This window comes from Equus przewalskii, chromosome 27, assembly GCF_037783145.1.
Source record: "Equus przewalskii isolate Varuska chromosome 27, EquPr2, whole genome shotgun sequence".
NCBI lineage: Eukaryota > Metazoa > Chordata > Mammalia > Perissodactyla > Equidae > Equus > Equus przewalskii.
In genome coordinates, this window is record NC_091857.1 from 22,875,023 (window position 1) to 22,947,111 (window position 72,089).

At 36.7% G+C, this 72,089-nt stretch overlaps 1 long non-coding RNA gene across 3 annotated transcripts; it reads left to right on the forward strand.

Annotated features, from left to right (window-relative positions):
• The first annotated feature begins 3,747 nt into the window (after nucleotides 1-3,747).
• On the forward strand, nucleotides 3,748-27,947 carry LOC139079899 (uncharacterized). Of its 3 annotated transcripts, none has more exons than XR_011533920.1 (4): nucleotides 3,748-4,141; nucleotides 9,538-9,593; nucleotides 10,034-10,178; nucleotides 27,544-27,947. It is a non-coding gene; the product is annotated as an uncharacterized lncRNA (long non-coding RNA). The 3 variants fall into 3 exon arrangements; XR_011533921.1 differs by lacking the exon at nucleotides 27,544-27,947 and adding an exon at nucleotides 12,428-12,820; XR_011533919.1 differs by lacking the exon at nucleotides 27,544-27,947 and adding an exon at nucleotides 11,677-12,324.
• Nucleotides 27,948-72,089: the final 44,142 nt, after the last annotated feature.

Here is a 72,089-nt window from a genome sequence, read left to right on the forward strand (position 1 = left end):
AATGGCCAAAATCCAGAACACTGACAACACAAATACTGGAGAGGATCTGGAGCAACAGGAACTCTCATTCATCGCTGCTGGGAAAGCAAAATAGTTCAGATACTTTAGAAGATAGTTTGGCAGTTTTTTACAAAACTGAAGATACTCTTACCATAGGATCCAGCAATCACATTCCTTGGTGTGTAATCAAAGGACTTGAAAACTATGTCCACCCAAAAAGCTGCACACAGATATTTATAGCAGCTTTATTCACAAATTACCAAAACTTGGAAGCAACCAAGATGTCCTTCATTAGGTGAATGGATAAATAAACTGTGTTACCTCCAGGTAATGGAAGATTACTCAACACTAAAAAAAAAAAAAAGAGCTATCAGGCTGTGAAAAGATATGGAGAAACCTTAAAAACATATTCCTAAGTAAAAGAAGTTAATCTGTAAAGGCTACATACTTCATGATTCCAACGATATGACATCCTGGAAAAAGCAAAACTATGGAGACAGTAAAAATCTCAGGGGTTAGTGGCGGGGAAAGGTTTGATGAATAGGCAAAACACAGAGGATTTTTAGGGCAATGAAAATATTCTGGATGACACCATAATGATAGATACATGTCATTACACATTTGTCCAAACCTGTAGAATATACAACACTGAAAGCAAACTGTAATGTTCTAATGTAAACTGTGGACTCTGGGTGACAACAATGTGTCAATGTAGGTTCATTGGTCGTAACAAAAGTACTACTCTGGCGGAAGATATTGAAAATGAGGGAGGCTATGCATGTGTATGGGTAGGAGGTATGTGGAATTTCTCTATACTTTCCCCTTAATTTTTCTGTGAAGCTTAAACAGCTTTAAAAATTAAAGTCTTAATAAAAGAAATAATAAGTTCAAAGCCAGGAAGTGGTTGGAATTTTTAAAAGGAATGGCTGTGGTAATGCTCACCAAGAATATGACATTTAGACAAGAAAATGAAGCAAGAGATGGCATGAGCCGTGTAGCTGTTGATAGAAAAGCATACCAGCAAGGAAACAGCTAATGGAAGCTCCATGAGGTGGGAACATGCTGGCATTTTGAGGAACAGCAAGAAACTCAGTGTGGCTACTAAGAAACGGCAAATGAAAGAGGATAGACAGAGTCAGAAAGGTGACAGAGCTCATATCATACAGAACTACGTAGGCCCTTTATCAAGATGAGGGAGTTTCCTTCCACTCCAGGTTCGCTGAGAGTTTTTATCATGAATGGAGAGTTTTTATCCTGAATGGATGTTGAGTTTTGTAAAATACTTTTAAGTCTGTTGATAGAGTAAATTATAGCCATTGATTTGTGAATGTTGAAACTACCTTGCACTCCTGAGAGAAACCCCATTTGGGGTTTTATTTATTTATACGACGGATACAATTTGTTTACATTTCTTAAAGAATTTTTATCTATGTTCATGAGGATTATTGACTGTAGTTTTTTGTAGGTGGTATTTTGTTGTTTTATCTAAACTGTTAGACTTGCCTTTTACATTTAATGTAATTATTGATATAGTTGGATTTAAGTCTGTCATCTTGCTTTTTGTTTTCCATTTCCTCCATCTGTTATTTATACCCTTATTCCTCTTTCCCACCTTCTTTTGTATAAGTTACTATTTATTTTTCTCTTTTATTTATACTTTGGTCATTAGTCATACTAATTTTTTAAAATTTCAGTGATTGCTCTAGGGTTTAAGAGAAATATTTTTAACTTAGCGTATTTTACCATCAAATATTTTTACATCATTCATGTATACTTCCACTTCCTCTCTCTCATCCTTTGAACTATTTTTGTTACTAATTTGTATTTAAAATTCAATTATCTTTTAAAGAGTTTAACAGTAAAAAAAAAGTCTTCCATATTTACTGTTTGACTGCTCTTCATTTTTTTGTATAATTTTAAATTTCCATCAGATTTCGTTCTCTTTCTGCCAAGAGAATTTCTTTTACTGTATACTGTACTGCAGGTCTCTGGGAATGAATTTTCTTAGTCTTTGTTGGTTTGGAAAAGTATTTATTATGCCTCCAATTTTGAAAGTTATTTTCACTAGATATATAAATATGATTGACAGTTATTATTGTTTGTATCAGCATTTTAAGTATTTAATGCCCATTCAATTGTCTTCTGTCTTATACAGTCTTTGACAAGAAGTCCAATGCATTTCTTCCTTTTATTGCTCTCTGTGTAATGCTTCATCCGTCCCACCATAGGCTGTCTTCAAGATTTCCTTTTTATCTTTAGTCATTAGCAGTTTGATGATGATGAGTCTGAGTGTTAGAAGTTTTCATTTTTGTTGTTTTATTTTGTTTTGATATTTATAATGCTTAGGGCTAGCTGGGCTTCTTGGATCTGCAGTTTCTTGCCTTTTGTTAATGTTGGAAAATGTAACAGGGGCCAACCTGGGAGCATTGTGGTTAAGTTCACATGCTCTGCTTCAGCGGCCCAGGGTTGTCAGGTTCAGCTCCTGAGGGGGAACCTACACACCGCTCTATCAGGCTACACTGTGGCAGCAGCCCACATTCAAAATAGAGAAAGATTGGCACAGACGTTAGCTCAGGGCCAACCTTTCTCACCAACAAAAAAAGAAAAGAAAAGAAAATGTGATGTATTACGCCTGTTCTCCTTGTCCCTCCCCTCCCTACTTTGATTTTTCTCCTATCTTTGGATTAATTTTCCGGGTTCAAACTCCAGCATTTCTTATAGTACAGGCCCAAGACTGACTTACAGCTCTAAATTCAGCCTCTACTTAAGTTTTCCAACCTAATCCTCCTTAGTACAATTACTCTTTGAGTCTCAGTTAGTGCATGTGATGCATAGGCTCCCAGATTATTCTTTGATTCTAAGACGAGGATTATGTCTACATGCTAATGTTCCTGGAAAAACGTATTACATTCTTCAATATTTATTAGATGACAAGTTCTTTTGCACAAGATATGCTAATTCTACTTATTTACTAGCCAAAGCTGTTTGTATAGAATTCTACACAATTGCTAACTATGTTGTAAAGCCATTGAATAGAGAAATCAGTTGTTATCCTACGAGTACCCTGATTTTGCTAAATATTTATAACCATTAATAGAATCCAGGTTATGCTTGGCAATAAACAACCCCAAATTCAGTGACTTAGAACCATAATGGTTTTGCTGTACCTTGCTCTGTGGCACATCATTCTTATTTAGAATGCCACGTGCATCTACGGGTCCCATAATTGCCAAGACTGAATAAAGGAACATGATGAATCAGGCACTGGACATTAAATATCCCACGTGCAAGTAGCACCCATCACTTCCAACCCATTTCAATGATCAAAGTGAGTCACAGGGCCACATCTAACTTCAAGGAATGCCAGGAGAAGAAATTTTTAGTGAAAAGCAGTTATAATCATAATATTAATGATTGTTTTTCCACAGGTTAAAAAACTAGTCATTAATGTTTTCATTATTGCCCTAATCTGATAGCAATAATTAGTAAATATGTGCAATATTATTTTTGATATTTAATCAGATAACATCTACCATTATGCCCATATTCCTTTCTAAATAAAAAAAAAAAAATGCTTAGTTTCCCTATCTTCTATATATCCCAAAGTTTCATAGGGAATTAAGTTACTTCTGGGCACTGTAGCTTTTCTGTCCATAATTTTTCTTTTCTTAGGGAAGTCAGCAATAAATGCCATCTGTATATAGTCTTTTATCATCAGATGTTTTAATTTCTGCATCATCTGTTCTGGCAAGATACAGTTTTCCTTCAGTGTTTATTTTTTTCTGCCTTGAGAACTGTTTGATTGTGTCTGGCATCTGTTCTTCTGCCTTTCTCTGTTAACAGAGGCAAGCGAAGCTTTGGGAGTTTGGCAATGCCTCTGTGTGATACAAATCCATTTTTTTGCCATGTTTTATTGCTACAGTCCCTGGGAAACAGTGTGTTAAAGAGCAATGCAGTGACTGAGTCTGAACACCCAGAGGGAAAAATTAATATTTTCTCATCAAACCAGAGAGCATTGCTCCTTATGGGGGAAGAAAATACATCATTTGACCTCTGGAACCTGTTTTGACAAGCTCCTCCTTCAGGAAGAAAGTTTCAGAATTAAAAAGTTTGCTAAGGATATGTGCACTCCAGTTCATCTGTAAGTACTTTGAGCTTTAAGATTTATTAGGCTTCTTCCTTAAACCTTAGTCGTGGATTCCATTTTAGCATTTGCAGTGCTTATGATATATTAACCGACTCTTCATTACACACCCACCTCATCTCAAATATGCTTACCATCCACTCTGCCTCTTGCATATATGTTGGTCTTCAGACTGTTAGCACTTTTCATTCGCTGACTTATTCCTCCCAGTCCAGTCTTTTTCCACCACTACATAGACAGACGGCAAATCTAACCTTTGGGAATTATTTAATATCATTTATCTTGTCATGCTTTCTATTTCCTCCCTGTGTATTTACCCCACATCATTTGGTTTTCTATTTCAAACTAGAGGAAAACATGACACTTTTATTTCTTAGCTCTTTCTCAAAAGGGCATTTTAACCAATTTTCCAGAGATTTGAGAATAATTTGCAACGGAGTATATTCATCCTGAGCCACAAAGTAATCTAGTGATTTGGTTCTGCATTTTTTATTGTTTTAATAATGAGATGAAATAGGAAAACTTCAAAACGTTACTCCTAAAGAAATGTACAATAATTTCAATCAAAGATCAACAAAAATCTAGAATAAATATACCATGTATATGTATATTGTTTTAACAATGCATTACATTCTAATTTTGTATAACTATTACATCATATTTTTCACCTTTATCCTTAGAAGTTGTCTAGAAAACAACAGAGAATTTTATACCAGCTTTGACCCCTCCCAGGACAATTGTTCATTATATAAAAATATATGGAAAGCTATTTTCACTGGCTTATTCCTTCTCTGCAATCATGAGTTCATTAAAGTGTTGCATTGGAGACAGGAACGTCGTCCCTGACTTGAGGGCTTGAGAAATATGGCTTCTAAATCATGCAGAGACTCATGAAATCATGCATCTGCCATCAAACTTTTTTCAATGATAAGTGAAGAGCGTGCCATTTCCTTCCATCACACTGTAACTGCATATGGGCCTCACACGCCTTCTCAGGGTAGTATTACATCTCTTTGTGAAAGAAGACTGACACAATTCATTCTCATCTAAGGGACTTTTCACTGGCACTTCCCTCTGCCTTGCTATCCACATAGATCACTCCTATTTTCTTTAAAGATTTATTCAAAATTCAGCTTCTCAGAGACACCTCTCTTATCAAGCTTTAAAATTGCTAACCTCCATTTCCCACATTGCAAACCCAACCCCACCACCAATGCTGCCCTTTTTATTATTATTATTATTAATTATTATTATTATTATTATATTTATCCCCATCTGTGTCAGTTGAAGTCTTTCTGGCGGCAGACACCAAGACAGAGTTAGAAGTAGAAGAAATTGATTGGGGGTATTGCCTGTGAAGGATAAAGGAGACAGGGTGCAAGAGTAGGTAGAATGCAGTGCAGATCTGACAGGTGTGGGGGAGGGGGAAAGAGAGAGGACTGAGTGAGGACTTTAGACTTAAGCGTAACTCTGAGCAGTTTTCAACCAGCCCAACAGGGAACTCCCAAGCAAAGATGGCCTGTTACAGGAGCACTGTGATGGGCAGAAATGAATGTGCCCTGCTCTCCAGGACGGCCCAGTCGTTGGCTGGAGCTGTCCATCTGTGGCTCCAGGGCTGAGGCAGATTCTAAGGGCACTGTTTCTGGAAGCTGTAGGCTGATTGCACTTAACACAGCAGATTTTCTCTTGAACAGAGATCTGAGTGGTACACACTCAGGGTTGCCACGTCTTCTATGCACATATTATATATTTATTAATTTTTTGTCTGTCTGTCCCCCTAGCACCTAGTAGGTATTCAAAAAATATCTGTTAAATAAATACGTAAATGAATGAATGAAATGAGTCCAGTTGATAGCCATTTTTTAATTCATTAGTGAAATATGTCACAGCATAAAATGGTGTAATGCATCTTGATTAATTTAACCTCTGGTTATTTTTACAAATAAGATAAATGTTGAAGGAATGGCCATTAATGAGATCAATAGATTTTGAGTTTCCTTAAGATGGGTATCCAACTGTCATTTTTGTATTTCCACTGTCTGGTGCATTGCTTGATACAAACTCAATAAAGTTTGATAAATGTGGAAATTAATAAATAATATTTCGATATTGCAATGAAAATATCCCCTCCTTTTTAAAGACCTAAGTACCAGCGGTAACTTCGAAGGCTTCTCCTCCTACATCATATTTCTTTTCATGTGAGATGCTATAATATTTCACAGCTCCAGGTACACAGTGAACCAATTGTGGAAGTCGTCTCTCCAAAAGAGATGTCATGCTACCCCAGGAAGATAAACCACATCTTATCTACACATGTAATTGAGGAGCAAAAGAGCAACTTCCCTCTTAGAAGAAAATCAAATCTCTGAAGGATAATGTACTTAAATAGACAAAACTTGTGAAGTGGCTTAAATCATACCACATGTGGATTACATGGTAAAGAAAGACTGCTGATGGGATTCAAGGTCTTGTACCTTTGGGCCAGCTGTGTTCAATTAAACTAGGCTTCTTGAGAAGGGAAAGTGATACCAGTAAGAAGCCTATGGGAGGGTTTAATGGTCACAGTGCCCCGAGAACTCACTGATAAATAGTGCACTGAGCCAAACAAATTAGACAAGGATTAGGAGTAGACTTGAAAACTGAATCGTATATTTGTAGGCTGAGCATTGCAGAGCTCAGCTGTACAGAGGACGGTGTGTAGGAACAGACGTGAATGCAGGGGCACAATGGTACTGAACAAGGATGGTGCTGAGTATACAAGACTCTAGAACTGCAGGCTCTGGAAGCAACAGGGAGCTCATCATCATAAGAAAGGAATAACCTAATCACTTCTAGAGTGCACTGTGCTTCTGCTTTTATGTTGAATAATGAAGAAACTCAAGTGAATAGACACTGAATGTTCCAAACTCCTATAAACAGTTCTTTACACACTTAGCCAACCCTGAACTTGTGTGTTAGTCAGAGTGCTCCAAAGAAACAGAACCAATAGGTCATATAGAGAGAGATATATAAGAGGGGATTTATTATAGGACTTGACTCACATGATTATGCAGGCCAAAAAGTCCCACAACCTGCACGCTGGAGAACCAGGAAAGCTAGAGCATGGTTCCAGTTCAAACCCAAAGGCCTGAGAGCCGGGGGCCAATGGTATAAATCTCAGTCTAAGTCAGAAGGCCAGAGAACCAGGAGCACAGATGTCGGAGCAGGAGAAGATGGATGCCTTCGCTCAAGCAAAGAGCAAATTCTTTCTTCCTGCGTCTTTTTGTTCTATTCAGGCCCTCAATGGATTGGAGGGTGCCCACCTGCGTTGGTAAGGGTGACGCTCTTCTGTACTCAGTCTACAGATTCAAGTGCTAACCTCTGCTGTAAACATCCTCCCAGACACACCCGGAAATAACGGTTTACCAGCTATCTGGCTATCCCTTAGCCCAGCCAAGTTGACACATAAAATAACCATCATAACGTATAAGATGTCATTTTCTTGATGACCCAAATGTTCTAAGACTTCAGGTTAATAATGAAATACTGTAATTTTTCCACTTGACTGATTATATTAATTTAAATCCACATGTAAGAAATTCACTTTAAAAAAACAGTTTTAAAATATTGATGTATTTTTTAAAATTGAAACTGTGGAAATTTACAGACTGGATTTTACTATCTATACCCATAACTGCTTGCTAAAAATAAAGCAGTCATATAAAGCTTTCCCTGAAACCTGAAGACAAAAATAATTTTAATTCAGATTATTTGCATTTTTTTAATGACTCTAGTCATTTAGAAAGCCTAAAATTGGAAAACTGTTCCCTCATTAAATGAACTTTTTCTCAAGACACATTTAACACACTATTTAAAGAATACAACTTCAACTTTTTAGTTTTGTCTACCATGAATAATAGTACTAGCTGAGTTCAGTGCCATCTCTGCCTCAGGCACACTGTGAATTTGAAATCCTTGCAATTTCTCATTCTCTTTAAGTTAAAAATGGACTTGAAATGTCATAAGAATTTCAAACCTAGATAGGAACTGTTTGGCCCAGCACTTACGTACGGTGCCATTATGTCCTATGTAAGAGTCACCTGGAGAAATTTCATAAATGATCTTTATAAATCTGTGATTTAAAATAGCACACTTGAAAAGAATAAAAATTATTAATTAAATTAAGCAGAATTGCAGAAAATTGTCAGCACTCATTTGTAGATAAACATTTAGTCTTCATTTGCGGGAGGTGGAGGTAATTTAAGGTGACTAAAAATATTCATTATATTATATATATTAGTTCAAAAATCTATTATAAATATTTTAGAAAATTGTGATTCTTGAAATAATAACCAAAAAGTTAACTATGGAGGAAATATTTATATTTAAAATGTTACCAGTAGGCTAATATTTCATTGCATAAAATATTGACAAACATTGACAAAAAATATAAAAGATTCCTTGTATATAAATGGGCAAAAATTATTGATACAAAGCAACATAGATGGAAACAAATTTGTGGGGTAAATTTATTATTACTAATAGTCATATGGATGGAAATGAGAGCAATTATGATGTCATATTTTGCTGACATAATTAGGAACAGTCAAAATTCTGGACTCAAAAGTTAAATGCCAATGAAAATAAAATGAAACGACTACACTTCCAGGAAATAAATTACTTTGTAGACAACCATGTAGAAAGGGCAGCAAACTATATTGCATCTACTCTAAGGAAAATAACTATAGTTTGTTTTTGTTTTTTGGTAAGGAAGATTGGCCCAAGTTAACATCTGTGCCAATCTTGCCCTATTTTGTATGTGGGACATTGCCATAACATGGCTTGATAAGCAGTGCATAGGTCCACACCCAGGATCCAAACCCATAAACCCCAGGCCACCAAAGCAGAGCACACAAAATTAACCACTGTGCCACTAGGCTGGCTCCAATTACTACAGTTTTTAAAGTACACATATACACATGAAAGATAGGGCTGGATTTGAGAAAAGAAAAAATATCAAGTGGTTATAATGCTTGTTTTAGAATGGTGGAATTAAGAGGTTTTTTTCTATTTGTTCTAGTTCCACACATTATTTTTAAATGGTTTTAATATTTTAAAAATGTTTAAATGATGATGATAAAGACACTATTGAAATGTAAATATATTTGTTATTTAATATCAACTAAAAACTATAATTTAAAGTTTGTAAAAATATGGACAAAGGAGGTAGGGTGTTATAAAGAATAAAACAGTAGTGTTATTAGGATTTTGGAAACGGGTTTTTTTATCATTTTTAATTGAGTTTGCTTTTGTTATAACATCTTCAGAACATGAAATAACATTGATAAGTATATATTTCCCAGATGCTAAGATTTTATATGATTTATTGACAAATGTCTATGTTTTTTCAACAGATTCATCCAACTCCTGTCACAAGTGTAGCTGTTGTGTGCTAGAGCTATTTTACCCTGTAAGAACCAATTTATTTTTAATTTTATAGATTTCTTTATTCCACATGCCTTAGGCTTACGAAATATGCAACATGAAATTTTTCTGGCTAAGATTTCTTTATTTAAATAAAGAATTTATTTAAATAAATAAAATGGCATATTTTTCAGGGAAGCAAACAATTTACATTTTTTAGCAAAAGTTTTAATGTTTTAGAGAAAGCAAAAGGTAGTGCAGAAAGACTAAATTCAAAAATGTCAATTCACTAATATTTGAGGCAAAAGACAGTCTACACTAGCCAACCCTTGTGGTCTGGTGGGTAAGATTCGGTGCTCTGACCGCCACAGTCCAGGTTCATTTCCTGGTCAGGGAACCACACGTCCCATCTGTTGGTTGTCATCCTATGGCAGCTGTGTGTTGCTGTGATGCTGAAAACTATGCCATCCATATTTCAAATACCAGCAGGGTCACCCATGGTGGAGAGGTTTCAGCAGAGCTTCCAGACTAAGACAGACCAGGAAGAAGGATCTGGCCACCGACTTCTGAAAAACTTGGCCATGAAAACCCTATGAAGAGCAGCAGAGTACTGTCTGATACAGCACCAAAGGTGAGAGGATGGTGTAGAAAGACTGGGAGGAGTTCCACTCTGCTGTCCACAGGGTTGCTAGGAGTTGGAATTGACTTGAGGGCACTAACAACCAAAACAGCTTATGCTGGATGTTAGCTGCTGTTTTTTAATAATCTTTATTATACCACAATTTCAAACGTTTCAGTTACTTAGCAACAGCAGCAACAACAAGAAATATGCATTGAGCCTTCTTCTATGCCCGGCACCTCATAGCCATTCTCTCATTTAATCGACATCCCAGCCTAATGAGGTGAATCTACTATTATTCCCATTTCACATACGAAAAAATTTAGTCTCCGAGACATTTAGTAATTTGTTCAGGAATGTGCAGGAGGTGAGATGAGGACCTGGAGTCAAATTCAAGTTGACCTGACCCTGGAGCTGGAGTCTTGACCTATAACTCCCTCCCCTGGAGAGCACTTCTCTTTGCCTGGGTATGAGGCGCTTCATCCAACCTCTCATTCACTAACTATCATGCCTACAACGTACCCTCAAAAGAGCATCCACTCACTTACTCCTCCAACAAATAATCACTGAGCATCTTAATTTAATCTAATGTGAAAGCTCCTTCCCTTATCAGGCTTGAGGTCACTCCTGGACTGAAAGATTCTATTGGGGCAGAGACACATGAGCATCTTCTCTTTCCCCAGTTTATGTTTCTACTCTACTTCTGCCTTCATTTATCAGCTTAGGTTCTGACCTGTCTAGAGTCAGGCACAGGTGGTGAGAGGATTAGAGGAGACTGGATACGATTTTAGGAGACTGGTGCTGTCAGACTTTATGAGATTGTCCTCTGAATTTGGCAGCCACTCAGGTCTGAATCCTTCTTTCTCAAATGCTGAGGAAGTTGCTCAGAGATTCTCCCACTGGAGGCCTCCAGATGCAATTCGCGTAAAGCAGTCGTGCGCCCTCTATTGGCTCCTTTCTGCTTCTGCCTCAGCCACAGGGATTCTGGCAGTTGGTTTTGCCCCTTACTACTCCAGACAATGTTCTTGGAGGTTGTCTTAGTGCGGACACAGAAAACTCAGACTGTCGCTTAACCATCAGTAGAAGTCATCTTCAACGCAGTGCAGCCTGTCTCTTTCTCTTCTCTTTCTGGCAGATATAGACACACCTTCCAATGCAGTCCCTAGGCTCCTCACATGCAGGTGACACACAAACTCCTCAACTCTCCTCTCCCTTAGCCTCAGGTAAGGGGAAATCTCTCCTTCTTCTTACCCATACTGTCTGGGGAGAAGAGAGGTAGCAATACGGAGGGCACACAGCATTTCAACAACTCTGCAAATAATTCTATTACTAAAGACTCCTTTTAATGCTTTTATTACTGGTGGTTGATACCCCCTAACACTGGCCCCTCTTCATAAGGGAGTGCTCTGCACTTATTGTACTGTTCTTGCCTTAGTGTCTCTAGGGACACTGAGATACTAAGAATTTCAGTTTAGCAATTTAATACTTACCACAACCCATTTCTTTCCAGTCACACTCTCCTGTCCAGTATCTGTCTGCTATATGACCCCAGGTCCTGACATTTCTGCTCTCATGCCATTCCCCTCACTTGGAATTTAGGTGAGATTATTATTTTTTTTTTATGTATTCTGAGTGCCTGGACCAGTGCTTTTTAAATTCTCGGTAAATGTTGGAATAAAGGAATGACTTTCTTGCAAAAACAAGGGGACTTAACTCACTTTCCCCTTAATCAATCTAACCCGTCGCTCATATCTTCCACATCCTGATCAATGATCTCACACATCAGCTTGACGTGAAAATGTGTTAATAGGCTCAGTCTTCTAATGTCATTTTGAGACATTATATAAAAAGAGATTTTTCTACCATCACAGCAGCCCAGAAATGGAAATTATGCTTTTATTACTAGTGAGTTATTACCAGATATGTTCAAGTAGGATTTAATAATCATATGTTAACTATATTTTAGAACTAAATGATTCTATAAAACAATAAAAATATTACTTATTTTCAATAGTCATCTCAGTTGGATTGAGAAATTAATTAATGCATTATATGGCAGGCAGCCTCAAAAATAGCCTCCAATGATTATTCCTGCTTCATGGTATTCCTGCCTTTCCTTGTGCAATGTGAGCAGACCTAACAACCTTCTCCCAAAGAGTAGGATATGACAAAAATGATGGGATGTCTGTCCTGAGATTAGATTGCTAAAAGAATGAGACTTCCATCTTGGGTTCTCTCTCTCTTGCTTGCTTACTCTGAAGGAAGTCACCTGCTATTTCGTGAGCTGCCCTAAAGGAGAGACCTACACATCAAGGAATGAAAGATGGCTCTGGTTAAGAGTAAGCAAGGAACTGTCCAATAGCCTATGAGTAACCAAACGCTGCCAACAACCAAGTGAGTGAATTTAGAAGCAAATCCCACTGCCCCACCCCCATCCCACTAGTGGGGCCTTTGGAGGAGACCACAGCTCCATCCTACATCTTGACTGCAACCTCATGAGAGACCCTGAGAGGTGCCCGGTTAGCCACATCCAGGTTTCCAACCCACAGAAAATATGAGACAATAAATGTTGTTTTAAGATGCAATATTTTGGAATAATTTTTTGTGCAGCAGTGAAAATTAACAAATATTTATACATAAATATATAAATAAATTGTGATCCCTGTATTTTGCTTAGTCAGTATATTATTCATTTCCTTTCAAATTTATTAAGATTTAAATTTTTAAGTGCTGAAACTGAAAGGGTTTTACATTTAATTTTCAGTCTACCAGAAACCTGCTATAAACAGAAAACCAATTAAATGAGTATTTTGAATAATAGATTGTTTAATCATCAAAGGAATAGTAATATTAATAATTTCTTAAATGCATCCAGTGTTCTATACTCTTCAAGGGTTTTCACATGTAGTATTTCTCTAATCTTTTAATAGCTCTGTAATGTAGATGTTATTTTAAGTTTATTTACAGGTGAGAACAAAATTCAAAGATTGTGATCTCATGCTTACACGATTCACACACCTGGAAAGCCCTGCACCCACCTTTGTCCAACAAACTCTTCCTCAAGCTTCAAAACCCAGTTTTACTCTATTTTCCTCTTGATTCATCCCCTCAAACCCACAGAATTAATTTCTCCCATCCTCTGAAGGTACACATTTCTGTTGGAGTTTTCACAGTATCATAATTGCTTTTGCAGAGTGGAATCATCCTTACTGACTCTAAATTTCTGTTAGGTAAGAGTTACTCTTTTTCATATCCTTCACACATATTACAATATCTGATATAGAGCAGATGCTTAATAAGTGATTCTTACATTATTGAATAAAGTGTTAAATTATTCATTCTCAGTGGGAGTGACATCCTTGCCAAGGGTGCTGAGATTGTCACTTGAGAAAGTCAAAAAAACTTATATATTACATACATAATATTCAATTATGAATGTATTACAGTTCACAAACAGATATACAGTATATCTATGAATTTAAAATTTCAGTGGGAATGAGTTGATTAGAAAATATGCCTAAAAAGCCTCTTTAGAAAGGGAATAATGGAAAAAGATTAAAACCACTGTGTTAAATAAATTATGTAAAATTACAGCAGCAGAACTAGAACACAGATTTTCTGGCTGAGTTCAATGTTCTTTATCTTATGCCACAGCCACTTCAGCAGATAAAAGAAAAAGGAGAGAGACAAAAATTTTGTAAACATACTTTCTATGAAAACTAAGATAATACATGAGATGTACTTTTATGAAGATATCTCTGTATATTTTATTTTATTCTTATTTGGCTTCTCTATTTAAAACATCACTCAAAATTTACTAAACCCTTTTGTACATTGTGAACTTGCACGCACACATGCACACATGCATGTACATGCGCACACATATAGATGCACGAACATACACATACACATGCATACACAGATATACAAACATGCACACACAACTTGTCTAGATAAACCCTTATGACATGGCTAATTCATTTCACATGATAAGCAAGCCCACATAAAGTTTATCTTTATTTTTATATAATCACTTACACTTTTAAACACAATCATATAGGCCAGGGTTTGCAGATACCTTTTTTACTATGTAGGGAGTTGACAATGGTAATCATTTGATTTGCTCGAGCAAACTTAACCTGTGTCCAGTATTTCCAGCCCATTAACAATCTCCTGCAGTTCACAGTGCAAACGGATCTCCCACTGTAAAGGGGGATTAACACTTTCCTTAGCCTTTTTGAATATTCCGTGCCTAAAAATCATTTGGTAGAAGTGTACTACAGCTGCCTGCCATCCATTTGAATCAGCTTCATCATGACCATTTGTCAAAACTAGTGCCAAGTACCTTAGAAAAATTTGTCAAAATAATGGTAATACTGTTCAACATTCAGTGTACAAGAGATTTGTGCAACAGTCCCCGTCATAAAAAATCAACACCACTGAGTACCTCCTGTGAATTATTATTTGCAGAACTGCATATTTACTATCTGGATTCTGAAGATGCATGTGATCTTGAGTTAAATAATGAGGGAAAACACTTAGATCCAATTTAGAGGAGCTGGAGGTCCAGCCTGTTTCTGCAAAGGCACAGTGAAATCAGAAGTTTAGGAGAAGTAACTTAAATGATTCCTTCTTAAGTCTATGATAGATTTTTTTTAAAAAAACTAACCTTATCGAGGCAATTCTTAGACAGTTTCAAACATCCAGTGAAGCTTTATACTTTCTGTGCATATTGTTAATGATTGATAACTTGGAGCGAAAGAATCATTTTTGTTAAATATATCTGTGTTAACAATGGAATAATACTCAGCCATAAGAAATGATGAAATTTGGCCATTTGTGACAACATGGGTAGACCCTGAGGGCGTTATGCTGAGTGAAATAAGTCAGAGGGAGAAAGTCAAATACTGTATGATCTCACTCATAAGTAGAAGATAAAAACAATGACAAACGAACAAATAGAAACAGAGATTAGATTGTTGGCTACCAGAGGGGAAGGGGTCACAGAGGAGGATGAAAGGGGTGACAGGGCACATGTGTGTGGTGATGGATTGTAGTTAGTCTTTGGGTGGTGAACATGGTGTAATCTACACAGAAATCAAAATACATAATGATGTACACCTGAAATTTATATAACGTTATAAGCCAATGTTACTGCAATAAATAAAGAATAAAAAATCAAATACATATATATATAGAGAGAGAGAGAGAGATCTGTGTTAAAAAGTTTATCCTTTCAGCTGAAACAACAACTTCTGTGTGAAAAGCTCAAAAATAGGTAACATCTCATTTTAATATTTTAACCAGTTCTTGTTCTGTGACAAAAGAGAAGTGTGAGGATTTAAAAAAGGAAAGTGAAAATCAATGTTTTAAGAAGTTCAGAAGTGTTGCAAGAAAAAACTACTGATTATTGCTTTTCAGTGTGAGTCCCAATTTACTAACGTCACTCTTCTTCCTTCCCTCTCAGTCTACTGTCAGAGAAGCAGGCATGTTCAAATACATCCTCTGTGTTATGGACAGTATAAAATTTCAAAAATATTAACCAATGTAATTTTTGTGGTAGCATTTCTTTCCCCTAAAATTCCTTTTATCCCTGTCCTTTCCTCCCTGTCTAGGCTGCTTTTGCCTCAGGGAAAGGAAGACATAGCGAAAGGAAGAAAGAAATATTTTCCTTGCTTTCAAACGTACAAATTCAATCTTCAGGAAGAAGCCTATAAGTCTCCTGTGTATGAACAATCCATAGAAGAGAGAAAGTATGTGAGCACATGGAGAAAGACTCTGGACTCCATGGATGTAATAATGTTCCCTGGACTGGAGTGGAGGAAAGATTGAGGACAAGTAAAAGGGTAGTGGATGATAGGGGCCCTGAGAAAGGACACTTGCCCACCCAGCCATCTAATATGAGCACGAGAGGGGGTGAGGCAGAAAGGGTTGGGATATTTGAAAGAAGAAGGTACCTTTCTCTATGCGCCCTCTTTGCTGACTAGAACCCTGGGCAGCAATAAAACAGCAGAGTAGAAATGCCTGTGGGATGTATCCTGACAGATGGGACTAAGACAGACTCAGAGAATTTCCCATTCCTCAGCAGGGCCCAAAAAACTAAAGATTTCCACTGCATCTGAGGGTAGGATGAAACAGGCGTAGACTTTAGATAATGCCATACAGCGTCCTGAAGCCTGATGTGGGGCAAGGGTGTGGTAGAATGACCTCCTTGAACTGACAGGGAGTCCAGAAAGATCTTACAGGTTTATGAGAATAGAAGAAAGGGCAAACACAGTAGCTACCTGCATGGACCCATACTCGCAATCTAGATGGGATCACAGGGTTTCCAAGGATTTGAGCAAAGACAGGTGATGACAGAGGACAAAGTGGCCCATCTGCACCCTTCTCCTGTCCCTGTCTCCCTTCCTTGACAATTACCAGCCAATCTTTTCCTTCATAATAATGTTTACACTTATTGCACAACATTTTCTTTCCTTCCTTTGTCAGAAGTAAACCAGTGGGCTCTTTCCTCTCTGGTCAAGTCCCCAGCATGAAGAGGGAGCATCAGATCCAACTGCTGTCATTTACAACAATGTTTTAAGCTTCCATGAAATAACTGTCATCCTGTCCTTCTCTGAACACCTTCTTCTCCGTTTGCTGCAGTGACAGAGGTGGCTACACAGTGACTCAGAAAGGCAAAAAAAAAAAAAAAAGAAAGAAAAGAAAGGGTAGCACAAGCTGTGCTTTTTAGGAATGTTTTATACTTAAATCTCCCCTCCATAAGAAGGGCTATAGCCAAAGTGAGATAGTCAAAGTGTAAAAACATAATTGTTTTAATTTGAAACTTTTCTTGAACAGTTTATGTAAATTTCCAGAGGAAAAGAACTTTAATGTAGCCATCTTGCTGAGGAAAGAAGGCCATTTTGCCTAACAGGGGGAAAAAATATATATGTGACTTGAAACAAATATTTTTATAACTTGTAGGTAATATGAGCTTCCAGAAGCCATTTGACACATTTTACATTTTGATGGAGAAGTGTATTTGCTGATTAGCAAGGTGGAAGTAATTTTTTTCCCCAATCCCTTTGTTGGGTTCCATGGTGTCATTTTATATTTTAACAATTAAGTTGTCTAGGTAAAAAGAATGTTTATTAGTTTCTGATAGAAGCAATAATAATTTGCGTAGCAATATAAAAAGTCAAGAAAGAATGGGTTTCTTCTGGGCTATGAGAAAACAGAATTCATAAAGATCTAAATGTCATATCAGCAGACAATGGAGTGTTAACAAAAGCAATTGGCAATAACTCACAAGATTTTCTATGTCAAATTTTAGGAAAATTTTATTACATTATGTAGAAAACTTTTTAATGAAGAAGTTGATAAAATATAACCAGAAACATGAATTTAATTACTCTAGAACCATCTGGATAGCTGAAGATTGACTCCAAGAAGCATCAAACAATAACAATTAACATTTATTGAGCACATAAAAATGCTTCCTACTCTTCTTAAAGGTAAAAATGTATTAACTCATTTAGTCTTCACAATAAACCCATGATATGGGCTCTATTATTTCCTTGTTTTAATGATGAGGAAATTGAGAAACAGAGAAGTTGGGTAAATTTTCCTTACACAGTTAATGAGAGTCAAGGCCTGGACTCAAATCCCTATTATCTAACCTCAGAGACTCTATGCTTAAAGAGCCTCTGACATAGAACAAGTCAGGAGATCAGCTGATGCATCAACAAAACCAAGAAAACAGAGACAGAAAATGGATAGATAAATGATGATAGATAGATAGATGGATGGATAGATAGATAAATGGATAGACAGATGGATGGATGAAGGGAGATTAGATAGATAGATAGATAGATAGATAGATAAATGGATAGACAGATGGATGGATGAAGGGAGATTAGATAGATAGATAGATAGATAGACGATAGATAGATCAGATTCCTGTTCCCAAGGCTGTAATTCAAACTGATTCATGTTCAAGCTTCACATCAATCTCAGACATATTTTCTTTCATTCAAAACTATCTTCAATTTATTATGCCGGGACTCCTGGTACAGAGATGACCAAGAGGCAGATCCTTAAGGAGTTCATAGTCTAGAAGGGAGAACAGACAAGAAAATAAATTAAGATAATATCACACAACAAATACAAGGAAGTAAGCCAAAGCTGAAAGGGAAAATATTAGTGGAAAAGAAGAGGAGAAAAAAATCAGCCTTCTATATGCTGTTATTATAAAATTTCACTTAAAATGCATTTACTTCTGTACATCTGAAATTTCTAGGCTGGTTGATAGGGAGTTTCTTTTCTCAGTCTTTTGCTCAGGCTGGGGACAGGAGACCTGGGGTGGTGAGGAGGTGTGCAGACAGCACAGAAGGCTGAGAAGCCATTCTCATGCAGCATATTGCTCAGGAGCAAGGGTTGGGGCCAGACCAATCTTGATTTGACTCTCATCTCTGGCACTTAAGAATTTTGTGGGTTTGGAGAAGTTAAATATAATTCAGTGAACACAGACTGATGCTGACCTAAATTTTATTCCCAACTTGAAACATACACAGCTCCTTTTAAAAACTGAGCATCATTTTTCTATCAGACACTTGTTGTACTTTAATTATAACTAATATTTTTTAGTGTTTTCTAGGTGTTTGACATTGCTTTAAATACTTCACCAGCATTTTCTCATTTAAAACTCACAAAACCTAGGTGAAATTTCTACTTTACTCTTGAGGAAATTGAATCACTGAGAGGTAAAGTAAAAACGCCCCAAAAAAAAAAAAAAAAAAAAACACCCAAGCTCCCAGACCTAATAGATGGTGAAGTTGGAATTCAAACCCAGATGGCCAGTACTTTGTCCTAATATTATGAATACTCTAGTACTTGGCATTTTTATTAATCCATTTTACTCTATATTAGATCAAATATTTGCTCCAGAAGTGACAGTTGAAAGCCTGCTCCCCTTCTAAGTTGGGCTAGTTCTGAATAAATACTTTCCAAGCAAATCGGCTGAGCTCATTGTGTCTGTTCAGACCACTGAAACAATTCTGGTTTAAGAGATGGCTCAACAGACGCATCTCAAATGAGTAATAAAGACAGAATTCCCTCCCAAAACTTACTGGCTGATTTAATGGCATTTTTAAATTCATGTGGATCTCTATTTTATTTTACTTGGCTTTTAATCATCTGTCAGTAGGAACGATGTTCAAACCCCTTCAAATAAATTTTGTAATACATATACATGTAGATAAGCAGGCTATCGCACTAATCCTTAATTTTCTTATTTTTTACTACCACCGACTACCTTCCTTCAAAAATATTTTATTGAAGCAAAGTTTTTTTACTTCGAAAAAGTTGTTTTATTTTTATAATGTTTAGGATATTTTCACAATTTGATTTGTTTCATATAGATATTATTATCTATCATGATCAGTATTGCTACTAATTGTAATAATCAGTTATAATATTATTTTAGCTTAATTTATAATATTTGCTAATGTTTTCTTTTGAATTGTACTTTCTGCTTGTTCTAAGGCTTTGTGCAACACTGTTTTAATGTCTATCAACAAAAAAAGAAGAAACAAATTGTGTTATATCCATACAACGCAATACCACTAAATGATGAAAAAGGAATAAACTACCAATTGATACAACAACGTGGATAAATTTCAGAAACATTTAATGAAATACTTTCATTTACTGAAAGAATACACGCACACTGTATGATCACATTCATAGGACTTCCAAGAATATGATAATGGAAAGTCAGAAATGGTATTTCTGTGTATGGAGGAAATTGACTAGAGGAACACATAAGAGATCTTTTCAAGTGATAAAAATATTCTCCATTTTATTTTTGGTGGTGGTTACATGGATGTATCTAATTGTCAGTTAATGAAACTGAAACTTTAAGATTTTGTGCCTTTTTATTATTTATACTTTTTACCACAATAAAAAATAAAAAGTAGATCTCCAAAAGCATTTATACTATGAACCCATTCATGCATAATGATAATATGCATACATGCTTCTATTTATATCAGAGTTTCTAAACCTTGGCACTATAGATGTTTTTGAGTGTATAAGTCTTTGCTGGGGAGTGAGAGAGAGGGCTGTCCCGTGCATTGTAGGATGTTTAGAAGCATTCTTGGCCCCTACCCACTAGATGTCAGTAGCATCTCCCAGTTATGACAACCAAGAATTTCTTCAGACATTGCCAAATATCTCCTGGGTTGAAAGCTGGAGGGGGGTAGGGGAACGACACACCACCCTGGTTGAGAACCACTGATCTATATGCACATGTGCACCAGCAATGGTATCTGAAGGAATGTTTACCAAAATGAGTGTATTGGTTACCTTTGGATAGTGGGAATGCAGATAATTTACCTTCTTCTTTGTAAATGGATACATGTATATTTTCATTATTCATGAATGGGTTGTTAGTATACATGCTTTTGCAGATCTTTGTTGTTGTTGAAGTAAAAAGCACAAATCTTAAAGGTTTAATTAGTATTGATAATATACACACACACAATTCACATATATCATTTCATCCAAGGCTATTTTAAAAGCTAAATGTCTTTAAAACTAATGCTATCTCTTATGGGAAAATTCAAACTTAGCCCATTTCTCCCCCATTGTTCTTTAGTCAGTCTTATGTCTCCCTCAACTTCTGCTCACTTTTCCATGGATGAAGAGGGTTGTAAAAGGTGCTGGGGCTAGAGGCAGGATTCTATTGGGCTGAAACAGAAGCTGGCAGTCTTTACAGCAACTGGAAGTGGCAAAAACCACAGAACAAAGACAGGGACAGTGCAGCTCTGATACAGCTCTGCAGATGGAGACAAGGTCTAGTGAATCCCAAAGTGAGAAGGCTCAGAAGTGGGCTATAAAGTTGGAATTTGGAGTCGTGGTCTGGGAGATGAGAGCTAGTCAGGAGCAAATGGGGCAGAGAGAGGGTGACTCATGGTGAATTGCTTAGAATAATTATCAGCCTTTGGAGTTTGCTCTTTTTAAGAAGCAGCTGACCACTTAGAAAATGCATTCTTTTCTACTCAGCGGAGAAGAAATATTGTGAGAAGGTGTGCACCTACCATGAGCCTGGGACCCTCTACATCCATTCAGCACTTTTGTGCACCTTTGGCTTTGCTCAGCGTTCTCTGTAATCCCATTCTGTCCCAGTGTCCAGCCAGCTGCTGAATCTTTTGTGTTCATCTCACATTTCTTGCTCTGAACTCATGCCTGAGATATCAGGACAGACACGGACTTCTTGACTCAGTATTCCTTGCAACACACCTGTCCTCCTCCTCTGATGCTTTCCCCTTTGATCTTTTTATGTAACCATTCCACTGACCCAATTTAATCCCCTGTGACCCACCCATGTCAAACTGAATGGAGAAGCAGCATATGACAGAGACAATGTACGGTGGAGATCCTCCACATACAATATAGTAAATAGTAACTGAATAAACATGTCCAGAAAACTAAAACCCAGCAAGCAGGTTGCCTGTTTGTTAGGGAGAAAATCTGGTAAATAACCAGTATAGTAAAGATTGTTGGTTTTAGACATTTTATTTTCAGTGTAACACAAGTTCCTAGAAAGTGAGCAGTGAGTTGGAATATCATATCTGATGACAGTACCCTATGTTCTTCATCTTTAGACCCCATAATAGTTACTGCCATCATTTGGACATAATACAAACACAAAGAAGGATTATTTATTTTAATTATCTATAAGGCAAATTTACACAAATGATACTGAAATTTTAACCTTTTATTTATTATCTTAACCTACCCAAATAAACACATAGAATCGCAAAATGAATCTCTAATTCTTCCCTCAATTCCAATAATGAACAACAATTTTTAATTAAGAAACTTCTCATTTGAAGATGTTTCAAATGTATTTCATTAACTCAAATGGTTTTATCCAGCTGATCTAATTTATAAAAGTGTTATTTTTAACAATAAATAGGAATTTCATAATAGTTTAGTGTAGTGATCCCAATATTAATTTAAAAAGTTAATCTGAAGAGAAATCTAAATTTACTCTCTTTTCTGTTTTCAACAAATGCAAACTTTTAAAGAACTGATTCAAAAATAATGTGGTTAAGTTGGCAAATACTTGTATTCTCTTATGCCAATTTCAAAATAGTCATTTTGCTTTTTTCTTTACTATCAAAATCAAAACTGTACTCTTTACTTACTGAATAATTTATCATCAAAATTACACACACAAAAGAACTATCAAGAGTTTAGGGTAAAGTTAGAATATGATTCTGAACTAAGGCATTATTTGGAATCTTAAAAAAAAAAAATAAGTCTTTTACATTTCACAAGAAACTTGGAATTGAAAATATGCATGGAAATATTTTTTCCCAAAAATGAGAAATTGGTTATAAGGAAAATGAATATAAATGCTAATTCGAATGTGAAGCTTTTCTTTTTAAAATCTCATTCAATATTGAGTATTTAGGAAAGATTATTTAATATTTCTTGAAATATGTGCTTTAAGTGAACTATTTCATAATGCATGTGTTTGTTATTTATCATATCAAGGCAAAATAAATCTCTATGCCCTTCAAAATAATTATTTATTCCATTAAATCCCAACTGTATGGAATGACTACTATTCAGACAACATTCATTTTCTTTCTATGACAATTCATGATACTCTAAAACTCAAATGCCATAATTTATCCTGGTCAGACATTTAACTGTAAGTTCTATGCATTTCTGAACTCTGAAATCTCCTAATATAACTAATATTACCAATGTTCGTTTCATAAAGTCACGAAAAGAAATCTAATTACTGCTGAGAAAGTGATTTCCAAAAATGATTGCCATCAAGAAAATATGATCATAGAGAATGGAAAGATCAAGCCACTTGATCTCTTAGGTATGTGCTTTCAAGAAAAAAAATTAATGTATTCCATTTAAGGACAAAAAGATAATCATATTTGAATTTATTTCCTTATATGTCTAATAAAAATTAACATTTAGGTTTTTAAAAATATAACAGCTCCAATACACTTATGCATCACTTTTTTATGTGAAACTAAATATGTCATAATAAAGTCTTTAGATTGCCATTAGATACTCATTTTAAAAGATGGTTTTAAAACTTTTTTGAAAGCTTTTCAACTACAATATTTTGGTTAAAAAAATAACTCAAGAATGATACTACTGGTTCAATGGTGCAGCGGTTAAGTTCCCACCTTCTGCTTCGGTGGCCCAGGTTCACAGGTTCGGATCCCAGGTGCAGACACACGCACCATTTGTCAAGCCATGCTGTGGCAGGTGTCCCACATAAAACAGAGGAAGATGGACGCTGATGTTAGCTCAGGGCCAGCCTTCCTCAGCAAAAAGAGGAGGATTGGTGGCAGATGTTAGCTCAGGGCTAATCTTCCTAAAAAAAAAGAGAATGATATAAATAGCATATTGCATTACTTTAAAATATAAAGGTAGTTTTTAATGTGTTCCCTGTTTGACAACGATGGAGTGAATGACACAACATAACACTTGTGTCTGTAAAAATTATAAAATCATATTTTCCTGAGACTGAAAAAATGGAGCCGGATAGGATATGAGATTCTGGGATTCACTTTAAAATAAACCAAGAGTAGGGAGAGTAAATGCAGGGTAACAGATGAAGCAAGACTAGCCATGAGTGGATCTTTTTAAGTCATTTTAATGTTGAATTCATGGTGGGGGATTGGGAAGCAGAAAGGGAGGATCTTTATATTATTTGGTCTACATTTGTATATGTTTGAAACTAAAAGTTTTAAAAATGAATACAAATTATATGCAATCCGTGTTCTTGTGTTATTTCTAAATTTTAAGTAATATACATATATTTTTACTTTAAGAACAAATTTATCTAAAAAATGTGTTATGTGGTCCAAGTAATCCTCATTTTCCTTAATTTAGCAGAAGAAATGTCTTTTAGAGGGAGTTTCTCTACTCACAAATGTGCCTATCTTAGCTATTTATGTATGGGCAATATTGTTCTTCACAGGGGAGCAAGATCCGCCTGAGGAAATGTCTCAATAAAACATTTGCTTCAAAATAATCTCTTCTACCATATCGAAGAGACCATTCTAGCCAAAACTTATGATTACTAGCTAATCAATATGTTCAGCCTCCACGTGTATCTCTGTATGATTGGTGAACCGCATAGGCCCTCATTCAAGTAACAAATAAGCAGATTGCAAACAAGAGTCCCTGGACCCATGTGGCCAAAATGAGAATCCCATGGAGGAGTGATCTTTTGCTCACCTGCATAGTCTTCTGAAGCAGATAGGAACACTATTGCTTGAACTAGTAACATGACAAGAGCTGCAAGAGTTAACATTTATGGGAGCTCGCCATGTCCCAGGTCTTCTTTGCGTCTAGATCTCCTTTAATTCTCTCAATAACCTCTGAGATCACTATTTTTAGAATATCTATACTGTAGACAAGGAAAGGAAGCTCAAAGAAGTTATGTACCCCAGGGCTCACCAAGAGGCGTGAACCCAGAAATAAAATTCACCTCTCTCTATCCAAAGTCTGAACTCTTAAACACTGTTAATTGTTACATTATTGATTATTAACATATTACTTTTTAAATAGAATAAATTGTTAGACTCTATATACTGTTTTCTCAGAAACAAGTAATATAATACATATATATAATTAATATATAATATATATAATATAATATATAATAATATATATAATAATATAAGGAAATAGCATAATTTAGGGTAATATTAGTGTAAATAATTTGTATATGTATATAAATAATGTTAGTGTTTACTGAGCACTTCTTGTATAAATGTTTCCATTTTTTCATTCATTCAGTAAATACTTCAGACCCTTTCATATAAGCCAGTGTGCCACACGATAATGGGTAAAAAGGGGTATATATCCTGATTCTCCCTTAGAGTTCTTACCTGCAGGACCTGAAAATTTAGTAATCATTTCACTGATTTCAAAACAAAGTTTAACCTAACCTCTGTCTCAGAATTAGTATTGTGTTTACTTTGTCATTGCCTCACCTGAAATCATTGCTATTGTTTTCATAATAGAAAAGTAATGAGAAATTGACTCAATTTTGTTATATCCAATGACTGAAAAGTAATTTAGTCACCAAAAAGTGCATGTGATTTGGTTGTCGGGTGATTTTGAAAAGTACAAGTGGCGTGTTGAAAGGCATGATTTATAATGATTTTAAGTGCACATTTGGGTTTCCCTCTGCCCCTTTAAATTTTATTCACCCCCAGGATAAAAGCTTGGCATGTCCCATGCCTTCTCTGCTCACTCAACCTGAAGAGTCACAAAAACATTCTCAGTTCAATTACGCCTGGCCCCAAAATATAGTAATTGAAAATCTGATCTTGATTTAGTGCTTTCTCTCCTCACCAAGACGAGGTCTGCTTCGGGCAGGAAGCCTACAGTGAATTTTTTCTCTATTTATCTTTATTATATTTCTTCTACTTCCCATCGCCATGTCAAGCTTGCTAGTAGTTTCTCACTTCCTCACACAAGCCAGCAATCCCACTCCTAGGTATTCAGCCAAGTAAATCAAAAACTTATGTTCACGTAAAATTTGTACAGAAATGTTTATAGCAACATTATTCATAGTCACTAAAAACTGGCAACAATCTAGATGTCCTTCAACAACTTAATGAATAAACAAGTTGTAATATGTTCCTATGATGTAATACTATTCAGAAATAAAAAGGAACAAACTAGATTCACACAAAAATATGGATAAATGTTAATGTGTTTTGCTAAGTAAAAGAATCCAGATGAAAAATGTTTACCTATGGTGTGACTCTATTTACGTGACATTCCAGAAAGTGCAAAACTGTATGAACAGAAAACAGATTCGTGGTTTTCAGGGGTTAGAGATTGTGGAAAAGAGGCCACTTAGAGCTTCCTTGAGGTGATGGAACAGTTCCATATGGCACTGGAATGGTGGGTACATGAATTATGCATTCATGAAACTATTAGAACTGTATATCACAAATAGTGAAATTTTAAAAATAATCAGGAGTCAGGAGAACACTAGAAAGAATGCAGACTGTGACAGATGAATATAACTATATTAAAATGTATGACATAACCTCATGGAAGGGGTGGAGAATAACATTTCCTAAGTTACTTTGAAAAATGATGTTTTGACTTGATACTGTAAGTCTGAAGACAAAAGGAACTGTACACAAACACTGCACTCTGGTTGGTAAATTATTTCTCACAAGAGTACACATTAAAAATTCTGAGACAACTTCCTGTATATACTAGGACTGAACAAATGAGTAAATGTATTGTTGGTAACAAGAGCTATTTTTCTCACTGTAGGAGAAAGAAGTTACAAATAAGAAAAATAGGAATGTTAGAATAAAACAGTAATGCCAGATTGAAGTTGTATATATCTAATATGAATTCATGGTTATTTTAATAAATAGATGGATAGATAGATATAGAAATATATAAGATATATGCCTATACAGGAGTTAGTAAACATATAACGTTTCCTAGCTCTATCCAGTGAAAGGACCCAGAGGTATTGAAATTCTGGTGGCAATGAACACATCTAGCTCCAGGTATTGGTTTTTAAATACTATTTTCCAACAAAAGGAACCAGTACTCCTTGGAAAAATTGCTGACTGTAGCACTGGGGCAGGAAAAAAGACAAGATGTACCTAAAAAATCTTACAGTATCAGAAATTAAAGAAGTGCTCAAAACACAAATGGATATGCACACGTCAAAGGGACACAGGAGCCAACTTAGAAGAGCTCCCAATGGCAAACACTGTAATAATGTGAGCAATAAAATAAATAAAGTAATATTGTATTATTTCTCAAGGAATAAAATAAATGTCCAAGACAACATATGGATACAAATAAATGATTGGAATAATAAGTAAATGGAAAAGAAGAGAAAACTCTTCCTTACAGAAGAATTCCCATTAATAAATGTAGAAGGAATAAGAAGTAGAAAATCAGGGTTAGGACACAATAATAATTGCTTCAGACAAGATCCACTGCTGAATGCTAAAATTACAGAAACTTTAAGGAGAAAGGGAATATTTGTACAGCCTCAAAGAATCTCCTCCAAAACATTAATTAATTACTGCAATGATTTTAATGTGTCCACAAATTCTTTGATATTCCTCTTTCCAGGAGGTATAGTTTAATTCCTCTCCTCTTAATTTGTAGCTTGACTTAATAACTCCCCTCTAATGAAAAGAGCAGGGGTCAGCTAGTTTTATTAGAACACACGGGGGAACATATTTATGTATTGTCTATGTCTGCTCTCCTGCTATACGGCAGAGCTAAGTCATTGTGACAGAGACCATATGGCCCACAAAACCTAAAATATTTACTATCTGGCTGTTTACAGAAAAAGTTTCCAGACCTCTGGAACAAAGTATGGAAAGAAGAAAAGAGTAAATTTACAGTGGAGAATCCTGGCAGACACCACCTTCCTCAAGTGATCAAGGTTGGCATCACCATTGATAATCCAGGTTAATATCATAAATACTCTCATAGGATCCAAAGAGAAGCATCTGCTATGATTTATCACCTCTCTGCTATTGTTCCCTAAAATCCATAACCAGCGGTCCTCAAAAGTGTCAAACTCATGAAAAACAAGGAAATATAGAAAAACTCACAGGCTGAAGGAGACTAAGAAAACATGATAGTTAAATGCAATGTGAGATCTTGGATTGCATTCTGGAATAGAATGGAAAAATTTGTAAACTCGGAATAAAATCTGTACTGTAGTTAATAATATTGTACCAATGTTAATGTCTTTATTTTGCTATTGTGTGTGATATTAACATTATAGGAAGCTGAGGAAGGGGGATTTGGGAACTCTGTGTTTTGTCTTTGTAACTCTTCTATAAGTCTAAAATCACTTGAACATGAAAAGTTTTTAAAAATAAAGTGCAGCCTTTTCCATATTCCCACCACATCACTGAGGGAGCACAAGCAAACTAGTTCAACACCAAGCAAGAAGTATCTGTGTGGGTACTTTTGAGGAATAATGATATATTGAGGCAGAGAGAACTTTCCTTTTTTCTTTGGAATCATAGGTACAGAGATGCTGTGATCTTCAGGTGCAGATGCCCGTCCTGTGGCTATGAAAGAAAGCGGACCAAAGAAAGAGAATGACAGAGGCATGTCAAATCTGCTGAAATTGAGTCAGGTGCATTCTCCTGGATTCCCAACTTCAGGAGCCAAAGAATTTACTTTCATTGCTTAAAAAAAGGCGGCAAGAGCCCCATTACAGCATCCTATCACAATGACAAGCTCTTGAAGTGGGATAACAAAAGTTTGTCCATTTGTTAATTGTTTGCCGTCACTCAGCTATGATAAAAAGGTTATGGAAAATAACTATTTGAGGACACAGATACAAAAAGATCAGAATACTAATGAATAATTTCACTGACTAGACTAGAGCTCAATGTAGGGTTGAGGGTATAAGGAAGAGGAAACTCATCTGTGTGAACATAATGGTGGATAAAATTATGGGTACACCTAGAATTACAACTTTGGGAAGTCTCTTGAATCTTCTGAATTTCTGTTGCCTTACCTGGAAAATTGACATAATAAACTTCCTCAAAGGAATGTTATGAAGGTATCAAATGAATTAACAGGCGTAAAAGCACTTGAGAAAATTTGAAATATTGTATAAACATAAGAGGTTGGTGTTATCAGACCATATATGAATGAGTATCCCTGAAGTATTTCACTTAGCCACATGCTAAAGTTTTAAGACTTCAAAATGCTCACTCATCCAGCTTTGGAGACATTCATGTAAAGATCAAATCAACCGTGATGCTATTGGGGAACATAGGCAAGAATATAGACATATGAGCCACATCTTACAAATACAAAGACAGGTTAGGTTGGACTGAGAAATGCAGTCAGTTTATCTGTCATAGCTGTTACTTGGTTTTTTAAAACAACTTTGTCGAAGTTTAATTGGCACACAATAACCTGCAGATACTTAAAATGCAAATTTTGAGAAGGTTGAACACATGTATACACACACAAAACCACCACCACTACCAAGACATTAAGCATATTCATCGTTCTCCAAAATTTTCTTATGTCCTTTTATAGTCATTCCTTCTCCCCATTCCCTGCTCCCTGCCCCCATTCCCAGGCAAACACCTATCCTTATATGCATTTGACTCAAAACATGGAGGTACCAGGGAAATATGGTTTTGCTTTCAAGAAAAATTTAGAGTCCTTTATTGAACTTAAGCTCCCTCCTCTGATTTTGTAACCTAATACATGAACTCACACCTATGTTATGAAGTGAACTCTCTGTGTGTATTTGTGAGAGAGACAAAGAGCAAAGGAAAGAGAGAGATTATTCCTCTACATTATAGCAAATTGTGTGGATCCCCTTTTCCAGTACCTAATAAGTATAGAACTACTGTGTAGTTTCTCAGACTTAAATAATATGTTTGTTTGCAGCCTAGGTAGTAATTCAGTTTGTTAGGCTGGCAATTTAAGATAACTGCACCTGCCAAAAGAACCCCGATGTCACTCATCTTGTCACTCTATTATTACTGTCAGTACCATGACATCTTGGTGTTTCTTTTCCAATCTGTGCTTCTTTCAAATTTTTCTCATTTTTTTCAGAAACTGCAATAGTGTTATCCACTCATAAAGAGTAGAACTTTCAATCTCTTGATGCAATGTTGAAGGAAAAAAGTATAATTTAAGCTCTTCATATTGGAGCTACTTCTAAATTCTTATAGAAAAATTAAGCTCTTCATATTAGAGCTACTTCTAAATTCTTATAGAAAAATAAAGTGAGCCTAGTAATGACTGAAAAAAATGAGACTTAGATACAAAATAAAAGACATTTACAATGTTTTTCATCTTTTCAAATAATCTCTCTTGTTTTATGAAGAAGATTGACCCTGAGCTAAAATCTGTTACCAATCTTCCTCTTTTTGCTTGAAGAAGGTTGTTACTGAGCTAACATCTGAGTCAATCATCCTCTATTGTGTATGTGGGACATCGCCACAGCATGACTTCATGAGCGGTGTGTAGGTCCATGCCCAGGTTCCGAACCTGCAACCTCCAGGCCTACAAAGTAGGTGGCTCAGACTTAACCACCACTCCACTAGGCTGGCCCCAGCCCATGTGTGAATATTCTTTAAAAATTTTAAAGGCAGGGGCTGGCCCCATGGCTGAGTGGTTAAGTCAGCGCGCTCCGCTGCAGGCGGCCCAGTGTTTCGTTGGTTCAAATCCTGGGCGCGGACATGGCACTGCTCATCAAACCATGCTGAGGCAGCATCCCACATGCCACAACTAGAAGGACCCACAGTGAAGAATATACAACTATGTACCGGGGGGCCTTGGGGAGAAAAAGGAAAAAATAAAATCTTTAAAAAAAAAAAAATTTTAAAGGCAGTCTGCAAGTGTTTGTCTTGATGGACTAATATAAGAGACCATGGGAATAAGTTTCTGAGTCATGCACCACTCTTAATCATCCTGCTAAAGGAAACCTAGCTGCAGAGTCTGTTCAATATAGTCTGTCGTGCTGTCTCTCTCCTACTGTGAATGGATCATAATGAGTGGGCACAAGAAAGTATCAAATAATTTTAAGCCTTCAGGATCTAACTTTTTATTCATCTCTGGCAGAAGTGTTATCTGAAAGTATAATTTTTATGCCACCTATGGTGCAGCAGCTGAGTATTTCTTCCAGCTTTATAGGTAGGAAGCTTACCAATCACACAGTACTGGGCCTGCCCCCCTGGGGTTACAGTGGATTGAACTATAACAGCCCACGTCAAGAATATGGTGCTGTGTGGAGCGTTCTTTAGTTTTCCATTTTAAGGTAGGTGGTTACATTAACTTTAAAATGTGTTGCCTCATACTCAAAAGAGGAGATTTTGTGATTCATATTGAATAAGAATATAAGTATTATGGAACTATAAATCCTATACTTGCTGTGCACCATTTGTGTAAATATAAAAATATTTGAATTCCAGTTCTCAAAAACCTTTTCAATTAATATCTAAGACCATGAGTGAAATCTTGTTTAGGGTCAGTAAAATTAGTCATCAAAACATGCATTTATAGTTAACTAAGTATCAGAACTCTTAAAGAATCTGATTCAAAATTTCAAGAACTTTTTGGAGGGTTTCCTTAAAAGAATGTCTAAAAAAAAATCCCTAATGCCGATGGTGTATTCACATTGGATTGTCTCTTATTTTATAAAAGCAGCATAAACGATGGTTTTATAAATATGCTTTTGAAATCTCAACACTTTCTTTTCCTCAAGAATTTTGTGAGAACATACAATGTGCCTATAAATCAATGAAGACCTATGTGTAATTTAATCAACAAAACAACATTGATTTCTTTGAAGCTCTATTCACTTTATCAGACATATTTTTACCTCAAAGGTCAGCTAACAAATGCTGAATTGCATGGAATTCAATAAGAGAAAGCAGTAGTGTGAAGAATTCAAATGAGAAGACAATCCAAAAGTTAGTTTTATTTTTAGTTTATACTCCCACATGTATATTTGAAGAGACGTGTAAACTTTCTAGATATTGACAATAGTTCAAATCATATAGTGATTGTGAAAATCTAGGTCAAAATGCCAGAAAACTGGTAAGACTCCTCATCCCACCTCTACTTGTCTAGAATTATCAACCTCTCTCATTTGGATGCTGTTTTCAGGAGTTTTGTTTCTATTTAAAAAACTTTCATTGCTGCTGAGTCTGATTTGGTTAAGAGAGCTTCAGAATTCCTTGCCTGGTAGCAAAAGCTGTAGATTACATCCAGTGTAAGAGTAAACAAAATCATTTAAGACATCCTCAAACTGTGTGAATTGAGGAGAGATAAACAGAGTAAAACTACATTATCTCCTATTTAATTATGTTCACAAGAGCTTAAATATTGGCAAAAAAACAAGCTGGGTCAAAGAGAGTTGAAAATCATCTTCAATACAAAGACGGCAAAACAAAGTTAGGCTCATGTACATGGTGGTTGGTTGTATCATGGGACTATCGTTTAATAGTACTCTGTGTCACTAAAATACCAGTCGGTTGCCATATGTCTCCTTAAAATTGATCATGCCTGCTAAGGCTTATTTGCAAAACTCAAAACCTAACAGATGAAAAGTATGGTGAAAGAACATTGGAAATGCCAACAAGTTTGAGTTGCAGTCCCAAGAATCCAGAAATCTGATCTAGAATCTTCTCTTACATAAAATAATACCCTGGTCAATGTAATTTAAAGATTCCATTTTTTTTTTTCCTATTCTGGTAGCCTACATTTAGCAAAAATTTTGGATGTCTTTGTTTTATAGGAGATTTATTCTTTGCCATTTAAAGGTTCTTTTAATTGTACTCCTGCATGAAAATAGTGTCTCAAGGGAACAGAAAACAATTGTCACTAAACCAATTCAACAAGAAAGAATTTTATATTATTTTCCTTTATTTTACTTAACAGTCTTCTATCTAGTTATGTCATACTGGTTTAAACAGAGCTAGAGATTAAGGGGGAAAAAAAAACACCTGCGTGGATTTGAAAGTAGGAATTTGTCCATAGGCTGGAGACAAAGCAGAGTCTCTTCTCGCCAAAGTAAAAGTCTAGTCTCCAAACCATAGGTCTAGAAACTGTGTATGCATGTTTATACACACTTCAGCTAATGTTCAAAACAGAGAAAGTCAATCCTTTTTCTAGCAGCTTTTCACTAGAGCTCTGCTTTCACAGCATTCTGAGCAGAGAGGCAGAAAGAACCTGGGATTTCATATTAATATTCAAAACCAAAGGTAATAAGCATAGATAATAATAACCATAGATTAAGTAGCAACCATCAGCCAGATAGGATAGATCATGTACCTAACTAACATTAATGCATTGACTGTGCACAAAGCTAAAAAGGACATATGCTCCACATGTTCTGAGAGTTCACAAACCTGAGGCAGCATTTCTCTATGGAAAGATCAGGGAAGGTTCCACAGGAAATGTGATGGTTGATTTTACGTATCAACATGACTGCGCCATGGGGTGTGCAGATATTTGGTTGAACATTTTTCTGGGTGTGTGTGTGTGAGGGTGTTTCTTGATGAGATTAACGCTTGAATGGGTAGACTGAGTAAAACAGATTGCCCTCCCCAGTGAGGATGGGTCTCATCCAATCTGTTGATTGAAGAAGAGGTAGGTAAGGTAGAATTCTTTCTGCCTGATTATCTTCAAGCTAGGACATTGATCTTCTCCTGCCTTCTGACTCAAAATCAGACTCGAACTGGAACTACACCATTGGCTGTCTCGGATCTCTAGCTTGCCAACTACATATCTTGGACTTCTCAGCCTCCATAATTGCATGAGGCAATCCCTTATAATAAATGTCTTCATATATATGTGTATGTCTGTGTATATATATATACATTATATATATATATATTATATATACTGTGTGTGTGTGTGTGTGTATATGTATATACACATATACACACACATATGTATATGAGTTTCTACTAAGGGTAAAATTGGCAGGTACCTTGAGATTAAGCACATTCCAGGAAAAACTGATGGTGCTGTCAATTAAAACAACAAAAAAGGTAGGATTGACTGGAGCAGAAAAATCAGTTTGGAGACAATTATAATAATTGCAGAAAGAGCTTATTAGGCCCTGCGTTTGGGATATTGGAATGATAAAAAGAAGGAAGACTTAGAAGAATGTTTTGACAAATTGAATGTGTTGGATGCTAGAAACGAGGGAGTCCAGATGAAGCTAATATTTTGAGTCGTGGGAGACTGGGAGAATGTGAGCTATTCATTAGTGTTATTATACCAAAGCAATGAAATGTATTCACAATAGTAAGATTTATATGTCTTGCTTCTTTTTATACTCATAATAAATGTATAGAATCATCCCTAATTTATCACAAAACTATTATATAGACCATAAACAGCACTAGAATTCGTGAACTTCCAGACAGTTGCTCTCGGTTACAACCATTGGTCTATGTTTGGTGTTAGTTAAATTACTGTATTTCTCACAAGCCAATATGGAGCTGCAAGGGAAAGGAAAAAAAACTCACTTTCTAAAAATTTCTCCAAGAAGACATACAATGGCCAACAGGTTTATGAAAAAATGCTCAGCATCACTAATCATCAGGGAAATGCAAATAAAAACACTGAGCTATCACTTCACAACCATTCGTCTTATGTTTTTTTGATAACAGCCATCCTGACAGATGCGAGGTGCTATCTAAGCATCACCACCTTCCTTCTTCTCTGAGCCTTAGATTTCTCATGTCAACATGTAAAATGATTGGAAGAGATCCACCATGTTGTTACTATTATAGTAGCTGGTGGGAGTAGTAGAAGTTGGTAGTAGTAATTGGTAGAAGTGGTAAGATTAGCAGAATTTCCACTCCTCATAAAAGCCAAGTTCATTCCACTACTGTTTGAAATGATCTTTCTTGTCATTCAGGCCTGAATCCAGTACTGCCTCCTCTTCAGAGAGACCTTAACTTCCATTTAGTTGCCTGTTCTTGCATCAAAATTACTCTCCATTTATTATCTTGGGTTTTTTTTTAATGATTATCACTATTTGTAATTACCCTGTATTTGTTGTTTGAGTCTCCACATTAGACCATAAGCTCCCTGAGATCAGGAACCTTTCTTATCTTAGTTATTCAATCTCCAGAGCCTGGAAGAGTGCCGAATCTATACTAAATACTCAATAAATATTTATGAATAAATGAATGAATAGCTTATCTGAGGATTATGTCAAGTGCTGTTGGGAGACAATTTTCTGTGGGTCTCCCATGCTCCTAGATATTGTATAAGCAGAGGCACTGACTATCTTTGTGTTAGACTATCTCTTCAAGGAAGTTTGTATATGAGTAGTCTTGGAAAGATAAACACAGTGTCTCCCTCTGGAGCCAAGGGTAGGTTTATTGCCAGCCTTGGAAGATGGAGATAGTGACTTATTTTGGAGAGAAATCAGACAAACTCACTACCTAGTATAATAATGCCTCCCTCCAGGGTAAGGTTCAAGCAGGCCTACTGACCCTTATAAAAGATTCAGACTCCCTACACTCAGAGTTCCTATCCTGTAACACACCCTACTGTGTTTCCAGTTATTATCGTCTGCTCTTTGTGCTTCCCTGTGGGACCTGGGGCTCAGGGAACTGGCACAAATGCTAATACTCTGGCTACTTCCCTTACTACAAGTAAAGAGTCTTTTTTCTCTGACCCAGGAGTCTTGTGTCTTCTGCCAGCATCCATTAGACTGAAGCTGTGTAACACGTTAGCTTGAATATAAGATAAAATCTCAGGCCTTTCATAGTTCCTGACAAATACTACCTAGTTGCTTCTTTTTGTTATCCTCTTTATTACATTAGTTAGCACAGGCTAAGGCAAGCTGCAGTAACAAACAACACTTTAACCCAATATTTCACTCAGGCAAAGTCTGTAGTAGTTCCAGATGAATCTCCAGGGCAGCAGTCCTCCACATGTAGGCTCTAAATTCTGGCAGCTCCAGTCTTATGTTTTCTCCACATAAACAGCTGTTGCCACAATTTCTGAGAAATAGTTGCCTGGAGAGTTGAGCATCTGAAATCAAATGCTTTTCCCCCACGAGTGTCATGTTTCACTTCCTCTCACCTTCGTTGGTAAAAGGAAGTTCTCAGTCACAACTAGGTAATGTTAAGGAGAAGTACAATATTCCCATGTGGCTAGAAGAAAATGAAAAGAATAATTATGAATAGTAAAAAGGCTACCACAATTTTTACGTCATGTGTCTATTTCTTCAGTTTATAAGCTTCTTGAGGGCAGAAATGGTCTTATTTTTTAAAGAATTCTCCATAATGTCTTACACAGCATAAACACTTAAGTATTATTTTTATTGATTATTATTTAATCTAAAGAAATTACCGTTTCTATTGAGTTATTTGAGACAGGTAATAACTGCCGAAATCATAATCATTAGCCCTTTGAATGATAGCCTTGAAGATGAATGTCAAAGCTATATAGGCAGATTGCTTCTTCTCAATAGAGTAAGAAACAGAATGAGCCTTTCCCATGTTTCAGTGTGATTAATAATAAACTGAAATGTGAGCAGAGCTACAGCTAACCCAATGATAACCATGCTTTTAACATAGAATTCCATTACTCATCTTTAGCTCAACATTTCTCAAAGTATTAGAATAGAAACAGGTGTTAGGTGGTGAAAGTGGGGGTTTGTGGAGCACTAACTTTGAGAAATTCTACAGTTCACAAAACTAAAGAGGTTTATTTACTGCAGGACTTCTCAGAGCCTCCAGTATGATAAATACACTTTATGAATTAATTGAGGAAGATATGATGGCATCTGCCAAGGTGTCTGTATGCACATCTTATCCTGCATTCTCTCCTGAGCTTTAATCTCAGGGAGCAAGTATGACAGACCATGTCACCGCCCAAGGGGAGGATCGTCTGCCTCCCATAAGACATGCCAATAGTCGAGAGGCAAGGTGATAGGAGAGAAAGGACTTTACTACAGCTTGATAGCAAGTGAGAAGATGGCCAACTAAGCGGTGAAAGAACCATCTTTTAGATCAAAGACTACAGGTCAGGTATATAGAGGGCTAGTCTCCTGGTAGGGGAAGCATCTGGTCTCTGGGTGGGTACATCCCTCTGATCTCTGGGTGGGAGAGGCATCTGGTATCCAGGTGGGGACATCCATCTGATCTCCAGGTAGGGGAGGCATCTGGTCTTAGTTCCTAATAGTCTTTTGTTTTACTGGATATGCATCAGAGACCAGAGCAACGCTCTACACCCTGATCTTTAAGTTGTCATTGATGATGGCTATCAGCATAGACTCTCTGCTCAGGGGTCATCACATTCCCAGGAACTCAAAAGAACAAAGTTATCAACTTACAGCACCTGAGAGAGGCCTTAAAATCTACAGAGCATGTCTGGGTTAGTTAATCAGAGGTCATTCAAAGTTACAATATGGTTTCTTTCCTACAACATGGCTTCCCTTATGTCAACCTTGTGTTGAGCCAGTATTAACCAGAAGAAAAAAAACTAGTGAAGGGCTTCATTACAATTTTGTCATTGTTATGGGTAACTAGAGCTGGCTTTCTCTGGAATCTTCTAAGATGGCTTATGAAATGAGTTTTAAAACTCTACACTTAGGGGATTTAAGGGGCAATTACTTATCTTCCAGACTTCAGACCCTCATGCGTATCAACTCCCCCATATTTCCAGAATTTTCCTGTATGAGTACACAGTGAGTTTTCTTGAACAGTCCACTCCCTAGTGTCAGAGGAACATGGAAGATAGAGTGAAAAGTATATGAATAGGGCTTGAGGAGAGGTGCCGTCTGATTACGCCTGCCATAAGTTATTCAGAACCTTCTCAGACTGGTGGCTGCAACAACTTCTAGGAAAGAAGAGGAGCCAGGAGGATCTGAAGTGGTTCACAGAGGTTTCTGGACTTTTTTTCAGAGATCATCCTGTGGAACTACTTTGGAAAAAACTAAGTTACATATAGTATAAATAATAGTTAACTATCTTATCAGTTGAAGAAATAACAGAATATATTGCAAAGCTACTAATGCTCTTAAAAATAAAAGAACACTTTTAAAACATCATGAATAAAGGTGGTGTAGCCAATACCCCCACTTTTTCAGAATGTTTAACTCCTTTTCAAGTAATTCAAAATAAATATAACTGTAAAATTTAAAGGACTGACATTCTGAAATAAAATAGACCAGGGTCAGTAATAATGAATCCTCCTAGAATTTGAAATCATTTAAAGTTGTAAAGAAACTTCTAACTTAACTTCTGAGCAAATATTGGCTATCACAAAACTTTTATAGTTACTGTAAAATGCCTAAATATCTGTTTGCTTGTTTCTACAAATAATACCTTATTTCCTATTAAAAAACTTTGTGTGCTCTATTCTTAGGTATTTTACACTGCAAACACATACATGGAACCTAATGAGATTACCATTACTTTCATAAGTGTAACATCTGTAGCTCAATTAAAAGCAAAACTACAGAAGTACCATCCAACAATACAAACATTCTCAAGTTGTGTACACAAAGATAAACAGCCATTAAGTAATCAGCATATCAGAGAGATGCCACAAGGAAGAAAAAGGGAAATAGTCAAAAAAAGCAGCTTAAAAATGAGAAGGAATGATAAGATAGAAAATTGACCTCTAATACTCAAGGCTAGGCATTTTGGCTTGCTTTTTCATATGTCTATTTAAATCTTTATCACTGATTTTTCTTCCCCTTTTGATTAAAAAGTGATTTCCTTAATTGTTCAAATGATTTTCCCCAAGGCTTCACATTGAAATATTGCTTTCAAAATGAGCTTTGCCATTGAGTAAGTTTACAAATGATGGAAAATGGCACAAGACTACCATTAATTGATTATGTGACCTTGGAAGATTTACTTAAGTGTTTGCTTTCCTTGCCTGCCAGATGGCAGTAATAAGCTTACTAGTTCAGAGCGTTATAGAATTCTCAGATGAAAGATGTTTGTGAAAACAACATACAATTGCTTGAACTGTCTAAAGAATGCAGGGCAAATACTTTCCGGCCAGTAGTTGCAAAGTTGTTTTCTTGTTGTTCTTGTTTTTAAACCAGTCTTCTTTGCCCGTGAGTTTGAATTGAGAGCTTTTCATTTTTTTCAACCCTAACATCAAATATATTTCTTACTTTTGTATATGGGAAAATATACTGTTTGATCAAAGGCTTATTTGCCATATCCATATCCCACTATATGTGTGAACAGAATCCCACCACATTTACTAATAACAAACATACAGACTCTAAAATTCGAGTTTTAGATACACGTTCAGCTGGATTTTTCAGTACGTTAATTTTTAACATCACCAACTGCTTTAGCAGTGTTCATTATAATCATCAAATATTATTGTTAAATTGCACTAGACAAGATGAGCAAACAGATATGATTTTATTCCAATACTGTGGCCGGCAACAGGAGAGAGAACACAGATCATGTCCTGACACTCAGTTCTGCCAAAGCAAAGGGTAGGAAGGGTTGGGGGATCAAATGCCATCTGTGTTTGCTAATTCTCCTTACCCAAAGGAAAAATAAACTTAGTCCTACCCACATGTCAAGAAGTAGTTTCACAACTTGGAGGAAGGTACCCATCAAAATTAGGCTCCTACCTTCTCCAAAAGACTGAGAGATGGGGGCGCTATCTTTCTTGATGATTACATTTGAAAGGCATGGCTCCCTTTGAAAGACAGTCTTGGGTTGTAAAACTAGCAAAAGGCTTTTAAAAAGATTTACATTTCAAAGGGGCATAGAAAAATATTTACAATTACAAGTTTCCTAAAGTAAATTCTCCAAGAGAAGGGAGGCCTAGAGTAAAGAAGTCTGCCTAAAGTTTAGTCAAGCTGAAGAGAACATTAACACGGCCTTGGTCACTTTGAAAGGGAGCAAAATTTGCCACTCCAAAATGTGCCTCTTTGGCACATTGATTATTTTGGGCTGATTATTTTTGAGAGGTTGCAGACACAGGAGAATCTCTGAAAACAGAGTAGAAGTTGTCCTTTCATATCGTTTTGTAAGAGACATTTCTATTTATCCAGGAAATCTCAATTTGTAAGGGTGTCTCCTTCTCTGTACCAGGAAGAGAAGGGTGAAGAGAAGGATGACTCTAAATCTCTAGAAACTCTTCTCAATGGAGAAGGCAACAACTTGGGTCTGCATGACAACCCAATCCTTGTTACTGTGCTTTTCCTAGTTTTTGTCATTCCAACTCCTAGTGGCCCTGTGTACAGGAGAGCAGAACCCAGCCCAGTCTTATTGTGCCATCTTCTTGATGCCGGGTCAAAGGCGAGCCAAAGAGTCGAACGAAAGATTTCTTGGACTCTCAAGGTCTGGCAGTGGTGCTCTTTTACTTAGAGAATAGTGTGGAATAGCATGGGGACAGGACCCATGGGCAGTGAAGAGCTGCTGCAATGTGTTGAGGGTTAGGGCTAAATTTATAAGGCAGGGGTACGTGACTTATTTTTACTGGAAAAAGAAAAGATGATGTAAAAAGTCATTAAATGATTTCAGTGCAGATGGGGTCTGGTTATTGTGTGGTCGTATAACTTTAGATATGAATCTGGTCATATAGATCGGCATGTAGGCGAGGATACCGTTGGCTTCTCGCCCTGGGGCAGCCTTAATCCACACCATAAACTCCATCGGCTCATATAGATCGGCATGTAGGCCAGGTCACCTTGGGCTTCTCTACCTGGGGCAGCCTTAATCCACATCATAAAATCCCCCCTGAATCCATTTGGCCCTGAAATCTTTTGGGGATATGGATGATGGTCAGTCTTCTGTAACTACTTCTGGCTGTACAAGGTCATAGAGCCGTCCCTAAATGGGGCCATAGGTACAGGTAGGAGGTTCAGCAGACCAGAAGACTTCACCTGTGGAGTCCAAGGTTGACAAGGTGTTCAGATCCTCTGGAGATGAGAGAATCATTTGACGAGAGGTGGTCCAGGAGGTGAAACTTTGTTGACATGTAGAAAACAAACGATAAAATAGGCAACAAATTATAATAAGAAATACAAGCAATATGATTAACCCAATGAGTAAGGTTTTGATAGTAGTCCAGAAACCTGGTCCTGACCAAGAGTTCAACCAATCATTTAGGGATAGAGTAGGGTCAGACATGGATTTAATTTGGTGGCTCATATCAGATAGGAAGCCAGAGATATTTTGATGGTAGTCAGGAATATAGACACAATATTTGGTTTTTATAATGGCACAAGTGCCCCCCTGTGCTGCTGTCCAGACATCCAGTGCCATTCGGTTTTGGAGGACTGCCTTACACATTTGGGATACTTCTAAATCAAGCAGCAAAAGGCTATGTTGTATATCATTTAATGCCTTCATAGCAAATTTTTTTAGAGCTTCCATGTGCCAGATGACACTTTCAATTCCTAATTGGAGAAGGAAAATTGAGGAAACGTGGTCATACCAGTGGAAGACAAAGCGGGTCCAGCGCTGTTGCAGGCTGGGGAGGTTAGCAGGAGGAGATATAGTAAATGTAGTTCTACCTTGCATCCAGATGAAGCCTAGGGTCCATCATCCAATCCATCCAGATGGTAGCCAAGGCCATAAGTTGGAGACACACAGCCACTGAGTGCCATTAGGGGCTAACCAATGTATGCTGTGCCACCTATCCCAGTCAGTCCCAAATAAATCAGCATTTTTTTAAGGTTATGATATGAGAACACATATAATGGGGAATTTTCCCCATATGTCGGGTGCTATTAGGCCATGTATCACAGGTGTGATTGGTTCGTTCCCAACATAGGGTGGCCTTTTGACTGAGTTGATCACTAATAGGAGTGAGCCAAATATATTCATCCCAAATTTGATATAGTGCATCCTGTGTGTATCGATAAGTTGGGGACTTTACCTTTGGAACTTGTTTTTTATGATTCTTCTGTGACAAGGCAAATCTTGTTAGTATTTGGGCAGTAGTGTTGAAGGAAAAGGTTTCTTTGTGCCCAAAGAGCTCCCAGGTATCAGAGATGGATGACCACAAGGAGACATTATGATTAGTAATAGACCAATCTTGTAGAAGAGAAGAGCTAGAATCTAATATCCATGAATGAGTATTATCGTTTCTATGAAACATAATTTTTTTTCTCTAAAATCACCCTCATTTTTACAAAAGATAGCCAAATTAAGATTAATTGGTTTGCAAATAAAGTGTAGTTTCAATACAACTTGGTCCAATTATTTACATAAGTGCAGCAGGAATAGCAATTGATTATACAGGCTCTTTTAAATCTGCTTTGCTGGAATTTTTTTATGAGGAATCTCAGATTGAACTGTAAAGGTCTCTCGAGGCCAGAAAAGCCAAGCCAAGGACTTTCCATCAGATTTTGCCTGCAGTACCTACAGATTTGGGTGGACTGCTCTCTTCTCGAGGTCCCCCAAAATATTCTGAGGTTCCTTGCACCTGCCAGATAAGCAAGCTTCCTTACTTACCAGGCAATATTGCCAGAATCTCTGTAAACAAGGCACCAGGTCAATATTTCCAAGTGGCTTTATTTCCAGAAAGTCCAATCTTTGTTCCTGAAAAGCTGTCTTGTCATATCTGAGCCTGTATGTTTCTCTCCAATATGACGTTCCAGTCAAAGCTTTGGTAAGATAACCAATGTGTCCTGTTATAAGGAGACCAAATTCTTAGTGAACTTATGTGAATAATTATATTGCCACGAAATAACCATACTCACAAAGAGTTTCCAAATTCTAGAGGGATCAGGTAGGGAGAAAAAGATAAATGTTTCAGTTTTGCTCATAAAGGTATAATTTCACTAAATTGCTGTAAGTCATAGTCAGCATAAGAGAAAAGATTTCCTTAAATCTGAGAAAACAAAACACATGAAAACTCAACAATATTTCAAACAGAAGTCATAAAAAATTATAATCAGTTCACACAGTCCTGTATAATCAATTCTTGAGCTTAACTTTCTGTTAGCAGATCTATGAGCTCAGTTTCTCCCTTAGAAGTTTATAATTTCTTACCCAGTTCAGTTTTACAATCTGAAAATTTATCAGAAACCTGTAGTTTAGAACCCTTGTGTCAGAATCCTTTCCAGGAATTTCTCTAAAGATGAAACATATTTGCAAAAGCAAAAAGCATCACAGCAAAACAGCAACTATCTGTAAATGGACAAAAGACTCAAAAGGGAAATTGACAAAGAAACTTGACTACTTCTGTGACATACAACACTTCAAGATAATAATTGAAATTATGACTGACAACCAGGACAGATCAGAATTTTAGGGATGTCATGTAATTTTAAGACACCTGTATCAATAACATTCACCCACATAATACCACCTAAGAAAGTTTATCATCACTTATTTGACAATGCTTCCCATGTTGTTTAATAGACCAAATAAGCCTAATTAGTTTAGTATTTTCCTCCTTATAGGAAGAGAGAGAACAAATTCTTTGAGAAGTCTCAGGGGCCCTCTGAAAATCCTCAGAGAAATTTTTCTTCCTTCTACCAGGTCAAAAGAAAGCCTTCATTCAGGATTTAAATATTTTTGAGGGAGAGGCTTGTTGAAAATGTCAAAAGTTTTTAAAATACTTGTTCAAATAGGAAACAATGCTCACTGTGAAACAATGCTCAGGTATTCATTCAAAGTGACAACAGAAACAGGCAAGAGCAAACAACACAGTCAAAAAATTCTAGAAGAGACCTCTTTCTTTCTGAATATAGGAAACCGTTTTAACAAAACATAAATTTTTGTCTTTTAGGTAGAGTTAGAGCAGGCCAAAAGTTCAAGAAAATTATCCTTTGAAAGAAAACCAAATTTTAATTTCTGCACCAGCTGATTTTTAACATTAAAATTCATTTACTTGATTGGATTTACTTTAATCTTAGTCTACTTGACCAGGCATAAAACTCCTTTCTGAATTTCTCTTTCACAAACCTTCTACAACTTTCTTTGTACATTCAGAATTTGTCCCATGCTTGCTTTCTTCCCTTCTAGTACATTAGGACAAATTTATCTTTCTTAACCGAACAAACAAAAAAACTTCCATTCTTTATACCCTCTTTACTGAAAACATACATTTTAACTTTCCTTGAATATAGAGCTGTTTTCCTTATTAATTTCCAGTAGCTTTAATTATGTATGTTAATTAGAACTTTTAACCATTAATAGACCCTAGTAAACTCTAAAAATGTAAGCAATTACAAATTGTCTTTTATATCAGCATTCTAAACACTTCATAATTTCTAGAAACACACCATTTTACAGTAACAGATCCAAAGACTTTTAGCCCCTCTGCAATAAGAAACCAAAAGTAGATAACTTAGATATGTTTAGCAATAATGTTTGTGTTCTATCCAATCCAAAAATGACCCAGATACTCAAATTTTTATCATTTAACTTAACTTAGCTTTTATCATTTAACTTAACTCAAGATTGTTATCAAAAGAATTTGGAAGCTGTTTTCTTTTTTTTCCAAGTATACAGACCATAAAACAGTTATTGTACCCACTTTTATCTATTTAATCATTTCCAACAATTATGTTCAGATTACCTATGAAAACCTCATGAGACATTAGACAAAACTGGTCATCATTTAAAGCTATTATTTTTCTGATGAATTTCTAACAGACAACATGAACTCATTTGACTAGTAAACCCAAATCATATGCAAATACCAACAACTCTGACAACAAGACTATTTTCAATCAAACCAACAAATTTAAACAAGCTTTCATTTACCAAAGATTAATTAACATCACGTTAACTTGAAAGACATCGGATTAATTTCTACTGCATTTAGAATTTATGTAAGTGCTTACTTTAAGCCAATTAAATAGAGCTCTTAATTTTGGCCATACCATCCGGAGGTAAAATACCACACATACACAACATACATACAGACACACATACACAGAATCTCCACAGCTAGTTTTTTTTTTTTTACCAATATTTGTGGAGAAGACACTCAAGATGCTAGGTTTTTTGGCAAGGGCACGCTTATGGCTGTTTTTTCCTTTCCCCTGCTTTTTTTTCTTCAGTCTTAGGAATTAGCGATGGGCTAGGTAGTAGTTCCTGGAGAGGGAAGATGATAATCCTTTTTGAGATAAAGGAATTGGGCAGAATCTGAACTGCCTCTAGAGCTGTATTTCCAGTCTTGCAAGGATTTCCTAAGGACAGTTGCTCTTGATTTCCCAGAAACTGGATTGTAACTTGAATGACATTCTAGGTTGATCTACCTGTCCAACTACATCATAAAGGCACAGAGAAACCCCTCAAGTTTTCTCCTGGCTGGAGTTTCTGGGGCATAACTCATCTAATTGAAAGTGTTTCTAGTTAGAATGCATCGGAGTGGTGAGTCTCTGGGGATGGTTAGGGCATTCCCCACGGCAGTAAAGCCAGTGTCCGACTGACAGTGGACTGGAGAAAGGGTGCAGAGCCCGATTGCGGGTGTCCACATAGTTATAAGATTTAGCCAAGTCCCACTTAGCCAGGGTATTTTGTCCCTGAGCCAGCACAAGGTGAAGCAGGGAATCAGGAGGCAAAGGCCTGGAACTGGCTGGAGGCCAGGGCTCCCAGAGCCAGGGTTGAGACTTAAGTCCCTGGCAAAAGGTTTTCAAGTTTTCTATTTTACAGAAGGTCCAGGTTCTGGTCAGGTCCAGCCTGAACTTAACCTCGACTTGGTGACAACAGAGGAGATGATGAATAAAACAGACAAAGAAAGGAAAAGAAGAGATCAGACCTCGCCCTCATGGCCTCTTCCAGAGGGTTATCAAGATAAGAGTCACACAACAGTTCCCATGCTGGGGCACACTACCCCAGCAGGACAGCTCACAGAATGAATCACAGGTCCCCTAACCTCATAACTGACTCAGTAGGTGACTAAAATACTCAATGAGTCAACCGTCAAGAGAGGGCACCCCACTTGGGGTTGCTGGGGCGATCAGGCCCACAAACCCAAAGTTGGGGCTCCCAGGGATTGAGACTTTTTCTCTTTAAAGATTTCTTTGTTTCCCAGTTGCAAAGCTCAAAAGGAGACCAAAATGGCCACTGTAACTCTAAGAGAGATGAAAGAAATGGGTCCATTATCTTGAAAATCCCCCCTGAACCTAGGGCAGCATGCTACCCGTTGTTCCTCCTGTGGGGTTCCTATAGCAAGGGGAAATGGGGGCGTCCCCCAGCATTGCATCCCTTGTGTACCTTCCCTATTATGCCTGGCAGTAATAAGTGCCTGGTGAATGGTCCCAGATAAAAGGCTAGAGAAAAACAGTGAGGAATTTTCCACCGGTCTGGGGGACGTTCTACCCAATTGCATCCTGGAACCATTCTCCCAAGAAGGGGTTCCCATACTCAACCAAAGTTTAGAGTTTGGTACTTTCCTTGAACCGGAGTCCGGATTGAGACTTTCCCGAAGTTCGGAGTGTGGTCGGGAGCCATAGGGAGGGGTCCCAATCCAGCCTTAGGAAAAGAAACCTGCCACGGGAGTCTTGGAGATTGGCGACCATCCTAATGACTTATGTGGTAGACCCACGCCCATGTAAAATTTATATATTAGAGATAGGATTAGGAAGGAATGGATTAACTCATTCTTCATCACCCTGAGGCTTAAGGTACTGATTCTCTTCAAGCTGAATGCCATGATTTGCCTGATAGAGTAGCCATGGGCAGCAAACGTGGATTCATACAGCTGTCCAAGAAAGTTCCCGATGAAGAAGTGAATTTAGATCCATCCTTGAAAAAGGGAAAGGCACAAGGAAGAAAAGGGCACTTACTAGAACGTGAGTTCACAAGCCGATGAAGCAAGTTCCCCCTACGGGCCACCAGAAATGATACAGGCCAAGGAGTCAAAAGAAAGATTTCTTGGACTCTCAAGGTCTGGCAGTGGTGCTCTTTTACTTAGAGAATAGTGTGGAATAGCATGGGGACAGGACCCACGGGCAGTGAAGAGCTGCTGCAATGTGTTGAGGGTTAGGGCTAAATGTATAAAGCATGCGTATGTGACTTATTTTTACTGGAAAAAGAAAAGATGATGTAAAAAGTCATTAAAAGGTTTCAGTGCAGATGGGGTCTGGTTATTGTGTGGTCGTATAACTTTAAATATGAATCTGGTCATATAGATCAGCATGTAGGCAAGGATGCCCTGAGCTTCTCTCCCTGAGGCAGCCTTAATCCACACCATAAAATCCATTGGGTCATATAGATCGGCATGTAGGCCAGGTCACCTTGGGCTTCTCTACCTGGGGCAGCCTTCATCCACATCACTCTCACCCTCCCACGCTGTATCAGACAATGTTCCACCGCTGTTCATAGGGTTTTCATGGCCAATCTTTTCGGAAGCAAGTGGCCAGACCCTTCTTCTGAGTCTGTCTTAGTCTGGAAGCTCTGCTGAAACCTGCCCACCATGGGTGACCCAGCTGGTATTTGAAATCCCAGTGGCATAGCTTTCAGCATCCCAGCAACATGCAGCCATTACAGTGTGACAGTCAACAGATAGGTGGTATGATTCCCTGACCAGAAAAGAACCTGAGCCATAGCAGAGTCAACACAAATAATCCATAACCAATCGATAAATCAAAATTAGGGTGAGTTTATTATGAGCCATATCTGAGAACCATATTGCCCAGGAGAGGCCTTTTGCAAAGGAATGGAGGACTCCAAAGAAGTGGGTGTTGACAGAGTGGTGATATACCCTCAACGAGCATGTATCACATATAATTGGAATGTCCCTTTTACAATATATTTGAATCAGATATACAATGCTTGGTCACCAGCCACATCAATCCCTTTTGGAAAAAAAAGTTCAGGCTGAATTAGTTTTACACCAAATGGCCTCTTCCTATATTCCAATATCCTGCTGCTTGTCATTTATTTATCAGTAGTGAAAGAACCAAATCTTAGCCACCAGACCACCACCAGGGCTCGCTTTTCCCCTATCCCCAACCAACATCTTTTATCATTAACCATAGATAGTATTTAAGGTGATGGCTTTGGCCATTTCAGAGACTCATTCACTTTTCTTGGGTATCTCCTATGTGTACAGGAGGTATACATATTATTAAACTTCTATTGGTTTTTCTTCTATTAACCTGTCTTTTATTATAAGGGGGTTCCCAGCCAAGAACCTAAAAAGGTAGTGGGGAAATTATTTTTCCTTCCCCACACTATCAATGTACAAAATTTAAATGAAATTTATCTCTTTTCCTCCAACAGTTAATAATTTAGACAGAAGGCAAGAAAGACAATGACAATAAGAAGCACTTTATTACGTTTGTTTAGTTCTGTTCAGCTTACAAAATACTCACGGTAGGGAAGGAGGAATTCAAGGTAAAATGTGATGGATGGAAGCAATCTGGGCCCTATAAACTCTCAAAACGAACCAGCCAAAGTTCCCTAGAACACAAAGGCCACTTAAAGAACAAAACCTGGGAAGAAAAGATAAATTGAGCAGAATAGGAAGACTAGACACAAAGGATCAAGAATGTCCAGATGAAATTGGAGGAAAAGATAAATTCTGGAGTTCTCATGAAGCACTATGCTTATTCTTGAAGATTTTATGGAAACATCAGGAAGGGGAGCTTTAGTGCAGTGAAGTTAGAAAACCTCCTGTGCACCACATGCCCATTCTAAAAGTTCAGTGAACTCAGTTTGTGTAAAAATGACTAATAGAACATAATGAGCAGAATAACATGTTTATACGAAATGAAACTGCTGAGGATCATTTGGGGCTGGTTACTTTTAAAAACTGCAGACCGGAGGGAAACTCTGAAAAGTAGAATTTGCTTGCCCTTTGTTAAGAGACATTTACATTTGTAAAGGAAATCTCCATCTGTGATGGTGTCTCCCTCTCTGTACCAGGAAGAAGGGGGGATGACCTTATCTCTAGAAACTCTTAATGGGGAAGGCAAGGACTTAAATCTGCATGATAATCTTGCTCTCGTTTGCTGTACTTGTCTGGTAAGCTCATATAACTGACCCCTCCCCCCCACCACCAACATCCTCCTTTGTCTTTAGCTGAAGATGATATTTAAGGTGGTGGCTTCAGCCATTTACTTAATCTGATCTGATTCTTATCTAAAGTTATAGGACCACCCAATAAACAGACCCCACCTGCACTGATACCATTTTAACGACTTCTTTTACATAATCTTTCCTTTGTCTTGTAAACAGATAATTCATATACCTATGCCTTAAATTTAGCCCTACCCTCAACCCGTGCCTGAAGCTCTTTACTGCCCATGGGTCCTGTCCCCATGCTATTCCATACTATTGTCTGAATAAAAGAGTACTACTGCCAGACCTTGAGAGCCAAGAAATCTTTCTTTCAACTCCTCGACTCCCCAAGCCTGCATCAAAACCACACCAAAGAAAAACCCGCAAGAGAGGTGAACATAAACAGACATTTCTAAATAAGCCAAAAGACAACATGGACATTAAGCAATGATACAAGATATGAAAGAATAATATACATCAGAATAGAAAAATTCAGAAGTGAGGTGATAAATCTCTGGAAAGAATTAGAAATAAAAAAAAATATTTCAGAAATAAAGGCAATACAAAAAACACAAAAAGAAACACAAGAGCAAATAGACATGAGATAACGCCTTTAGAAAAATAAAAGATTAAGTGGAGAAAATTTTTTAAAATTAAAAAGAAATGAAGAAAGAGATGAAAAGGATTTGAGAGAAAAAGACAAAGCAAGACAAAAAAGATCAAATCATGTAACAGGAGTCGCCAATGGGGAAAAGAGCAAGCAAGAAATCAGAACAAATACTGAAAACTTTAAATCAAGTAAATTAGCCATAAATGAAAGAAATAATTTGAGAGATCCCTATAAATCCATAAGATATTTTATATTTAAACACTGAAAAGGCTCAGAAACAATGACTAACTCAGTAACAAGAGCATCCCTAGTCCCCAGATCATGGTCTTAAAAGCCTCCAGGGCTTCCTGGAGAAGAGACAGATTCCAAGACTGTAAAAGATAAACTTGAAACATCTTGTCACCTCAGATAGTAAGGAAACTGTAAAAGGCTATTGAGGTTGAATCAAGAAGACACAGGAACAAACTTGAAGAGATTCTACTGGCCAAAGATGGGACAATTTGAACATCAATAAGGATTATGTCTTCAGTAGATCAAAGCAAATCAAATATGTTTAAAATATCACCTGTGGAAAATGCTAAGAAATCAATTCTTGATTTTAAAAATTGATAAGGGGAAAGTATCTGGCATTTATTCTGTAATTCCTATCTTAACTACACAACTTCGGGTAGCCAAAGAACAAATGAAGTGAAATATTTCTTCATAGAAGTATTCTAGCTGATAAAGGAAGAAGACATTTAAAAACCCAATAATCATCTTGTAAGCCTTAATAAATTGATGGATCCAGTCATTGAGTAACAATGACTGCTAACATCACAAAGAAAGGCAACGAATGGTTAAGCTTCTCCTGATGGAAGACTTATTGCCACCTACGAAGTAGGTTTACCAAATAACTGAACGTGAATCTCATTAAATTTCTAAATCAACCTGCCAATAAAGAGGAAAACCAGAGGACAAAGGTGCACATAAAACTATAATAGGAGGAAGAAATAAGTATATATATCTTTTAAATTTATATTTATATTTAGAAATATTATGATATATATTTATAAGGAAAGAGGGATTTTTAAATGTTTAAATACATACATAAAAAGACAAAACTAAATTACAGTGGCATTTGTGTGGGAAAGAAACATAAGAAAGAGAGTACCAAAGAAGACAGAATAGTATTTCCTTTTGGTGGGAGTGGTAGTGGTGAGGTTTGATTGGAGGTGGAGGGAGCACATGGAAAGTACGTGAGATGGCTGGGAATGTTGTATCTCATGACCTGGATGGTGGTTACAAGGATGTACATCTTAGAATTCGTTAAGCTGTACACGTCTTGGATTTTCTGAATTCACATATTTGAATGCTAAGACTAAAAATTTAAAAAGAAGTTTAAGAAATACTGCTTTGAACATGGTTAAACAGGTTTCTTTACTTTGGGAGCTTTTATTGCCTTTAAGATGCTAGTGCACATTGTGAATAGTTAGGATGGTGATTTAGCTTGCAACATTTAACAATCTAATTTGGCCAAGGAATCCTTTTTTCCCCAAAACACCTATTAATAGTTCTCAGGACACTAGTGTTCCCTGAAGCATAGCTCAAGAAATGCTCATTTATTTCATACATCAGTGTAAAAGCCTGGTATCTTGGGTCCTTTAAAAAAAATATATTTTATCAAAATGCCAATTTTCTAATAATAGTGATTTAACTTACTAAATACTCAGCACAGACAATTTTAAACACTTTGTGCTCGCCAATAAGAAGTTTTATTCAAGCTGAGAATATTCCAGTTCTTAGTGGGTAGTCCTTGCCTTCATTTGGAAATAAAATCTGTTACTGGTTTCTTGGCAGTACCTATTGCTTTCTTAATCATTAAAATAAAATAACTCTTTTCAGTAAGACAATGAGTCTATGCTTTAATAGGAGAATGCAAAATTAAGGTCAACAAAGTTAAAATCTCACAGTTATAGTAGTTTTATAACACAGTTTTGTTATATACTGTGAAAAACAATAGCTATTTAAAAAGCTCACTTAATTTGTATTTGTTCCTATTAAGTGTGCTCTGTCATACTGTATCATTATGCAAGATAAAGATGACAAGTTTTTAAGTAAACTTGCAAGAAATGCAGGAATTCAGGCTGACATTCCCAGGTGCAACCACAATGCCCTGGCTATATGCTGGGTGTTCCATCAACACAAAGTACACTTAGGAAGAATGGTGATCCCAGTATAAGCCAAGGATGTTATATTATATAGCGAAGGAGAGAACAATTGACAGAGACCCTGGGAGAGGCAAGGCAATCCCAGTGTATGCGAGGGACACTAATGCCACGCAATATGGAACAGATGAAAATGGGCAGAGTCCCTGGAGTGCTAGGCTAATTCTGCTTCCAGGGGACAGGTTTCCATCAGCAAAGATAAAGAAATTCACAATAATTTATTTTTTCAACTGGGTGAATTATTTTTACACCTTTTGTTCCAACAGATAAGGGCAAGAAAGGAGTAGGAATTTTCAGTCTAAGGTTATTTTCCATAAAATCAAAGCATTCAGGAAACAAATATTTTCATGTAGGAAGTAAGAAATTAATATAAAGAAAGTTATGTCAAAGAACTCCATTAAATTCAAAATTATGTTATGGGTACCCAAGTGATCTTTAACACCCTGCCCTACTGTGCTATGTAATGATAGTAGACTTTGCAGCTTCCTATTTTTAAAATCTACACAAAAATGTTCATTTTCTTTACTATAAAAGAAATTCATATAATGAAAATTCTAACAAAAGTCTTGTTTTAAAAATGTAATTCATTCACCTAGCATAAGCTCCAAAATTAACTGTAGTAAGCCTTTGCTCTATCACAGAGCTTGGCAAGTCGAAGTTGAAGGTCATCTATGTGGGGGATTGCTTTGAGTAATAAGGTCCTTTAGGTATATTTAGATAATAGCCCCTTGATGGCAAACTATAAAAGCAAGCAGATTGTGGTGAGGTGCGGCCACATTTTACTCATTTAATATTGAGTGCTAATCTCAGGCAAGTGGTAGAATTGGACTGATTTGTTTGTTTCTTTCTAACTTCAAAAAATGGCATTAATGAGACAACTAAAAGAAAACTAAAATCTACAAAAGAAAACTAAAATCTACAAAAGAGATGAATAACTTCAGTCTTAAACCTTCAAAAATATGTGTAATTATAGCAATTATTAAATATTTTCTTAAGCTAAACTAGTAGCACTTGTAAATGTAACAAAAACCTTTTCAGAAGAAAGGATAGATATCTATAATGGGTTCAATGCATTCAATCATTCATTCATTCAAGAAACATTTACTGAGAGCCTTCTAATTGCCAGGCACTGAGTGTGCTTGCTACAGGGGATACTGTAGAATTAAGGAAGACACAGTTCCTGCTCTTCCTGCTCTCACAGAGTGTGAAATCAAATGAGGAAGTCAGAGGAGTAAAGAGGCGATCAATATTCCATTGAGCAGTGACGGCTGCAGAGTGGAAGCACCATGCACCTAGGAGGGTCCATCAGAGGAGCACCAACCATGACTTTGGGGATGAGAGGAGACTCTTAGAACAAGTTTCTTCTAGACTGAGACCTCAAGGTTAAGGAACTAACAGGCAAAAATAAAACAGAAGCACTCCAGGCAAGGCAAACATGTACAAATGCCTAGGAGCAAGAGAGTGGGGGGTATTTGGGGGATTGGAAAATAGGTCTGGCTGAAACCCAAGTGAAAGGAAGTCAGTCTGGTCAACAGGAGGCAGAGGAGAAAGGCAGAAGTTGGGGGGCAGGAAGGAGTTCACTAGGATGTTTGAAGCTCATCCAGAGAGCAGTGGGGACCGTCTGAAGGTTTAAATGACAGTGACTTAGTCTCATTTGCTTTTGAACTCAAACAGCCACTTCACAGACCTGAGAGCTCTTTGCTTTCACACCCAATATGTCTTCAGGAATGGCTCTAGAATTATCTTGCTTCCTGGTACACACTTGAATACTAAAAGTGGCACAAACGACGAGATTTGCTTTATGAGAAGGAAGATGGCAAGCTTAATGAAAAGCGTCGATCCAACATAACGTGTTAATTCCATAGACAGAGTAAGGATCTTTTCATCTGGACTTAGAACTACTTTGTAAATATTTTATTCAATTATATAAAATTTGTGTATAAACATTGCTATCGTCTCTCCATTCCATGAATTTAATTTTATTTCTGGCTAAATCATACCCTTTAATTAGAGGATATTTGGGGCACATTTTTCATTACAGCATAAAAGGTTTTAATACCACATTAGCATAATAACATGGTTATGTTATAGGTGTTACTTTCAAAACCGATCTTTGTATCAAGTATGCAGCTGAAATTTACCACAGCATTAGAAAATCTAGAGTAAACACATGAAGTTTTCAAAAATGGTTTCCATTTACTCAATTTTTCAATTTACTCATTTAGAGAGTTGAATTTGTTGACCAACAAATGGCACAAATAAGGTTAATATCACAGATGCCATCTCCATATGAATCAATTAGTTTCTCTGACTAAAAAAAATTCTGATCTAGCTCCATAACTGCACTCGCTTCAGAAAGGAAAAAAACAAAACTAAAGAAAATTGATGCCTTAGTTTAACTTCTATTTCTAATGGAGCATCAACTCTCCTTGGTGGGAGAGCAACAGGAAAATCCCGTTATGTAATGCACACGGTGCTGATGACTTTAACTGACACATTTATAAGTGGGATTGCAGCTCGACCTAAGAATAGAAATAAAATAACACAAGATCTAATAAGGCTAAGCAACAGAGTTTAACTCTTTTTCTTTTTGAAACAGTGGTGATTTTTCAAAATAATTTAACAAATTTATAGACTAACATTCCCAAGGATCCTAAAGCACTTCTAGAATATTGACAAATCATACACAAAAGGGTTGAAGTATATTAAAATGTAAAAAATCCATTGTTATGATTAATTTTCTAAGCATAAGTATCTATATCAATGAACGGAATAGACATTTTATTCCAATAACTGTACCTACCATCACCAAAATGTTAAACATTAACTAATTAAACTCAAAAGCCCACTATTTGCAAGGCAAATAGTGCCAAGCAGCGAATACAAAAAATGAAAAAGATCATCATCTGCCCTTCAGGTAGTTGAAGTGACAGACACATGAACATGGCTGTAGAACAACACGGCCTCACACTCAGAGATAAGCATAAGACGACATGGGAGCGCTGTGCGAGGGTAATTTATGCGCCACAGTCTCAGTTTTCTCCAAATGAAAATCCAACAACTCAGTTGGATACTCATGAAATATTGAAAGTCAGTTGTCAGAGCAATTCACAGATATAAGATTCACTAAAAATACTCAATAACCAAATGTGAGTCTTATTTCAATTCAACAAATGTTACCCACATTTGTGGGCCTATTCTGTGTCATAGGATCTGCTGAGTGCAGAGAGTAGAGACCAAGCACAGCCTCAACCTCAAAGGGCTCATAGCCCAGTAAAATTTTATATTAAATAAAAGAATAAATAGAAAGGCAAAGTCTGTGTTAGAAAAATTTAACAAGAGCTCCCTTTTTTACCTGGTATACGCCTGTACCATGGAATGTTTATCTTTTCGTAATCTGACTTTATTGCCATATTTACCAGTTGATACCATTTTCCTCCTAACCCATCTTCTTGAGAGCTATTAAATGCGGAAATGATACATCCCATTTCTAAGGAGGTTTCCAGTACAGTGTTGATTCTTAAGCGCTGTATCCATTTCAGTAAAACTAACTTATTAAATATATAACCTAAAAATTCTATTCCTTTCTAAATTCATCATATAAATAATTTCATCCATTAGGCGATATACTTTCCAGACCACCTGATCTGATTTGAGATTTTTTAAAAATTCACTGTAAATTGGTTCAGATGTTGCAATTACACCATATCAGCCAGTGACTGAAGTCAACCTTCCATGCTACTTGTGTTTGGACAGAGCTTAAACTATATAACTCAGATCTTAGAGCTGAGTATATTAAAGAACAGGCATTTGAGTCCAGATTAACATCTTCTGCTCAAGCATCCTCATGATTATTTTTATATTACACAAATTCCATTTTTCTTTGGCAAATATACCATGAGTCCTATTTAAAGAAAGGTACACAGATCTGGGTGAATATTTATAAGAGGCCTCTGAATTTAATCTAAAATATTAGCCTTTCTGCTGTATGCTTATAAATGAAGCATAGTACAACATAATAACCAGATCGACCACAATTAGGGCCCTGAATTAAAGGCAAGAAATGAGACATTTTGACAGCTCTGGAACATTGCATTTCATGGGGTTTACTGCACAGCTAGGTAGCACAGGTGTTCCTGTAATTGCAGTACAATGGGAAAATTCGGTGCTCAATGGCCTTCTTATTCTCTTGTGTGGTGGAGTGTGAAGATCAGGTGTTGGTACTGTCTCCTTGTCATTATGTAAAACATAACTGAAAACATTTTGGACTTTTGGCTGTCCTAAACCAGGTTACGGGTATATATTGGGTTTCTTTGCCATGCAATCATAGTTTCTATAATTATGTACGTCTTTTCACAAATATAGAAAAAAAATATTTTAAGACCTCTTATTGACAAAAATTTACATTATAAGTGATATATTCCCCTTCTCATAATAAAATGGTGCACTCAAACTCTGCCACTTTCCTAGTCTGCTAAAATTATCTCCAACAATGTACTGAGATGAAAAGAAATGTGATTTTGTTGTTTCTTTCACCAAAAGAAGAATGAGGAGAAAAAGAGGAGGAAAATGCTGCATTCTATAGCAAATTATGAACATTATATTTGCAAATCACAAACCATTTTCTGTTCTGTGATAAAGAGCAGTTGTTGCTCAGGGATCTCTGGGAATAGAGGCTGAAGCCCAAGAGTGGTCTTGTTCAACAGCAGAATGAAAGCTACTACTGTGGGGAGAATGCAGATGACACTGGAGGAAGGACCTAATCCAAGATAAATCAGAATTGTTACTTAAGACCTTGCATCTTCTCCACTGGTGTGGAATTCAACAAGTGGAGAAATCAAAAGAGAAAATTACAACATGAAAGAGATAGAAATGTTATGCTAGGTCTCTACTGTTCAGCAATCATCAGAGGTCCCTAAAGGCAAAAGCTGATACCTCAACACGTTACTTCATAGATGACACTATGAAAGTGCCAGATGGAGACAAACCTATCATCCACTGAGGAACATTCATGTGGGGAAAAGATGGGAAATATCATCTGAGGGCAGTGAGGTGGTGATACACACCCACAGCCGATTTTCCTTCCTTCTGGCCTTGCTAAGGGAAACTCGTTCACTCCAAGAAATAGTGCCATGGCTTTCACTGCCCACTTTAATAATCCCCAAGTATTAAGAACAACAACTCTTTTTAATCTCTTGGGGAAAATACTATGCTCAAACATACTCAACAACAATATTCTAAAATCTATGGGGAAAAAATACTTTGTTCCAGATTCGAGCTGTTTCGGGGCCCTAAAGAATGTGTCGTCTTGGTTATTTACAGGAAGTGGAGAGTCCAAGGCCTGGGGGTGATGTTTTGTTGCAGCAGAGCCCTAAAACACAGGTTATAGTCCACAACAGCAAAGATTACCTCTTGATGTTTTACAGCTATTACAGTCGTAAATTGGAACAGAACCTACATCTGACTCTGTAGGGGACACATATATGAAACCATTGCCTGCTGCTGAGGGTAGCTTTATGCTTTAACCAAAAACTCATAGTGGGCATCACTTTCCATTCATTTCTGGAAGCACCATCATTCTCCTACTCAGATGTTCCACTCTGAAGACATAATTCATGCTTCTGATCTATAAGCTGTATTTGACAGGCACATTGAATTGTCTGTAGAATTATCTCTTCTCAGAAATGAAAGTTGGTGATGAGCAAAATAGATTTGACCCAGGAGTCACCCTGTCACCTCACAGTAAAGATTAAATTAGTAATTTTATTACCTTGTCTGTGGCCACTGACTATTTGTAATTCTGAGACATATTTTTAGGAGGATTTCTATAATGGAATTATTTCATTGCCAATTTTTGTTTTGTTGATTTGGGCCTACAGAAGAAGAACATAGTGGAAGACAGAATGCCACCTGGAGGAAGGACCCAATCCAAGATAAATCAGAATTGTTACTTAAGACCTTGCATCTTCTCCATTGGTGTGGAATTCAACAAATGGAGAAATCAAAAGAGAAAATTACAATATGAAAGAGATAGAAATGTTATGCTAGGTCTCTACTGTTCAGGAATCACCAGAGGTCCCTAAAAGGCAAAAGCTGATGCCTCAACATGTTACTTCAGATGGCCCACAATTCAGCCTTCTAGCAATTTCCAACATTAACCTTAAACTGGCCAGTCTTTGCACTAATCCTGTGGTTGTTGGAGGCAAACTACTCTCTACTCCTAATTTTGCTTCCATGTGGATGGAACTCTTCTAGCTATAGGAATCCTAGCCTTTTCTCCCTCTCTTGCTCATTCTTTTTCCCATTTCCAGGAATTTACCCATTGCTGAGAATGGAAGGAGAAATCAGGTACCCATAATTCAACTCCTCTATCTCCACCCTTGTGAATGAGCCTACCTGCAGGAGACACACATGTTCCTTTTTTATTCCATGCCTCAAATTTAAAGGATCCTGTGTAAAGCTTAGCAGCAGTGGAGTGAGGTGGGGTAGAGGGGGAAGTCTTATGTTTGCTGACTGATTTGGGGATTTCAGTTTTAGAAAACCCTTGACCACAGAAGGAGCACTTTTGTTCACCTCTTCCTTACTACTGTCTTATTTTTCACTTGGTCTGGAACACATAGCAGGGATGCTATTTCAGTGTCGCCTCAAAGACCACAGAATTATATTTGTTCATAACTTCAAGTTCCAGGAGTGTCTGCCATCTGGAAGGCACTTCCTCATTCTTTTCACCTTTTCCAAATCTATGCATCATTCAAGCCCATTTTCAAGTCTTAACTTCAACCACAAAACTTTCCACAGAGTAGCTGTGCTATTTAAATAATGCAGTATGTGTGAAAGCACTGTACCTGGAGCAGTAGGTATATACTAGGTGTAACTTTTCTTTTCCCTTCTTAGTCACACAAGTCTATGTTAATCTTCACCATATACTGCTGGCTTGAATATTAAGTGGTGCAAATTTCTAGAAATTGATTTGATGGTAAAGGCAAAGAACCATAAAATTAATCATGCCCTTTGAGTCAAAATTCTACTTCTGAGAATCTATGCTGAGTTAAAGCTTAAACTGGTAAATATTTATATGCCAAGATATGTGTTGTATGATGATCAGTAAGGAAATGACTAAGTAAATTATGGTACAGCCATAAAATGGATTATTATGCAAGGTTTAAAATTATACTAGCAAGTTTTTAAAGATGATACAAAGTATTTTTATATCTTCATGATCTTTCCTCAATGGTAACCATTTCCTTTCCTACAAAATAATGTAAAACTAAGTGTGCTGCTTTATTTTTCACTGTCTTTCCTGTATTATTTTTCAATATTGTATTTTAAGAGGATTTTTTAATATTTTCTATCAACAGAATCACCATCCTTATCATCATCTTAAAACCCAAAACTACATGTGCTGATGCAGTTGCATTGCATCACAAGGATTTCCTTAGACACTGCCTTTTAGAAATTTACAGTCCAAAGTATGTGACCACATCAAATAGTAAAAATTCAATATGTATTTGTGGAGTAATTGAGTGAATGTTCTGGAGTAGTGTAGAGAACGAAGATCCAGGTATCAAGCCAATATTCATGCAATATCTGAATAAATAAATAAATGATCAATCGATCATCTTCTCTTTCTAACTGTACATAAATTATCTATTTTTTTCACTTTACTTCATGAGACATTAATTCCGTGGCCAATGATTTCCTCAACACTTGTTATATTCACTTTTACTGTGTTCATTTCAGTATATAATCATTCCCCGACTGCCCATAATGCCTTTGGTGTCACCAGCTTTAAAGCATGAGATGGAACACAATTTCAGAATGAAGTAGGCGATCGGTCACGAGCACAGAAAAATTAACTTTCCTACGTCAATTAGCTGCACCACCCCGTTTGTACGTATACAGTACAAAAAAATTTCTCTCCCTTGATGCCCCTTAGAAACTGACAGATCATTTATGTACGGAAACTTTACACAAGTCTGTTCGTAAGCCAAGATGTTAGAAAACCAGGTTTTTCTTATCTTAGATGGAATTCGCATAGACAAAATAATCACCCCAAGTAGCCACGTAGCCAGTTCTCAGGTATTTTATGAAACATGCATTATGAGACTTAAGTACAAGTTTAAAAATATTGGAAAGTCTGCTGAAATTTGTCATAAATCTTCCTATTTAAAAAATTGCCACACTCTTATGATTCATTTCAACTCTAGCGGTGTCAAGTTGACCTTAATCTTAGAACGTTTTTTCTGCATGTTAATATATGTAATTGCTGACATATATAATCAGACCATGGTGTAAAAAAATGTACACAAGTAGAATAATAAACTTTATTCATTTTATTAACCATGAATTACTACTGTATTTTTAACTCATTTGAACCTCTTTACATTATCATTGTACCTCCTATTTGAATGTAAGAAAGTATTTTTAAAATGGTATTTTGACTACTACCAACATATGTCAAATACTAGGGCCTGTATGCTGTGGCCTCAAGCCCTCCTGCAGTATTGTGGGTGTCACAGGATCTCACTGCCTGCCCCCATACCAGGCTTACTTTACCCTGCACCTAATCTTTCCTTGCTACTTCATGTACTATCCTATATAGAATCACATTAGTCATTAACTTCCGATAACCTAGAAAACTTTTTTCCAGATAAAGAGCACTTCCTGGAAGATCAAAGATTTGACTAAGCCAGTATTTTCTATATATTCAGGGTTTTGTAGAGCCTTAGATAATTCTGACAAATCACCTTAAATATTTTCTGTGGAATTACAAGAAAATTCAGTACACATAAAGAATACTCTCGGGTCAGGCCCTGTGGCATAATGGTCAAGTCCAGCGCACTCCTCTTTGGCAGCCCAGGTTTGCAGGTTCGGATCCCAGGTGTGGACCTACACCACTCATCAAGCCATGTTGTGGCAAGAGCGACCCACATACAAAATAAAGGAAGATTGGCACAGATGTTAGCTCAGGGCTAATCTCCTGAAGCAAGAAAAGAGGAAGATTGGCAATGGATGTGAGCTCAGAGCAAATCTTCTCCACCAAAAAAAGAATAGTCTCCAAGTTTTAATCCAATGCATTAATCTACTAAAATACTTTCAATTTCTGAGTCCTCTTCAAAATCTGAGGATTTGACTAATTATGAATTTTATACATATTTTAAACTTTAAAGAAGGTATTTACAAGACTTTCTTGGTGAATAATCATTCCATGACTGCACCATTCTTTGGAAAGCAGGAAAGATTTTTAGGTAAACTTTACCTACTTGAGTTATTAGACCCTGAAGAGTCTACTTGTGTTTCAGGTAGAGTGGGCTGAGATAGGAAAACATCACCTTTGGAATGGACCAATACCAACCAAATTCATGGAAGGATAAATAAGCCAGATGCCAATTTACTAATTTACATTGAGGAGCTCAACTACCATGGAAAGCAAATACTCGTATTCACTAAGTAGTATACTGTCTACCTGTGGGCGTATATATCTACACTGAATGACAAACTGTTATCAGAAGTTCTCTTTGTGAGTATGAACACAGATCAGAGAGAATGAGTTGGATGATCTTCATGTTGGTATCATCAAGCAATGACCATTGCATGTAACCTTTTATAGACAGATTCCTGAGTTATTGAGTCAGGGTCTTCTTTCTAACTGAAATGATAGAGATACACTGAAAAGTTATTGCTTTTCACTTTTCAAGACCAGTTTTTCAATTTTCCTTCAAATGGAGAATACGCAATGGATTATATTTTGCAGTTTAATTATTTTTGTGGTTTGGTTTGGTTTTTACAGATACTTTCCAATCAAGTACTTTCTTGCTTTACCTCATATCTCTCTTTGGTCATGATGTTGGGCTGCTTCTGCAGATGGCCCACCGTTTTCGTTATATCAGGGGTTCTCGATGTATTTTGTACATATTTATTTATATCCTTAATGATATAAAACATTACAGATCTTTGCCTAGAGAAACAAATATGGTACATGCACACAAAATTTTGCACATTCTTTAAAGTGTTCGACAGGAATTCTAAAGTTAATTCATGTACCACACATCTGTTAAACTTGGGCTATCTTAACTCTCCAGACCAGATCATACTTATACTTATTATTTTCAGAATAAGACAAAATTTCAGGACATGAAAAGGCAAGCGTACAATTCAACTTTTACATAATTTACCAAAGACAGTGCTGGGCTAATGCCTGGATGTCATCGAAGGCAGATACAGGAAGAGACGATATCTCATAGAAGCCGTAGAAATGGCTTGGCTCATGCTGAGGATGGAGGTGAGCAAGCAACAGAGGGTTTTATCTGCCATTCCTAGCATAAGAAAAAGCTGGTCTTCATCTTCTTGCTTTGTTCCAAACAGAAGTTATGAGTCATGATGATTCACCTACTCTGGGACTCTAAGGAGCAGAGAGGGCAAGTTTCATTCCATTCTATATAAAAATAGAAAGGAAAGATTAGGCCGGCCTGGTGGCATAGGGGTTAAGTTCTCACAATCTGCTTCAGTGGCCCGGGGTTTGTGGGTTTGGATCCCGGGCGTGGACATACACACTGCTTACCACGCTGTGCTGTGGCAGGCGTCCCACATATAAAGTAGAGGAAGATGGGCACAGATGTTAGCTCAGGACCAATCTTCTTCAGCAAAAAGAGGAGGATTAGCAGTGGATGTTTGTTCAGAGCTAATCTTCCTCAAAAAAAAAAAAATAGCAAGGAAACAGTTTCTAAACAGAGATAATTTTAATAGTAGTCAGCAGACAATGTATGCTTTCCTCACCTGTTGTCGTAATGCAGCCTGTTTTTAGAAAGAACACAAAGGCCTTGATGTAGCTTGTTTAGGAAAAATGAGCAATAGTTGCGATCCCATTTATTTCCCAGGAAATGGTGGTTTCAGGAGATGTCCCGTGCAGGAGACTTTTCTCAGGGTCTCCCACAAAGTATTCCCTCAGGAAGTTGATTTTTCTTAGTTTCTCTCAACGATAGTAGACATAATGTAAGTTTGGGGAATACTTTATTGTCACTCTTTACTGCCTTTCATTTTCCTTTTATTAAAGAGTATTAACAATATGTGAATTATCACTTATTAATTTTAAAAAAGCCACAATTTCCAAATGGCTAAATTAGTAACTTTTCAGATGCTTTATATCATTCAAAGAATAATAAAATAATATTACTCTTCCTCTAAAATAAAGTTAAATTAAAATTCACAGTACAAAAATGCCTTGGTATTGAACATGTATAGGGCAATGAGACAGATATGTACCTTATTTGTAACTGCTTTGTAGATAGAGGGCATCATGCTAGCTTTCTCTGACTCCATGTTACCTGTCACACTGTCTGATTTTTAGATTATCGGTTTATACTTGAGAATATTTGGTAACTTGTCTCTGTGTCTCACCAGCTTCATCTGCTTGGTCGTTAAGTCTGTAGCCACTCTTTCTTCTAGAAGGTCAGAAAGTGTACCCTCCTCATTCTACGCTTTCACTGGGTCTAGCTTGTTATCTTCTTTTAGTTTGATTTGCTTCTCTTTCTCTGAACCCAGGAGACCTAGCAGTTTTCAGGTATCCAATTACTTTTCGTCTGGGTAAATTCAAGGATTCTGTTCTGTTCTATTTGCTTGCCTGTACTTCTATTAGATTGCACTACATGAAATTGCCATTTTTTAGGTAAGATATGGTAGAATATTGGCAATGTAAGATGGCTCATCTATAATTGATCTATATCTATAACTCATCTATAAACATCTAAAAAATAGAAGAATTTTGTGAGACAAATATAGGTCAAATGCTTGACACATATGAGCTTTTCTACATGCTATTCATTATTATTACTATTATTGTTGTTTAAACCAATTCAGTGCTGTCTATAAGAAAAGTCTTATGTAATATCTCAGATATTCTTCTCAAGGGTGTGTGTGCAATGCTCGAATAACTATTTTATATTGAGACCTTTGGGGATATAATTTAACACTCTTCAGTCATTCTAAACTTATTTTTAAATTGCCATACTTGTGTATTTATCATCTTCAGGCTACTTGTTCTATTATATTTATATCCAGTCATGTTCACAAACTAAAGTTATCCTCTTTATAATAACATCCCCTAGGAGCATATAAGTTCTTAAGAAAATAATTCCAAAGGAAATGAAAAGATCTAAATATATTAGGTATTCTAAAATATCATACTGCAAATATATCAAATATTCTAGTTTATCATGATTTCTGTTCAAATTTGCATGGATCAAGTCTACAGGCAAAATCTTCAAATCCCTTTTGAATTATCTCTATGTTCCTACCCTATCTTTATATCATTATAATTTTTTAAAAAAAATCTGCCTCAAATGATGCAGAAGAAAAGCAAAATAAATTATTTTCTCACTGAATTTATGATCATTTCCCTCATTATGGTCAGTTTCAGACTTTAGACACATGAAGAGCATTTATGTTGAGCTGATTTAGGCAAAAAATTTCATTTTAAGGATAAATTAATTTAAGAGCCAAACTAAATTTATTTTAGTTTGCTCAATTAATAGTGGACTTATTTTTTTATTTGAAATTTTAAAAATTGCTTCTGCTAATGAAGTATTGTCATAGAGTATGGGTGGCTTTGGTAGCACACTTGTCATTGCCACAATTAATTCTCGCTTGGAACAAGCACAACATTCATCACATTTTGATGGTGCTCTAGCACACTGTGTCAGAACAGAAGGAAGGCAGTGATTGACAAAATGTTTATGTGACAGATACATTCACCATATAAATACACATCTGATGAACTCGAAAATTAGCTTGCTGTTTGGAACAGTGGTGCACATTTCAAAAGATCAACTTCTCAGAAAGGCTATTTTCCACTGCTCATTTCAGCTATGAAGAGAACAGTAACATAAAGCTCATATACCAAAACAAAATGATTTACTTTATTCGGCCATTTCAAACAACTGATGGCAGGAAATAGCAGGGAACTTAAGGCCAGACTACTTAAATTCTAATAACATGCAAAGAGTGAATTTCTTTTTCAACTGGGGGGAAAGCCAAACAGTTTTGTCTAACAGTATCTGTTGACACTTTTTACTGAATCTTAGATATCACTTTTTGTTTACCATTTTAAGTACTCATACTTATTTTTAACTATCTTAGTCTTCAGAATTAGCAAGGCACACACACTAATTGAGCTATATTTCCAGTTCACCTGATTCTTAGCTTCCAGTACTAAATTTTCTGTCTCCTCTCCCTGCTTTCCCATTATCCTTCCCAGAGGATGACCCACTCCTCTCTTCTCACTTATGCAATGCTTGTTTTTCTTTTTTTGCCCTGCTCCTTAGCCTTTGTTTAATCAGTTAGCTATTGCTGTGTAATGCACAATCTCAGAAATAAGTGGCTTAAAACAATAATCACTTTTTACTGCTCATGAAATTACAGGTTGGCTACATGGTTCTGCTGAGCTGGGCCATTCTTATTTGCTCTCAGTTAGATTTATTTATATATGTGCAAGTCAGCAATGGCCTGGTTCTTCTAAGATAAGCTCACTCATATGTCTGGCACATGGTTAGCTGTTGGTTGGGGCAACAAAGGTGACTGGGCCACATGTCTTTTGTCAGCCAGCAAGCTAGTCTGGGCTTTCCCTCATAGCAGCCAGGCAGAGAGCAAGCAGAAGCTTGCAAGATCTCCTGAACCTCAAGCCTAGGACTGGCCCAATTCAATTCTGCCACACACTTTTGGACAAAGCAAGTCACAAGGCTATCCTAGACCCAAGAAGGGAACTAGACTCCACCTTTTGATGGAAGAAGCTGCAGTGTCACACTGCAAAGCACATGATACAAGAAGAAGTGAAGAATTAATTAGGAACATTTTTGCAATCACTCAATCACATCTCTCCACCATTATTTCAAATACGTTTACTCTACAACTTTTTTTGGATGTCTGTTTCCCTATAAAACCAAATGGGCTTTATTGACTAACTGACAACACACAGAGAATGCCAGGCTAGAAACCAAATCAGAGATCAAAGCCAAAAGGCAAAAGAAAGCTTGTCACACTGTCAGTTTATTGTATGTGCATCTTCAATGTCAAAAAAGCCAAAATAAAGCCCTCTCCACGTTGCTAGGTTTGGAGTAAGTCTGTTTCATACCGTTGATTGTTTGGGACCTCGGTCTTGGGAAGTTTTCAGAAAAATAATACACAAACATTTTTAAATGGGGAAAATCTTCATTTTGTCAAATCCTTCCACTTTTTTAAAGGATTAATTGGCTCAGTGAATTGAATATAAAAGGAAGTGTAATGTAGAAGGGGAAACATAGCATAGATTTTGACATCGAATAGACCTAAATTCAAATTTCACGTCTGCAACTTACTACCTTGTGACTTTGGCCAAATTGCTTGGCCATGCCAACCTCGCTTGTATTATATGTAAAGTGAATATACATACAAGGTATCAACCAAGTTTCACTTTTTCTGATGTAATAGTTCACACTTTGACAGAAATAACAGGAAGGGGAAGGGAGGAACGCAGGGAGATTCAGCCCAAAACTTTCCAATCAAATAGAGATTCTTAGGTCCACAGTTAAGCTCTCTGAGAAAAAAATAACTCAATTCATTAAAAATAGAAATTTTTAATTAACGTTCTTCATTGAGACTGTCAACCTCACATTTAACAAGTTGCATTAAATAATATCCCTTCTCCAAACATGTTTTCATGCATGAACTCTCAAGGCATTTTCTTAGATTCAATTACTTTCTTTAATCCCCTATAAAGAAGACTATGTCAAAACAAATATAGCACTTCAATCAAATCTGGGTAATAAGTGAATAGTTTGATAAGCCGTGACAAAAATGTACTGATAACACATGTGGCAAAAAATAAATCAATAATAAGCAATGCTTTAGTGTTTCTGAAAGTTTTTTATTACAAGCTAGAAGAAAATCCAGTCTTAGGCCACTTAACAGAAAATTTGCTTGCATCTTCAATACCCAAAAGGAAAACCTAAATCATTGTTTCACAAAGCTAGAAGGCATCTTTTACCATTTCATAGAAATCTCAACTATCCGGGTCCCTAGAGTCACAGTTAATATTGTATCGCTCATGGGTATTTTGAGATGGTTATATACTGTATTTTGTAAGATTCTTTCATTTATTTCAAAGAATTCATGTGTACGTTGTTTACCTCCTTCGCCAAGTTCAGTGATACACAGTGATGCTTTTTCCCTGTGGGCAAAGAAAAATGCATCCCTGGAGAAATTGAGGTTTGGAGTTCTAGTTTTCAGAGTGGTGGTCCCCAGGAAGAAAATTGCCTAGAAAAGATCAACAATCTTTAATTCTATCAGGAATTTAATCTTGTAATGAAGCCTGAAAATTCCATTTTTGTTAATAGAAAGAGAACCAGCATGAAATGTAGTGCACGAACCATTTCCACTGGCAGCTAACACAGCCACAGTGAATCATCACAGCCTCAGCAGAATAAAATTGATTTAATTATGTTGAAGAGAAGCAGGAGGGGATGGACTGACCAGCCAAATGCAAACAAGGCACCCAGCTCCAACGTGTGCTGCTGGGAGAGAAGTGATACACTCTACAGTCTAGAGAAGCATAGAGCCAAGATGTTTATCTTTGACTTTGCCGTTCTCAGGTGTCCTGACTGGCAGCAATGCCAGGCTGTGACTGAAAAGCAGCTCTCCCTTGCTGGGTGTCTTATCCATTCTTCCTATGAGTTCTCCAGGAGAGACCCTCAATTGTACTAACAAGGAAAACAATAAGTGGCATGTTCACTCCTTTGGACCACTCCTGAATGGTTTTTGTGGATTAATTTAAAGCATCCTCCACTTATAAGGTCCAGGGATATTTACCAAATGCACATGGAGTCAATCTACACTTGTTTTCCTTAGAGACCACGTTGTTATCAAAATTGTTAAGAATAAAATAATACAGATTAATGTGTATATATATAGAATATATAATATTATATGCATATGTTACATATAACATATATAATAACTGCTGTATAATATGTTGTATATATAACTGTTTTCTAATATCTGCTCTCTGTAAATATATATGTGAGTGTGTCTGTGTGTGTAAACTGAGTGATTAGGTTATAATTTCCCCAGGAAGGCAGCATGGCAGGGACTGAATTGGAGTCAGGAGACCTGGAACATTACTGCCAGCTCAGCTACCATGGTGGATGGTCCACTTCAGTCTATAAAGCTTTCTGAGTAACCTTTCTGTATCTGCAGATTTCTCATTTATAAAATTAAAGGATTGGCTGAGATAACTGACTCCTCCCAGCTCTAAAGTTCTATGGTCTAAGGTCATTCACCAGAAATCTACAAATTACCTAAAGACATGGCCAGTACAACCCAAAGTAAAGCCTGCATTTTTAAGTTGTATTTTTAAATATAGTTTATACACACAGATAAGGGTACAGGCAGAAGCATGTGGCCAAATCCAATATTCCATTCAAAAACTCTGCAGCAATTTGTTTTATAAAAAATTAAATCTTCACAAAAATATACTTCAAAGATATTCCACTTAAAATTCACACTTTTTCTCATCTTTTAAATGCACTAAAATCAGAGAAGACGTACGAAAATCGATCAGTATTCTTTTCATCCTTCCTTAGTTTAAATATTTTGATTTTTTCCTGACTTGCTGAGATTCCATGTAAATATACACATTATTACCTTACCCTTGGACTTCCGTGGAATTAATGAACTGTTGCGATAGGCGATCATAATTTGTGTTTATAGTTTAGTGCCCTGTCAGGCTCATAATTATTTCTCGTGCAGATCTGCTAGTCCAGTAAGTGCCTTCATTATTCTTGGGGCTGAAGAAGCTGGAGGTTATGCAGAGCTTGTCTTGTCCCTACACCTTTCTTCTTGGCCACTGCTTGTAGTAAACATCCTTTTTGCTCCATTTTAATAGAGCTGCCTGCAGAAGGTCATTTATTAGGTAATCACTTGTCTGTGAAAAATCCTAATTACTCTATGTTTGTCAAAGGGAGGAAAATAGCATTGCATTTGAATGCTGAATGAGGAGCAAACCAGAATGCAGATGAGAAAAATCGGAAGTTTTTTCAAATTAACAGATAAAGAAATTTGTTAAAGTGCACCTACACTTTGAGAGTTAAAAAGAAAAGATACACTATCAGCTATAGTGAAGATAAAAAAGCATAGAGTTTACTGTGTTATCAGTTTGGAGTTAAAGCAAAAGAAAATAATTTATGAATGCTACAGGGAAATATTTTTCCTGTGGAATCTTAGCGCCCCCTGCTGATCCTCAAAAAACCTCTTACATTCACAATGGTTCCTGTTTTCCTTTCTAGATAGGTATTTTTCTATTATGGCTATTTCCTTTTCAGAGAATAGAGAATCTTTCCTGTGTAAGACTCCATCTTAGGAGTACTATCATGTTAGTATCTGTGGCTTCCATACGAAAATAAGTGATTAATCAAAAATGCATAGTTATGAGTGTTAAAACATAGAGGGCAAAGAGTTTGAAATGCCTACCTGATATCATAACTGAACCAATGGTTGATGCTGTTAGTCAAAAAGATACATAAAATCATCATTACTTAGGAAAGAAGAACTTGATGAAAGTGAAAATACATAACGACCTTATCAGTGACCAAAACCACAACACTATTTCTGAGTTGGATGCTCGTTGAAACAGATTGTTATGCTCATATTAGTTCATAACCAGACACAGGCACATTAGACAGTAAGACATTACACATTGCTGGAGATCACCCATTATTAATAATATTAATTTTGTCTGTATTTTAGTCTTCTCTCATACATCATCCGTGAGAGAAATATGACTATTCCCATCTGAAAGGTGAGGAAAATGAGACTCATAAAGCTAATGCAACTTACTAAAAAGTTGTACAACCATTTAACGGCAGAGAATGATCTTGGATTATTTTTGGAACAAATGGACATTTTCCACACTCACTCCCCACTCCATTCTGGATTATTTCAAAGCAAATCACAGACATCTGTAAATATTTCAGAGTTGCTCTCTAAGAATAAGATCTTTTTTACAAGACATTTTAAACTATAGCAGAACCAAGATATTCAACTACAGTGTCAACATCCAGACTCTCTCCATGTATTAACCATGCCTTATATTTTCTTTATTTTTGCTGCTTTCACATTGAGGTCCTTGCTGACCCTGGAGGCACTGTCCCTCCCAGGGTTAGCCAGTTCCTAGAGGTGGTAAACAACTACCCATGAGTGCACTTTGAGTGAAAAGCAGCCAATCCCCAGCCCACACCCCCAACCACCTCTTTTATGGAGCTATCACACTCTAGGCCACTATCCGCCTGACTTAATCAGCCCAGGACCAGGTACCAGACAACTAGAGATAGTCCCTATGCCCAAGAGCCCACTGAAATTATTTAAACTAGACAATCCTAAACTTGCTTGCCCTGCCCTATCCATTCCTTCCCTGGGAAACCACAATAAAGACTCTCACCCACATTTCCCACGCTCCCTCTGCCTCCTGCCCATCGCTAGTGCTTCCCCATGTAACCTCTCCATGATGTGCCACGCTCCCTTCTCTTGGAATTGGTAAGTATAAAAAACTCTCTTTTCAATGGCAGTCGTCTACTGATCTGTTGGCCTTACTATACCTATATAATAATAAAACCTATTAAAACATTCCACCAGCCCACAGCAACTGCACACAGTCTCTTTTCATCACATTCCATTGAGAAGATAAAATTGGTAGGAAATAAGTATGTCTTACTCATAGAAACACTGTATTATCGAGTCAGTGAAGCACAGAGCATTTTTTATAAGTATACTAAGACTTTCTCATTAAATAAAAATGAGTGCCAGTTATTTCACATCATTAAGTGGGTTCATTAACATTCCTGAGTGTCAAAAAGTCATTTCCCCAAACCATCGACTCCCACACAATTTCTGAGCCATGATAATAACCCCAAGAAGTCCCCTCCAACAAAGCGGTCAGACTTTAATAATATTATGAAGGTGTTGAAGATAAACGGTACCATGAAACCAGTCAGGCTGAGGTGTTACAGGAAAAGATATAAGAGGGGAGTAACTTGGAGGTTCAAATTTCCATCTGGCTGAGAAACTGACTTGGTTCAATAGGCTTTGGTTTTGGAACTCAATCAGAGTTCCCATTACTAAGTGAGAAGAGGCCACCATACAAGTTTTCCATCTGCATCTCATTTAATACTCCCCGTCACCATTCCTGTATCAGTTAAGTTTAAATTATCCTTATTTTCTAGATGTGGAATTCAAGATTCAAGGATGGCAAGGGGCTTGCCTGCCATGTTTCAAAAACCTTGTTCTGACTATATACATCATGTTCTTCCCATTAATTCCCAACATAGCCACAAAAATCTCAAACTCTTCAGTCAAAGTTTTATATAGCGTAAGATAATTCCTCTATTTGAAATAAATATTTGGTACTGTATGCCATCCTATTTTTAATGATAAACAACGTTGAGCGAAATTTCAGGTTGTTTTCCCATCCAAAACTCTAACTTTCGGCAAATATCAAGCTTAATGCCAGTAGGCAATAGTCATCTTCCAGTGTCCCCGTGTAGTATTTTTTCCATCTCCCTACACAACACCAAGACAGTGTCTACAATGGCTAGATCATATCACTTCCCTCAGATAGTCTATTTTATTACCAAGATCCAGTCTAGCACTGGGACACCTTCAGCCCAGATTGGGTAAGCCAGATTTCAAGGGAAAAAAAGAAACACCCAGTGAAATCTGAATTTCAGATAAACAGGCAGTAGTGTTTGCTATAAGTACGTTCCATGCAACATTTGGGACATACTTATGCAAAAAAAAAGTATTAGCTATCTTTCTGAAATCCTAATTTAACTATGTTTCATACTGAAAATATATTTACCTGAAATACAAATTCAACTATACTTTATGCTGAAATAAAAATTTGTCTATATTTTATCTGGTAGCCACAACCCAAAATCTTTCAGAGAACCTGAATTCCTCCTGTGGTCTCATCAGGATGCGGTTCTGTGCTAAGGGAGAAGAAGGCTAAACCCAGGACCTAGTCTCCACACATTTCCTGAAACAAATAATCATTGTTAATAATAATTTAAATAAATAAATAAAAATGCTATGAGGCTCCTCTAGACCATATCTGTGGACATTTTTACTCCCATGGCCCATTCTCATTGGAGTAGGAAATCACTGCGACAATCTAGAACACTTCCGAAGTAGAAAAGGCAAGATGACATGGTTATCTGCTTCACTATCCCATTCCTTCTCTCAGCAAGGTCCACTGAATCTCAGACTTGGCACTGGATGCCTTCATAATGGATAGATATGGGGCTATAAGAAAGATGTCACAGAAGACAGAAAAGGAGAATTAAGTGTCATTAAGTAAACCCAGAAATCAATGAGTTGCATGTAACGCCTCTTTTAACATATCAAAGTTTTTATACTATCTCTCTAATTTTAAACCGTATTTCCCAATAATAAGCAATTTAAAGCATCATTATTTTGGAGAAAGCAGTGTTTCTATTTTAGACTATTTGGAAAAGGCTTATATGTAATCCACTATAATATTTCTGAATTCTTCCTGTGGTGATTTCAGCCTCTTGGTACG